At 38.9% G+C, this 72,089-nt stretch overlaps 1 protein-coding gene across 2 annotated transcripts; it reads left to right on the plus strand.

The window, feature by feature from the left end:
- Positions 1-7,202: 7,202 nt before the first annotated feature.
- LOC115909833 (guanine nucleotide-binding protein G(i) subunit alpha-1) lies at positions 7,203-40,914 on the plus strand. Of its 2 annotated transcripts, XM_030959478.1 has the most exons (9): positions 7,203-7,655; positions 26,848-26,890; positions 26,969-27,110; positions 31,491-31,648; positions 33,152-33,280; positions 36,264-36,393; positions 37,606-37,759; positions 38,670-38,884; positions 38,986-40,914. In XM_030959478.1, exons 1-8 carry the CDS (start codon positions 7,538-7,540, stop codon positions 38,858-38,860), a joined length of 1,065 nt encoding a protein of 354 aa, XP_030815338.1. In that variant the 5' UTR covers positions 7,203-7,537; the 3' UTR covers positions 38,861-38,884; positions 38,986-40,914. The 2 variants fall into 2 exon arrangements, with proteins under 2 accessions (XP_030815338.1, XP_030815337.1); XM_030959477.1 differs by having other exon boundaries at positions 38,670-40,914.
- Positions 40,915-72,089: the final 31,175 nt, after the last annotated feature.

The raw sequence follows: 72,089 nt of genomic DNA on the forward strand, positions 1-72,089 counted from the left end.
CCTGCTTCATGCCTCTGCTTCACAACAATCATGGAAGAAGACAGGCAGTTTTAGCACTTTGTTTCTTCTTCATCTTTTGTAATCAGGAGAATCTTTTAGAGTTATAAAACAAAAATCCCAAGGTCTAGTATTAGGATCTCTGTCATCGTGCCTAGGAAGAAGGACAAACCCACTTTGATAAATATTTCAAAGTTATTTTACTTGGTATTTATAGATCAGCACTCACAGTTGTTCAGCATTCTAAAATGGAAAGACAACTGCCATACCCCACACATAAAGAGTTGCAAAAATAAAAAGGTCTATGTATTAAAAAAGTACTTCTCATTTCCACGTAAATATTGTTCAACTTTCATTTTAAACAAAACAAATAATATTTATTGCATAACATGGTCAAAATCTACCCCTTTTAATCAATACACTTTACTTACAAATTATTTTAAAATTACAATTATTGAAAAACTCTCTGAATTTCTGTAAGTAATCAGTTCTTTGGTTTGTTGATATGTTTTGTCAGCAAAATCCTTGCTGGATTTATACTATATTTATAACTGGAATTATATGCTTGTATTAATACATTATAGAATTAATTTATCATAATAAGCAATATTTTCATATGCAGGAAAACCAACTATTCAAGGTATCTACTAATATGAGCTACCTTTCAGAGCATGTGTGAAGACACTTAGATATGACAGTCAAAAAGTTGCAGTATTGTCTTATAGTTATGTTGTGCTTATGTGAGATAAAACTTGACCATTCCTGCAGCAATTTTCCTGAACATCTAATTTAGTGTAACATCTAATGCAGTTGTTTCATTTACTGTATTTTTATGAATTTGAATAAATATACATTATTGTAAAGTCATTTAAAAAGACACCAATTTGTGAAGACCTAGCATTGTAACAGGAAATATTGTACTGGTTGATAGTGTTGCTTATATATGCTAATGTTTACTTCCTACAATTCAAAAGTGATACAGGCACTATAAAAAAGAGACTACAGGAATAAAATTATTTCCGCTTTATCATTTTAACTTTTGCTGGTGTGACAATTGCACATGAATGCACCTATTACATATCTAATTTTTATTAACATGCGATAACATTTACAAATACAACATTTAGTGTTTCAGTGCTGTTTCACACTAACTGGGAAATAATTTCAATTTACTAATACATACAAAGGAACAAAACATAACGTAACTACTCGGATCGCATCCCAAAAAGCCATATATTTCATAATATTACAGATTTACATGATTTTTTGTGGTTTAATTTATGTATAATCCATTTCTTCTATGGATATACTAAAGACATTATGTCCTGAAATTTTAATTCTGTATTTTTTGCTGGACTCTTAGCACTATGGAAACAAATGTCTATCTGTGTGTGTGTGTGTCTCCTTCTCTTATAGATTAATACAATCATCACTAATAAAGTGCTCAATTTTTCAATGAGTTTTTCCTTTGTTTATGTGTACTATGAAGTCTGTACCATGATTAGTTCATTTGCAGGTCAGGGGTAGAACAGACTGTAGGTTATGTAGTTTCTTCTGCTATAACTACTCAGAATTAGATCTAGCATGATAATATTTCAAAAACATGCTGGCTTCACAAAAAGAAATCTCCTTTGCTGAGCATTTACTCCTGGTTCTAACATACTCTAGGAGAGGACCTATCTACAGTGTTTTGAACATTGAAATCATCAACTTAGATAGATATATGCACAATTCATTAGGAACCTGGTCTCTTGGAAAGATTAACATAAAATGAAGAGCCAAATTCCCCTCTTCCCCATTCTCAGCCTTCTCCTAGCAAAATACATGCAGTTCACCTCCAAAGACCTCTGGATTACACAGTGTGCATGCACGAAGCTGATTTTCTTCCCACATCATTGTAATTACACTGCCTTCATTAAAATTAACAGAATTCTCACTGTTTATTTCAAGGCAACAGTGAGGACTAGGGTGTGCACAGCACTCAGTGGCATACACAGCACACGTCTCCTCTCTCTGCCAGCAGCACCTCCTGCACTCAATATACACCTTGGAATCTTCCAAGGTGCTGACAATAATTATTTGCATCCATATTAACAAGCACTTTAGGTGTTAGCATGCTACTGAGCTACAGCTTAATCAATTCAGTATTGCTCATCTGCAGCGTTGGAAATTTTAAAGCCAAGCTTGTTTTGTGGTTCCAAGAAAAATTTCATTTTGAATTAAGCATATAAAATCTCTTAGTCAGAAAGGCCCTTCACAGAGGTGTTGCATGAGCTCTGCCCTGTCATTAGTGACATTGCTGAACAGGGACATTATCCTAGCTAATTAATATCTAAAGTATCCACTATCCATTAATTAATCACAGTAATGTGAGAGAAGAATCAGCGTTGTGTATGCATACAGTGTAATCCAGAGGTTCTTGAAGGTGGACTGCAAGCACTTTGCCAGAAGACTCAGCAATGGGGCAGAGAGGCCTTTGACATTTAATTCATGTGGAGGGTTTGTATTTGCTCTGTTTAATTATTTTTTCATCTGTTTAAGTTTCAAATGGTGTAATGGAGCTGTTGTTTCAGATGCAGCAAGCCTGCTCCTGGGCAGCATCCAGAGCACTGTGGGCAGCAGGTCAGGAGGGGATTCTGACCTGAGAATCTGCATCCAGGTCTGGGGTCCCCAGCACAGGAAGACCAATGGACCTGTTGGATCAATTTCAGAGGGATACCAAGTTGATTGGATAGATGGAGCACTGCTCCTACAAGGAAAGGTTGAGAACTGGGTTTGTTGAGCCTGGAAAACAGAAGGTTTTGGGGTGAGCTCATTGTGGCCTTTCAATACCTGAAGGGAGCCTACAAGGAAGACAGAGAGGGACTTTCCTCAAGAGCATGCAGTGACAGGACAAGGGTGAATGAATTCCAACTGACAGACAGTAAGTTTAGATTAGATGTTAGGAAGAAATTCTTTACTCTGAGGGTGGTGAAGCACTGGAACAACCTGCCCAGGGAAGTTGTGGATGCCCCACCCCTGGAAGTGTTCAAGGTCAGGCTGGATGTGGTTTTGAGCAGCCTGGCCTAGTGGAAGGTGTCCCTGCCCATGGCAGAAGGGTTGGAAAAAGCAGTATGGAAGAAGATACCTTGAATTATACTTTGGGAACATTTTATTTTCTCAGCACAAAAGGAAATTAAATAACTTAAGTAAAAAATATGCATATAGTTGCATGCTTTATTCAGAAAGTATTTTACCTTGCTATACTTACTTTTTAAAAGGCAGAAATTCAAATTCTTACCCACCTTCCTCTATTTCTTTTGTAACGGCTGTATTCAATTTCTCATACATGTTTTTGTGTACTGTGTCTGGTTAAAGACAAGAGCAAACGATGATTAAATCAGATAATTTAAATTAAAATCTGGAAAACAGCAAAATAGAAGGCTGATGGCTGATCATTATCCCCATAAAACACTGTGCATTCCACACCAAACACAAGAAATTTATCTATTAAGCCCATGCAGCAAGCAGCTAAAGATAATCTTACAGAAAAATGAGCCCAGGAGCTGGTGATGCAGTCTCAAAAGGAGGTCATATCAAACAACAGCTATTTGTTGTTAAACCAAGCAAAACAACAAAATCTCTTGAAATAATCGCCTCTCAGGAACGAGGCCATGAAACACACAGCTCCTGAGCAAACTCGTCAGAAGAAGGCAAAAGCTGTACAGTTCTAACTGCAGGGATGAAACACTGTCTCACATAACCATACTGCTGTGAGGCAAGGCTAATCCATGAGCTAGAGCTTACACATTCCCTATGTTTTGGAATAACACATAGGGATCATTGGTGTACTGTCCAAATACAGACTCCATTTATCTACTTAACTATAGTTTCTTTCATTATCTAGTAGGTTATTTCATCTTAGAAGAAAATACTTTCAGACATCAGATACAGATCTGTGGTAGCTCCAGGTAGTGATTCAGGGCTACACTGCTCCACAGCACCATGTAAGACAGTATTTGTTACAAAGCACTGCACTGACAACCTTTGCTCTGAATATTGGGAGTTTCCTGGCCACAACAGAGTCAGCACAATCATTCATCAGCCCTCTTGGGCACTGTAAAAAGAGTTTCTGCTATTCCATGATCCTGAGAGCTGCTATGTGAGTGAAATAACTAGAATACAATAATTTATCCCCTGCACCACTATTGCCTAAGCAGAACTAAACAACTGACATTGCTGAACACTGTTGAAAAGATCTCTTATTGTTTCAAAGAAGACTGCACAAGGAAATAATATGGTGAACCTGCGCCATGTAGTACTTCTACTTCTGAAAAATTAAAAATTGATACCAATTTGCTTCAAATTTTAAAGGAACGCACGTTAGAATGCTCAGGAGTTACCCTGGTTTTTTTTTGTAATATTGTCCCTGTACAACCAGGTACAATTTATCCACAGGGCTGTAATAGGAAAACGTAGTAGAAAAGTCCTAATTATGAAATAAAGTGGGCTTGGGTTAAATAGAACTAAGAAGCCAATTTTTAAGACTAAGCTATATGTGCAAAAGAGGAGATACTATCCAGTTCTGTTTTCCAGACACAGGGTGAAAAAAGAAAAGGAACTTGGGTCGGTTTCATTTTTTTTTTTTGCTAATGAATGTAGTGACAGTGTTAAAGGGGAAAAAGGACAGAGAGAACACCCTCAGAAATACTCCTGGTCACAAGCATAGAAATGTGTGCTCTATGCATATGATTAAATGAAACAAAATCCATGCAAAGTTGAGGTGTCCTACTTGTAATATCTCCGTTTCTGTAACATCTGCCACTCTTATTATCACATTATTTCCACCTACCATAATCTCTGTTTACTACTTTCTTATCCCTTAATCTGTACTTTCACTTACAAATACCCTAACCACGTGTTGTTTATCTCAGAAATCATTCTTTATCCTTGATTTCCAAATCAGAAAAGTATCCCTAGTCTTATTAATTTTCATCTCCACTAACTCTGTTCTTTCCTGAGCAGCAGTTGACATTGCTCCCTCTACCACAGGAGAGGCCAGGAACCCTAAAACAAGACTAGGCTTCCATATGTGAGATGAACTATTTTGTAAGTTTTTATCCCACACAGTACCAGGGTTGAAGTCTGCCCAAAAGAACACAAAATAGACTAAGCACCTGAAAAATTCAGGAGGGCAGAGAAGCAACAAACACCTCTCAGGTGCCTTGGCATTCTCCATAGCAGTAGGACAATGAATATCGCCAAATAAAATGTCTCAGAGGTCTTACAAAGTCTTGAGAACCGATGTACTTTGGGATTTCTTTAAGAACTATTTCTGTACCATCCTTTGCTAAGGCTGAGAGCATGCCTACCAAGCAGAAGATGTGAAAAATATTTAAGTTATAGTTTGAGTGTTATTTACTTCATTTTTTACACCATTACTTATGGTTCATTCATCGTCAGCATCCAAAGACCCCTGCAAAGAAGAAAAACCAACACATCCAATAAAAATAGAACATTTTCCAACACTTTTCCATTGAGTATTACAAGAAAAAAATCTTTTTAATTTGCTAAGTATAGTAATAGCTGAGTTTGACTTAAAGTCTTTGCACTCTAATGCTAAAACACCTTCTGTGCTATAAAATGCTGCTCTTTTTGAGCTCATTCTGGGGGCAGAAGTTCTTAAGATTCAACAGAAACAAAAAATCCTAAGGACTCACTGGAATGATGAATCTTAATTTAACAGATTTGCCTTGTAGGCTTTTGCGCCTTGTGTTTTGACTGAAGTTTTTCCTGAGATTCACAAAGTTTTATCAGTTGTGCACAGTTCTATCTACGAGTTTCAGTGAAATCACTGCTTCACCCTATCAGTGCTCACCAGATGGGGTTGTGGATCCCAGTCACACTGCAGCTCAGCTGGATTATCCCGAGGTCCCCTCAACCCCATTTGTTCTGTGATCCTATTATCGGGTAACCGGATCTTTCTTTTGCAATCCAAGCGCAACATGTGCGCGCTGGGGAAAGACTTGTAAACACTGCATAGTTTCCTTAGGGCTTTTATAATAAAGAGCAAAACAAGTCATAAAACAACATCTGACAGGTCACAGATGTGCAGACAGCCCCATGCCAGGGCTCTGAGACAGGGCAGAGAACCACAGAGTGGGTCAGGTTGGAGGGGACCACAGCGGGGCATCTGCTCCAACCTCCCTGCTCCAGCAGGGTCATCCCAGAGCACATGGCCCGGGATTGTATCCAAATTACTGGAGTATCTCCAGTGGGAAAGGCTCCACAGCCTCTCTAGGCAACCTGTTCCAGTGCTCGGCCACTGCACAGTGAAGCTCTCTCATGTTCACGTAGAACCATGTGTGCACCAATTTCCCTGCTACCTCTCGTCCTACTGCTTGGTACCACCGTGAACAGCCCTGTTCCATCCTCCTGGCACCCTCCCCGCCATTTAAATACTTATATACGCGGATGAAGGAAGGTCCATCAGAAAAGAGAGCGGGATGAGCAGCTTTGGGCCGTGAGGTGGGACGGTTCCTTTGGCTTTGGGTTCGTGGGATAAAGTACTGCTGACCGATGAGCCCACGTAAGAGCCAGCCCTGCTACTGCCCGTCCCGAGGGCCGACTGCCAGCCCCCAGCGCCGGCGCGGCTGCACCCCGAGGCGCTTCCCCGGATCCCGGCAGCGGAAACAGCGGGACAGGGGGACAGGGCGGGACAGGGGGACAGGGCGCGAGAGGATGAGGAGCTCTGCTCCTGCAACCCCCTGGGGTACCCCATTGGCACAGCCCAGCCCGGCGCTCCCCCGCCCCGCCGAGCAATGGAACCTCCCGCGCGCGAGCAGTTTAAATTCGAGCCCCTCCCAGGGAAGTGCCTGGGGCTCGCGCGCGGGGGCGTCACGGGCCGCGCCGCTTCCAGCCCCGGTCCCGTTCCGCTCCCGCTGTGGCCCCTCTTCCAGCCCCGTTCGCGTTCCGCTCCCGCTGTGCTCCCATTTCCAGCCCCGTTCCTGTTCCGCTCCCGCTGTGCCCCCATTTCCAGCCCCGTTGCGCTCCCGCAGCGCTCTCCCCCATCCGCCCCCCGCCCCAAAACGCCTGGCCGCCGCCGTGCGCACGCGCGGCCGCGCCCGCCGCTCTTCCCGCCGTGCACGCGCGCCCCTCCTCGCTCTCCCCCCTCCCGGCGTGGGCGGTGCGCGCGCGGTCGCGCGCCTCCGGCGGGGGCGGGGGCGGTGCCGCGCGCGCAGCAGCCTCAGGGCCGGCGGCGGGAGCGGCGGCCCCGGTGCGAGGCCTCGGTCCGCCCGTCCGCAGCCCCGCTGTCCCCGCTCCGCGCTCCCCCGGCCGAGCCTCCCCACGTCCCTCCCGCTCGCTGCCTCCCCTCTTGGCCGAGAGCCGAGCCCGGCGCGCGGTACACGCGACGCCGCTGCGCCCCAGGTGAGGGAGCGGGGGAAGGAGAGAGCGAGCGGGGAGCACTCGCTCCCCCTCCCTCCTCAGCGCCTCCCCGCCGCCGAACCCCGTCGCTCCCTGCTTCACTTCTCGCGGCGGAGCCAAACAGCCCCTTCCCAAGATGGGCTGCACGCTGAGCGCCGAGGACAAGGCGGCGGTGGAGAGGAGCAAGATGATCGACAGGAACCTGCGGGAGGACGGCGAGAAGGCGGCCAGGGAAGTGAAGCTGCTCCTCTTAGGTAAGGGATGCCGTGAGAGGAGGCTCCTCTTGAGGCAGCCGCTTCTCGAAGCTCCCTCGCCTACCGAGGGGTAGAGTTTTATAGGAACCCTCCGGGCTGGGCGGGGGGCGGTGCTGCCCTCGGAGCCCGGGGTACGTGCTCGGGGCCCCTCAGAAGTTGTGGGGTCACGGGAGGCACCGCAGCCCCTCGGAGCAGGTGGGCGCCTCGGCTGCCTGAAGGATTGGAGGCAGCGCCCCGGGGAAGCGGCACGGCGTGGGCTGTCCGGGCCCTGACTTCCATAGCAAAGGGATAACGCCTGAAACTTTTGACCTGGATACTCTGTTCCTCTGTTGAAAGGAAGGAAACGTTCCGTTGGGGGGATATTTACTCTTAATGTTTCTCGTATACCCGAGCAACTCCTAAACTGTTGCTGCGAGAGGAAAGTATAGAAAAGTGTCAAAAGAACAAAGGGCAAAGCACCATTTAAGTTTTGAGCTGTTTTCTTAGTGGTTTTTTTTTTGTTTTTTTGGTTTTTTTTTTTTAATTTTATTTTATTTTGTGGAACTTGCTTGCGTTTCTGGGATCTTACAACGGGAAGTACCACCTTGATGGAGCTACTACTTGTGTACTGTAATGACTTATAGCGTGCCATCGTGTGTTCTTCAGTTTTGCTCACAAGTAGTTAAAGCTTGCCTTTTTGTGTGCTTTAAGATATACTTGTGTGTAAAGATAAGGTTACTTTAAAAATTGCAAGAAAAAAGGAAGTGAGAATTTTAATTAGAGTACATTTGTTCAGGCCTAAAACTACTGTAGGCTGGGGACAGTTGAATGCTGCAAGATTTGCATTGAATTAATGTTGTGGGAAGTTTCGCAGTATGTTCTGTGTCGCTAAACCAGACTGGGTCTAATAACGAGTTAAAATAGCTGTTGAGTTGCAGCTTCCCTCTCAGAGGTGACGTTTCAGGCGAACTTTTTAAATGATGCACAGTATCTCACTCCCCTCGACATTGATTTTGCTCTCCTGTAGTGCTCTATTCACTACAAACGTAGTAGACTATTGCTAAATTCTAAGATGGCTCCAGAAAGGGACAAAAGACTGAGCAAATTTTCAAAAGACTGAGCAAATTTTATTGTAGATGAAGAAATGAAACAAACCTAGAATGGGAAAGCCAAAGATCCTGAAATGATTTTCTATGTTTAAAATTTAACTTATGAAGTAAGCCAGAAACAAAAGCTGGAATTGTTCTCCAGGAAATGGAAGTGGAAGCCTATTGGTGGAAACCTAAATCTGTTAGGTTTTGGGCTGGTACTGTGCCTTGTCCTGAACACCTTTGGAATCCTCAGCTTGTTGAATGGAAAGGTTTTCCTGTATGTGATAATAGCAGTACTGCAGATGTTATTGCCTTTTTAAAAAGTGGCAAGATAACACTGTGTCATCAGGCATTTGAAATTAATTATCAGTTTTTTGGTGTTCTGTATGGAACTTGTAGTGCCTGTAGTTTGGTACTTGTTTTCCTGTTTTTTGTCATAATTCTTGGGTACAGATGACGTCTGTTTAAAGATGCTTTAAACTTAAGAATGGATTTTGTCACTATTTTAATGCTCTTATATACTAAGTCCTATGTTACGAGCTTAAATTTTATAAATTCTGTGTTTCTAAGGTTGGAAAGCCTTTCTCCTGGGCTCCCATGAGATCTAAGGAAATGGAACAAATGGTCAAATACATGTGGGTTCTCAGGGCAGCAGCTCTCTTGGATTAGCATTTCCTTCTCCCCTGCTAAAAAGAGGTGTGAAGGCTGACAGCCTGGCTTCTCCTGGGACCAGTGCTGGGATGGTTGTTTAAACAATGATTGCCTGAATGTTTAGTGAACTCTGGATGAGGTTTTTGCATACACCCATGGATGCACATACGTATTTCACATGTTTTGGAATGAAAGTTTTTTCCCTTCCTCTTCCTTGCAAGTCTGTCAGGTGTCTTGAATGTGATGTGAATGCTTTATCTGGTGACAAAAGTATTTAAAGTTATTTCCACTAGAGTCACTTTCTTCTCACCACTCACTTTCCCAGTTGCTTGTTCAGCCCACGTGTCAGAGTTTATCATCTACTTGGTTGTACTCCTACATCTATTTATGGGTTTGTTCTGCTAAAAAGATACTGAAGTAAGAGGAAAAGTAAAAATTGTGGTCTGCTGCCAGGAAAATGCAATGTGCGAGTGACATCTGAAACACCTTGTTTATGTAGAAAAAGGTCGTGCAGCTGTACACCTGTTATTATAATTGACCCATTAAATTGGATTTATTCCAGCATATATAAAAATTTTATTTTCGCATGGCAATTAGAGAATCCTACTGAAGTTTGAGCTAGAATGCTCAGTTGAGGCAAGATGTGTTCATAAAATCAATTGACTTCTAGACTGAAAATTTAATTTATTCCATCATTTGCTTTTCTAATTTTTTTTTCTAAAACAGGATATTGCAGGGATTTAATTGAGAGAGATGTGACATTGCTGTACCTGAACCATCACTGTGAACAATATCACTGATGCATGTTAGATATATATTTTGTTTTCCTGTCTCTATGAATAAGCATATATATTTAATGTGCACAAAATACTATTGAACTGGATTGTCTAAGTTCTTTTGTCCTATCTGTAAATTGGTTCATCACTTTATAAAATTTTCAATGCTGGTATTAGGAATAAGAATGCTGGATTCTAAGCATTATCCATGTATAGCTATTTTAACCTTTTAATTCTGTGCACTTCCGTGTGCTATCCCAACAGCCAGGAGAGCCTTTCCTGGAAAATTTCTGAGAACTGTCACTCTTAGAAGTAAGCTGAACTTGATCTTGTAGTTGGTAAGCCAGATGGAAAATGCTTGTTTATACATGGGATTTGATGATTTTATCTTTTAAAATCATTACATAAACAAGCTTATTTACTTTAATACTATTGTCAATCAATCTGTAACTTAAGTTTCATGAGAACGAAACAGAAAATGTAAGTGCAATATAGTATATGACCAACACTAAAAGTTCAACATACAGAAGTATATACTTTTTGTAAGCAGTTTATTTGTGACAAGTTGACAGTTCCTAAACTTGTGTCCTAATTGAAGTAATATTTTCTTTTTTTCTATTTTCTATTTTGTTTAACAGATAAACTCCTATACTTAGTATAAGATAAGCTTTTCTGAAAAGCAGTTTAAATTTTGGCTGGCTTCCAGACAGAGAAAGTAGTAGATCCAAGTTGGTTTTTTCTTCCATGGTTCCTCATCTTAACTTTTAATATTCAATAAAAAAATTACAGTGATGCTTGCAGAATGAATGTAATTCTTATGTTGGGAGGTGGTGATTCTGAGTGACCAGTCTGTGGGCTGCATTAATGGACATGTGATCCTGGTCAGGTGTGCGTCCCCAAGCACATTTCTGTTGAATTAGTGAGAGCACATAAGACTGAATTTATGCCAACTGCAGGAGAACAGGCAGTACCTCATTTAGTAGAATGCCTTCTGGTATGAGGTTAAACTCATCAGGTTTTATGAATACATTCAAACTGACACCATGAGTTTATAGGATTAGCACTTTGTCTTTTGAGTTATCACATCCTTCACCAAGCTTAGCAAATTGGTGTTTAGGTTCTTTGTATCTTGGATGAAAAAGGCAATAGATATGTCCTAAACATTCTTTAGGAGCGGGTCCTGGGATCCAGGAAGTCACAGGCCATGTGTTTGACAGCTGTCATTGTGTGTCTCCTTTCTGGATAATCACAGTTATAGATGTGAGTTCAGTGGATACCTTCGTCCTCATGACTAGCAGAGCCACTTTTCTGTTCCTGAATAGATCCTTGTGATTCATACTGGAATGTGTGCATGTCATGTTCTTAAAGATAAGTGACATTTACCAGGCAGCGCTGCATTTAATCTTTCCATCGCAGCTTCCTGTTCCTTAAGATGGTAACTAGAACAATTCTATTTAATTGTTTTTCTAGTTCTTCACATCTCAGGCATCTTTTTCTGTCTGCTTTTCTTTTGTTCCAGACCTGCGTCTTTCTGTCTGCTCAGCCAAAATGACTCCTGCTGCATACTCATCTTTTCAGCAGCATTATCCTCACAGTGCTTGGCAGTACCTGGCTTCTTCCAGACCCTGTTGCACATTGGATTGAAAAAATACATTTATGCTGCTTGTACCATTACTTCTTTTGCCTTACCTCCAGAATATTCTTTTTCTGCACACTTGCAGACAAGAAAGACTTTAGGAGTCTGAACTAAGAGACCTCTCAGAAAAGCTTTTTTTCTCACAAGTATAGCAGATTTCAGAGTTGTTGACCTTATCTTCATAAATTATGCCAGCCTAGTCTAAAACATTTCTACCAAACTATTTCCTGTCATGCCTTCAGAGACAACTATCTACAGATGCTTATGAAGCACACCTCTTATTTAAAGCTGATTTCTGATACCTAAAAGAAATGTTTAATGTTTGGGTTTGGTTTTTGCTTGTTGGTCTTGTCTGTGTTAGTGTTAACACCCCTGCCCCCCATACCTGCCTGTCTCCTTCGATTTAGCAGGAGTTCTGAACTAGGAGCTCTCTTGCATTTTATTATGGTACAGTTGGACTCTGCCAATTAGCATGTTACTTATGTGGAGTGACTTGGTTCTCACAGTGTAATAATCCCCCTTACTCTTGTGAGAGGAGACTCAGGGATGTGCAGTAAGCATACCTGTAATTTACTTACGGTTGTGTTTGTACTACTGCAGTGTGAGTTCTTTTATTCTTGTCTCCATCTATTTCAATGTTGGTGTAAAACTTCACAACATCATAATATTGGCCTTTAATGTGTGTATAGACTTCAATATAAATTATCTTTAGTGACTTCAGATCATCTGTTGCATTATTATATTTCCTCTTTTTGGAAGTTGCTTTATAAAGTCACTATTTATGATTTTATCATGATGTTAGTTCTTTAGCATTCTTAAGACAAAGTTTACTTCAGCACCTATTGTTTTAGAAAGGGTTTAAGAGAAACTGTGCATTATGGTTGTGATACCGGTAGCAGTGACTTTGCTTTTATAAAATTTAGATTAAAAAGTCTAGTCATGTATACATAAAATTAGTTGTATTATACCAGGTATTAAGGATTTTTTTAATATTTTAAGAGTTAGAAAACATTTTAAGCTTGAGAAATGTGGGGTTTTTTCAATTTTTCATTCAAAAATGGTGTGAAGCTACTGCTGTGTTCCTTCTGAATTAGATGCTCTAGTGAGGTACTTTTTGATAAGCTGTCCACTCTCAGCAGCAGCAGTACCTCAAGACCACTCATAAATTTTGTAATAAACTATGATGTAATTAGTGTCTTCTTACTTTTTTCTGCAGCACAGTTTATTGTATCATCGTTATATATGACAGTTTATTCTGTCCTATGTATTATATTACCAAAGTTGTTGTGGATTTCAGCTTTTGTGATGTTATTTTTAACTTACATCAGAACTAGACTTTACAGTGCAGCTCCCTGCATAGTTGTGTTGGCACAACTTGAACTTGGGGCTTTGTACTATAGTTAGGCTGTAGTGCTTTAAATACTCATATTGCCAAAGTGGGTTGTTCTTTTGCTGCCACATTTTATCCTTTAGTTGTTTTGGTCCTTTGAGAAAGAATAATTGAGTAGCCAGCATATAAGTCTGGCTAAATAATTTGAAACCAAGCTATGAGTCTGGCTCAGAGGGCATAAAATTCTGAAGTCAGTTTTGCTGTCTAGCTGATGGATGTCTGCAGTGTTTCCTGTAACATGCTATCTGGCAAATGTTGTGGCACAGCAAAACTGGATGTAGAAAATAGGTATTTAAGATGTTCTGTTAAGTGTGAGGATGGGTTGTTGTTTTTTTTTTTTTGCCATGGAAACACTGAAATAAAGATCTTAACTGACTTGATAATTAGCTATTAAAAGTTTGTGGGTTTTTTTTCCCAAGACATGTATAGGAGAACCTGTATTAATAAAAACTTCCATTTCTGAATCTTAGTCAACTTTGTCTGCCTTTACCTAGGTTTGCTGTTCTGTTCATTCCCCTTGTTTGTTCAGTGTCCTACTGTTACCTCAGGCTTTGTGTAAATTACATAATTATTCTGTAAATGGAACTTGGTTGGCTTTACCTGAGAGATTCTGTATTGACAAAGTATTGAAGTTGGTAAGGTATGTAGAGTAGTTGGAGAAATCAGAACTTTGGATTTTTCTCACTCAAAACTTTTCACTCTTAGAAGTCAAATTTCTTTTAGTGGCTTAACTTAGTGACATTTCTGAGTGGAAGGATAACTGAGATTTTGAAATTAGACTATTAGGACAAAAATAAACTGGTTTTGCTGGGACACTTGTGTACCAGGACTGTATACTTCTGCAAGAAGAGATTTGAACTTTTCTTTTTCTTAATGCTAAATATTTTGCTCTCCTTGAGCATTAAGTAGGAACAGATAAGACAAAATAAGATTTCTTAGCAAGGATGGGAAGTAAAGGAGTGATTCTGTAGACTAATTACCCATATTTGTGACTGCTTATAGTCCTTATACAGTACAGGTGTAAGAAGTATTAGAGTTGGGGATTTGGAAGATTCTTCCCATCATTATGGTTTTGCCTTTAGAATTTGCAAAGTTGTGGAGCCAGCTTCAAGGTCTCTAGAGTTATCTATAGCTTAAAATCTATAGGCCTAAGTATCACCTTGAGTCGCAGACACCTATCTGCACCAATCCTTGACTTGAAAGTGTGTTACCTGTTCAAGTTAGATTTTGACTTTGTTTCATTTTGGTTCAATTGCTGACTACCTCTTCCTTTGAAACATATTTCTGTTATTTTTTTAAGTTACTTTTAGTATAAATCATTCAGGATCTCCGCTTATGGGGCTAATTGCCATAAAGCAGTTAAGAACCAATTCTTTTAATAAGAGACTTGTTAAATAAGTAATAAGCAAGTGAATTCTTGTTAAATATGCGATAAGTAAGTAAACTGGTTTTCTGGCTTTGGTAATTTAAGAGTCATTGATGTTTTAAGTAAGAGCACCCCTGGTATGCTTTGTTAACAACTTGATAATCAAGTTGTTGTGTTGACTGATAGGTGTATGCTTACATGGGAATTTGGTGTTTATATTTACCAAAACATGTAAACTTCAATATTGTATGTCCCTATAAAATTGGTACTGAAATTAGAAAATTCTTTTTGTGAAGCAACTTATTTAAAGGAATCAACACATTCATATATACTGTGCTTCAACTTCTGAAATACCGGACCTCATTACTTTTTCAAATATTCTGGTTAGAAATGTAGTGTTGCCTTTGTAGCGAGTAATATACTTAGCAAAGGAACCTGATTAAATCTTTAGTGAAATGTAACAATATCTGGGCAACCAGAATGGACGGGAAGTCTTTACAATCATTGCTCGAAGCAGGTTGTTTTTATAGAAGTAATCAATGTACTGTAATGAAAATTCCTGTTGAAACTGTGAAGTGGGTTTATAATTGTCTAGAATTTAATATGACCTGTTTCTTGACTTGACTGGTGCTATCAAATGGCTACCTGTAATCCTATCTTCCTTTTGCAAAGTTGATGAAATAATTTTTTTGCACATGACTTTGGGTTTTTTACATGGACAAAGCTGTTGTAGTTGTTTGAATCATGCTACGAGTTTTTTATTGGTCACTGTTTAAGGACATTCTGAATCTCTGGGGGTTTTTAATAGTTTCCAATAAAACTAAAGAGGTTCTTACCTACTTTCTAAATCTGTATTGGAATGCTGGAAGTAAGCAGTGTATGTTGTCTTACAAGCAGCAGAGCTATTCTAGAAGCTCTGTCTTGCTTAAAAGGAAAGTGCTTTTGCAGCATCTGGCTGAATAGCTTTGCCCTGTCCCTGTCACTTTTAAATGTTTAATTCAGGGTTTTTGCTGGTTGAGTAGTCAAACTGGCTGTCCTGATTAGACGTAGTTTGCTGCTAGAGTGGTCAATTCAACTCGTGTTTCATAATGGTCTGATGAGGACCTGACTAAAAGCATAATGAGGAGCAGAGATATGTGCTGGAAATGCAGAGTAGCAGGTGGAGGGGAAAATGGATGTAGAATAGGATGCTTTCTGTATTTCTGTGTCACAGTTCACTGTAGAATTGGATTAGGAATAATGTGAAATTTGCAGGACCTGCAAGGTCCACTTGGTAGACCTGTTAAACTCTATTCAAAACCCACTTTTTTAAGATTTCTTTGCTACAATAGGAGACAGAGACAGCCCACGTTAAGGAATGTGCTGATTGCCAGTTAGAGGTAGGAGTTTCTTTTTGTTCCAAATACAGGGAGCATCAGATCTGTTCATGCTCTTCTACTTTGTAGGTTGTAGGCTTGACGAGGAAGAATCCTCTTCTACCTAGCACTTCATGGTGAAGAATGCAAGATGCTAGTGGGCAAGAAGTACAACTGCTAGCCTGGTGTCAAAACAGTAGAGAAGAGAATGGAGGCAACAGTAAAGTTGTAGTAATATTAAAATAGAACACAGTGTGAATGCAGTATTGGAATGCAATTTTAAAACTCTCTATTACTGGAGATATGGGTCTTGATATAAACAAATTGGGAGGAAACCAGACAGTTGTTTTGAGTATTTATAGGTTTTATTTAAAGAAATGTTATTTTTAATCTTGTTGATTTCATGTCTACTAGTAACGTTTTATGCAGTGCTGGACTGAAAATAAGTTGCAAAGTCTCATTGAAGTGCTGACTGTATTCTTGATGCATTAAATATCTCTTGAAGCATTTTGAAAGTGGATTTCTCAGCTGTGTGCAGATCCTTAATAAATCTGGTAAACTCTTGGCAAAAGTGTTATATTCTTTCTAAAGCATATAAATGCTTAAGCATAAAGCTCTTAAATCATTGACATGGATCCCTTCTAATATGCTTTAGGGCTGCAGTGTTAGCTAGCAAAAGCAGTCATTTAATTCCTAGATGAGGGTCTATTTATATTATTTTCTCTATCTACTGTTCTGGAACAGAGCAGCATTTGGGGTTAGGTTAGATCAGCCTTTGATTACATACTTGTTTGAAGCCCAACACCTGTTTATGTAGGTTTCTGTTTTACTCCTTGCTTCTGGGATTATTGGGTGTCTTGGAGGGGGTTGAAATTTTTATCTACTTCAGAGCTGTCTCAGTTTAGTATGAGACTGGTTAAATACAAATTTTGTTTAAAGAACAACGAAACCTCAAAAAAGCTGTATTTTTTAAGTACTGTTCACCCTACTTCAGGGCAGTTTTGTGTGTAAAATGCATGTACATGTAACAAAAAATAAGGTGGACTATGATCATGAATTTTCTTTCTTGCTTCAAATACAAATAGGAGTTGTGAAAATGTTTGTATTTGAAAGAAATTGTTCACTGATATCTATGAACTTTTTACATTTTAACCTCTGTCACTTTAAGTCCATCTGAATTCTGGTGGAGTTGGTGACATTGAAGTGAATTTAGGTCAACTATCAATATGCTTACTCTCCTTATTTTTGTAGAACTTAGTCCTTGAGCTACAAAATGAAAAACTCAATTTTTAAGTTAGGTGTGGAGGAATACTGAAAATTTACATGAACTGAAGTTTATTGCTTTGTTTCTACAATAATGGGACAGCTTTTAGTGTAATTGCATTTTGCGTGGTATGAACTTTGACAGTACCCATTTATCGTATTTGCAACGAATGCTTTGGTGTTATGTAACAAAGTAAAGTAAAACTTTGAATAAAATCAGTTGAGATTTACGTGAGAGATATTTTTCCTGTTTTGCTAGAAATGCACATGCAGTTTTCTGATTGTCCCAACTCTGCAGTTACATAGTTATATGAGGTAGCTGGGACAGTAGGTTCTGTCAAAATTGTAGATAGAGCAACCGTAGTGTTGTTCTGAATTGGAAGTGGGGCTTGCAATGAAAATACATTGTTATTACAAGTTGTTTTGTTGTATCTCTCTGCCAGAACAACCTCCATAAAGTATGCCTTTGTTGCAGAGGAGAATTTTTTATAATGCATTTTTGGTTGTGATTAATGATAGCCTGCTTAGTAAGTTTGCCCTGGTATCTCTGAACCTGCCATCTTTGCACACCATATTTATAGCGTGGTGCACTGTAAAAGGCCATGAAGGCCAACTGCACTGTGGGGAGCAATGTCAAGGCACTGTGGTTTTTTGGAAGGTTTATTAGATATACATTTGAAAGACTGCATGAGGCTTGCTGTACTCTGTTGGCAGAAATTGATGGTAACTCTCTTGATAGACATTGTAAGAGTAAAAGACTTGGTTCTTTCTGTTGGAGCAGTCAGCATTTATCTCCTAGATTGGGCTCACGTACAACAACCACTGAAACTCGTGTTCAAGAAGATCTTTAATCATATTCTTTCATACCATGATTTTAAATTAGGTAGCAATTGTTTCTGAGCATACTACTTTGTATGGAAGAAGAAAGCCACTTGATTTTTTTAAGTAGCAAATTTAAATCTTACTTCAGTTTTGTAGAGTAGATAGTTACTTGCTATATTGATGTTCCATTCAAAATCCTGACAAGTTTTTGGGCTTTGAGTTTTGAAGAGATTTCCAAGTATTTTAGATTACATTACTGTGGATGCTGGTCTCTGATATATTTAAGTAGCCAACTGCTAATCTTACCAAGCTGGTGTCAGTATTGGCATCTTAGATAAACCTGAAGCCATGCATGTTTAGCTGCTGGTGGTGTGCCGTGTAGTTGTCAGGCAGCAAGCATGATTACCAAGTGGTTTTCATCTCCAAAGGTGCATTAGCACCTGTATTTAATTTCTGGCATAAGTGAGAGGTTTATTTCCAAGCCTTTGATTCTCAGTTGTCATGGTCCTGCTGGGTTTGGCATTTGACATGAAGGAAGCTACGCCTCTGTCTTAATTGAAGGAAAAAGTACAATGGCACTGTCCTTGTCTAAGGCAGTGCTACTGGTGTTTAAGAGATCTCCTGTACATTCTGAACAGGTACACCTTTCTAAAGTAGCTTCAATTCCAAGGTACTACATTTCCTTTTGAATGCTTCACAACATTTCTGAAATATGACACTTGGCATTGTATTGGTGCTCTCCTTTCAAGTGAGATGACTCCCCTGTACAGTTATAAGTGATGCACATAATGATAAAAGGGTTCCTACTATGCAGCAGTAGCAGGAACTAGTAATTTAAAACACCTGAGGAATATAGAAAAAGCTAGGTAGAATTTGTATTCAAAAGCTGCATGCATTTAATTTTGTATGGTACATAAAATTGCACATAATTTCTGCTAGATGTCTGCTTATCACGACTGAATTCTAAGCAAAAAGAACACTTCATAACACTTTGTCATAAAAAGATATGAAGCACTAATTGAAGATTGCAAGTAGCTCAAAACTCAATTCATACTTCTAAAGATGTGAATATAAGTTACCTTAAGGTTTGCAAAATGGCGTCTGCACCCTTCTTGTTTTACCATAAGATGTATTTTTAGAATTCATTGGGTTCCAGAGGTTATAATAAATGTAAACACATATTTTCTCCTTCTTGTTAAACTAATTAACACTGTCTTTATCACTTGCCTATATGTTTGCTCTAGTAACAGACTAAATACCAATTTAAGAAACTCAGAGCAGTCTATTAGATATCTAGACCTGAATAAACATACAGGATGCTACCATGAGTTTATACGTGATTGCTTCTTGAGATGACATTTTATCTTAACAGTTTTCTTAAATTATGTTTTATGTATAATAGATGGACTATTTTATTGTATACAGTTGATTCCAAACATCTAATAAGAGCAATACTGAAGGCCTAGAAAAGAAATAATTAGTTGTAATTAATTTTTGATTTCTTAGAGAATTTACAAAAGTGAGTTGTGTATGGGTATAAATGGTATTCCTTCTGTAGAACTAAGCCTGCAGCTGCTGAAACCTTGAGAATTATCTCAGTTCTTTTATCTCTAAAAAGAGATCAGTGCCATAATTTTAGAATCTGTCACTTCTCTGGTTTAAATCAGTGACGTAATCTGTGATTCACACTATTACTACATGGCTAATTTACTGAAGTATTTTCTGCCAGATACTAATCATAGAGATTCTTAATTCACTGAAAGATTCCTGGCACGTTCAAATTTCCGTAGCTGTGGATATTCCAAGAGTAATGCCACCTTAGAAGTAATGAATAATATCTCCCTTTGGTTGTATGAAAACAGTTGGGCAGGGGAAAAGAGGCATAAACTGCAAGGGCTAGCAGCTGCCCCAGAACAAGAAGAATACCAGATGGTAGTAGGTAACTCTTACTGTTGGGAGACTTCAGAAAGGGGGAGTGGACAAAATAAGAACATTCAGGCAGAGCAGTGTGGGTTTTGGAGAATGTTTGATTTGGTGTTCAACCTGTCCAGAGTGTGTTGTAGCAAAGTTTCCATTGTGGGTTTCTTGTACGAGTATTGATGTATTTTGAGTATAGTAACACTGATTGGCAGCTTGGCTTCTAATTTTAATCTCATGTCTGATGATGTGTCATGAAGTGATAAATTTAAGAGATTATACTTCAAGCTACAAAACCATGCAATTTTGTAAGAAATTCCTGACCCCATAGCAGAAAGAGTAGAGATCACTGGGTATTTAGCTTGTGCTGTGACCAGTGGCAGCTAAGAGACAGGCACAATTCAGCTTGTGCTTTCTGCTGTGAAGTTCAAGTGTCTGACAGAATTGGATAGGAAAGTTGTGGAGAGAGAGCTTTACAGTACCTGAATACAAAAATCTCCGCGTCTGTGTATTTTATTTTAAATTTCACATGTGTTTTTATGCTTAAGTCAGTCTGGTCTGTGTCCTATTCTACAGGCTGAAAAGCTGGCAAACATCGGTTGAAAGTTTTAAATGAATTACTCTTGTCCATACTTGAACTCTCTTCTGGTAACATACTGGGCTGTTCTACATTTTGTGGGTTCTGTTGCCTAGTCTGACTTATTTGGTGTTATTTCAAAGCCAGCCCAATTTTTCTCTTTAGTTTTTATCTTATGCTCAAGTTATTTTAATTTAGTCTGCCTTTTTTTTTTCTATGTTAGTATTACAAGGAGTATATTTATTCTATTAGAAATAGTTCTACTTGGGAGTTGATTTTCTCCAACGAGGGATACTGTGAACTTGAAGTTTGCCTTGCTTTTTACTTTGGTATTTGATTGGTTTCTTCAGTAACCAATTAGCAAATGTGTCACAAGTTAGAAATGTTACTGTTAAGATCTCAGCCCTTCCTTTTGGTACTTGGGTGCATAAAACATTTGTTCCAGAAATTTGTAGTTCTGGAATGCTTCCTATGTAGGCAGTGTGTGGGATAATGAGTCATGAGACATTCTAAGTAGTTTAAAGTAACACTTTTGCTTACCTGTTAATTTTAATCAAATTATTAAATGTTTCAGTTAATTTTAAATACAGATTTGCTCCATTTGGAAAGAATATTGAATTTAAGATGGTGTTTGCTACAATTTCATAGTAATGAGTCATAGGGTGATAAAATCATTTAGGTTGGAAAAGAACCTCAAGATTGAGCCCAACCCAGTCTTTTTATTTATTTATTTTTAATTTCTTTTTGGAATTGACCAATTCGCAGCTTGGAGAATCAAATATTGCTTTAGCTGTTTCTTAAATTTATTTGAGCTCTGCTTGTCTTACTTGGTTCCTACAAGAGGAATATTCATTGAGATTGATCTGTTAAATAGTTTTTTGATTGTTTGGGTTTTGTTTTTTTTTTTATCATGGAGATGCTTTGATTTTTTTTCTATTTCCAAAGTAGAGAGCTGGCCTCTCTACTTTGAAAGAAAAATCATAATATGAGCTCAGTCCTTCTTCGTTAGCTGAGTGTCAGCTTCCCTGTGCTGCGGGTGGTGCGGTGGGCTTGGTCACAGGCCTGGGTTTATGAATTCATTTATGGGCTGTGAGTTCATTGAGTGCTGTCAGAATTCATGCTGCATCTAGGCAAATAGTGCTCTGGATAACACAATACTAGCTGGGAAATAATGGCATGTGAAGGTAGAGCCTGAGTATTAAACTTTGATGCAGAAGACCCTTCAGATTATAGTAGAATCTATGGGGATAATATGAGATTTTCTATTTAAGTTGGATGTGCTTTACTCCCATACTTTGGCAGTCTGTATAAGGAAGCATAAGGATCTACCTGCTTTCTGGCAAGCAGGTGTAAGAAGAGTATTAGATTTAACTCAAGTTATATTCTTACTCAACTATGTGAAAAAAAGTTTTAAAATTCTTTAAATTAGATTTATGTAGATTGTGTAGCTCTCTTTTTGAGGAGCACATGAAAGACATAAAGTGTGCAAGAGAAAGAAAGGACTAGTCAGTTATTAAAACTTCCATTAATGTAATGACCTAATAGTTAACTTAAATTTCCGTTTAAAAGTAAACAAGCAAAATACCCACTACTCATTTAAATTCAGAAATTGCATGCTGCTGTCCTTCTAGTCAAAGCACGACTGTCATGTCTTTTAAATAATATTTTTGTTATAAATAAATAGTAACAGAGCCAGTAAGACTGTTCAAATTATTGACATTAGTGATCTAAAATCAAGTATCACACTTAAATAGCAAGCAATAAATAGCATCATTTACTAGATGTTTGAGGAATATTCAATCAAGTCTGTCTAAATTTAGGTAGTGTTTGGTTGTGACAGTACAGCTAGCTCTGACATTTTATACACAGCTGTCACATGTAATATTTAATACTGCTTGCTTCTGTCCAAACTTCCTAAACTAGAGTTAGTTCTCATTTTGCTGTATGAGCAACTTATTTATGCTGAGATAAAAGAGGGAATTTTACAAAGTATATCTATCAGAAAACCTGGCAGAGTTCTGCATTCAGGAGTGCAAAAATAATGAATTTCCTTTCAGTATGGTTCAATGAGTAAGGTGAAATTTTCCTGTCTGCTTTGCAAAGATTATTAGGAATGTTGCAGTCATTTTAGCATGCAGCTAAAGGAAAAAACCAAACCAAATGTAAATATTTATATTTTCCATTAAATAACATAGGGAAATGCGCCTTCCAGGAACTCACTGCTGATGTTAGATACTCTGTAATAAATGACTTAATTATTCTATGTGTATTATGGGTATATGTGGTTATAAACTGAGAATGTTTTTATGATAATTGTAGGTATTTGGTACATGTGAATTCTAACACCATGGAGAAACGTGCATATCTGACTCAAAAAATGGAGTACAAGGTGTATGACAAAAATAATTCAATTTTTAAACTATAACTAGCCCTGACACTGACATTCTTGGTTGGTCAAATGTAATAAATTTTTAACAGAACATTTTATGAGGTTATGTAAATTGAGTGCTGTAGTATATTTCTTAATATTTCCAAAACTGCTGTTGAATGAAGGGAATATAACATCTTCAAATTATTTGAATAAAAATATTAGTCCAAAGCATATTATAGTAATTTCATTAATAAAGCTAATCTTTAAACTTTTGTCACCTATTTGCGCTTAAGTGCATAATTAGCTATTTTGAGATTGTTTGGTTTATAAATGCTTCGGGTGTCTAAATAACAACTGACTTTTGTACTGGTGTCTGATTTCTGTTTATATTAATGTACTCCCGTGGCCAGATTCTCAGAGTCTTGAGAACTATTGCTGCTCTATAAAGAAACTTGCAGATTTATAAAGAACTAAGTCTTTTGCTTTAACATGAGCTGAAGATGGCATTAAGCAATCTAGATTCATGCTGACAGGTCTGCTCTCTTCCTCAGCTCTACTCCTCTGAGCTCAATATCTCCTCTAGGTTCCAGCACTCATTCTGTGGTGTTGGAGGAAGAAAGGTGTGACCACATCAGTAGCAGTGCTGGGGAGACAACGCAGCACCATGTGGTGGGACAGCCTTTGACAGCCAGTCTTAAATTGGGCTGAGCCTGTCTTGAAGCTACATATTTGGTTTAATAAGAGGAATATCTTAAAAGCATCTCTTTATAGTATTTAGGTATAGAAATACTCTGTTCTGCAGAAATGAAATACTTGAGTTGGAAGAAACCTCCTAGAGGTCATCTAGTTTAGGCCTTGGCTCAAAGCCAGGCTAACATCAAGATAAGGTTGCTTGGAGCCTTGTGCAATTGCATCTTGAAGATCTACAAGGCTCAATTTTTACTTCCTCTATGGGCAGTACAACCTCTTCACCCCTTCTCTCTGAAATTGGCTGTGCTAGAGGTTCTTAATTGCCTCACATCTCTTTGTTGTATAGGTCTGACAAGTTTACTTCTGCTTTAAGCTGTCTTAAGTGGGTGTTATGGAAAGGACAGAAACTTACAGATATCCAACCTTCTTCTCCCCACACCAATCTTTCTAGGATTAAAATGCCCAGTTCCTTGTAGCTTTTCCTTGAATGTCATGTGCCCTCTAAACATCTAAGTGACCTTCAACTGTTTTTTGTCTATCTCATTTACTGGGTGCTGAGGGGGAGAATTGTGTACAGTACTTGGATACAGCATGATAAATGCTGACTGGGGATGAACAGTGTCCTTTGACTTGTCTGCATTGTTGCCACTGCAGCAGTGGAAGCTGTTGGCCAGGGTCACCCCAAACACACACACAACTGTGTGATCACTCTCCGCTCCCTTGGGATAAGGAAAAAAATAGAAGGAAGGCAAGAGGATGCATGGATGAAGATAATGATGTTTTAATAGGGAATGCCACAGCTTGCACACACTAGCAGAGCAAAGAGCAGAATTAATTCCTTCCTTCTCACTGGGAGGCAGGTGTTTGGCCACTTCCTGGAAAGCAGGGCCTTGGCATGCATAATGGTTGTGTGGAAAGAATCATAGAATCCTTTAGTTTGGAAAAAGCTTATAATGTCATTGTGTCCAACCATTAACCCCCTCCCAAGCCCACCACTAAACCATATCACCAGGTTCCAGAGCTACAGTTTTTAAATACCTCCAGGAATGGGGACTCCACCACTTCCCTGGGCAGCCTGTTTCAGTGCTTGACAATGCCTTTGATGAAGACATTTTTTACTAATAGCCAGTCTTAACCTCTCCTGGTGCAACCTGAGGCCATTTACTGTTGTCCTATCACTTATTACCTGTGAGAAGATACTGACCCCACCTGGCTAAAACCTTCTTTAAGGTAGTTGTAGAGAGTGTTGAGGTCTCCCCTGAGCCTCCTATTCTCCAGGCTAAAAAGCTCCAGTTCCCTCAGCTTCTTCTTGTATGAATTATGTCCCAGACCTTTCACTATAACCACGCTTCTGAAGAGTATAACAAAGAAATGTTCAGACAAACACTATAACAACAAATGACTACCCCTCTTCCTCCCTCCACTGAGTTTTTACTGCTGAGCATGGCATCATGTTATATGGAATAGCCCTTTGCTTGACTTAGGTCATCTGTCCTGGCTGTGTCCCTTCTCGAGGCCTTGTCCGCACCCAGCCTACTCACTAGGGCTGGAGGCACGATGGAAATGAGAAAATGCCTTGATGCTGTGCATGCATTTTTCAGCTGTAAGAGAACCATTACTTTCTCTTACTAATGAGTGCTACTAGCCCTGGTTTAGCTACAAACCTGAAGTGCAGCACCATAAGGGCTGCTGTGAAGAGAGTTAACTTTGTCCCAGACGGACTCAGGGCAGCATCCTGTAATGTGGTTGATCTTTATCACCACAAGGCCCCACTGCTGACAGTTTCTTGAGCCCCACAGTTTTCCTAACCCATTAGTCCCAAATCTGATGTGTTGGATGTGTTACTCTGTGCCCCTTGCAGGACTTCACAATTGTCTGTGTTCTGAGATTCCTCAGCTCAGTCCTGTAGCATGTGAGGACCCTCTGAATATCACTTCTGTTATCTAACACTGGCAACCACTTCCTGGCCTCCCAGACTCATGTCAGCTGCAACCTCGATGTCACTGCATTTTACTTTTGCTTTCAGGTCATTGGTGAAGATGCGAACTCTGGTAGCCCAGTGTTGTCTCCTGGAGACTGCCTAAATGCCTTCCAGTTAGATTTTTGAACCATTGACACAAGCCTTTAAATGTGGCTGTCTAGGCAGATTTTCAGACACCCTGAAGTTGGTATTTATCCAGCTGGGTACAAGGGCTGCCATGGACAGTGGCATTGGAAGCCTTACTAGAGTCTAAGTAAACTACTTCTGTTAAATATTCTTCATCCCCAAACCCACCTGTTTCCTCATGAAAACTAAGTGCAGTTTGTACTTTGTAAACCTGTGTTGGCACTTCTCAATAACCTTTATTTTGTCCAAGGTGGTGTTGACTGCCTTGTGTCACGTTCTTGCCCTTTTTTTGGAGACAAATAAGTACAGTCTTTGTCAGTGCCTTTCTGTGGTCAGAATTTTCTTTTTGGTTATTTTGGAGTTGGACAATGTGTGATCTCTTTGCATTAGAAATACCTGTAGACTGTATGAAGATTGTACTCGCTTCTGCAAAGCTATATTGAGAAAGGGGAACTGTGAGAGGGAGAATTCAGCACAAGTCACAGAAAAACTGGGAGTGTGCTATCTAAAGGCAGTAGACCGCAGCTGTACGAGTTCCACATGTTTTTTAGGGTAAGAAGCAGACTAAAGAAAGATTGTTGATACAGCAAAAACTGCGTCTTTTTCCCTGCCTGTTCACAGAGATACTGTTTTTCTAAGCTTTGTTTTTTAACATAGCTTTTTGTTTAGTGTTGTTAAGCACTTAAAGTGATATCAGGTTGACTGGCAAACCTCATGCCATCTGTTCTAACAAAAAGTAGGCTGACTGTTGGTTTATTCATGCTAGGGTCAAAAGACGGTTACAAGGACTGAAGCCTTGAAGAATTTTAAGGTGTTCATTTGCAATTTTGAAAGACCATTAATAACGTGTGAAGAGTGGATTTTGGTTAAAAAGACAGAGGAATTAAGCTTTAGATCCGTTTGAAGTTGAGCAACTTATCACCTGTTCACATTAGAAACACCAGCAGACTGTGTAAAGATTATGCTCACTTCTGTAAGAGAAAAGACTTTTAGAACTGAGATTTGTTCTTAAAATGGCCTGATTTTGAAACTAACAGATGAAGGGGCATTTTTATATTAAAAATCAGTTTGTAGCATGTTCAACATGTTGTAACCTGTTGAAGGTTTTTATATTGGTTAAATACATGAAGTACAGAATCAAAATGTATTTTCAAAGATTTGTAAAAGCCTAACGGTGAATTTTCACACGTTTATTTTTCAGGAGCTGGTGAATCGGGGAAAAGCACAATTGTCAAGCAGATGAAGTAAGTGTGGTAGAATACTGTGATAGATAAATATTTTTTCATTTGAATAGAGAATTTATTTATTTTTTTCTTCCATAGGATTATCCATGAAGCTGGTTATTCAGAAGAAGAATGTAAACAGTACAAAGCTGTTGTCTACAGTAACACCATTCAGTCCATTATTGCTATCATTAGAGCAATGGGGAGGTTGAAGATAGACTTTGGTGATCCAGTCAGGGCTGTGAGTATTGAAATACACACACAGACATACAGCTGAAATATCCATACTATTTCCTTCAGAAATCTTTGTGAGATACAGTGTTTGATAACTAAATGCCTTTGGTCTTTACACACAAGGTTACCTGTGGAGCAATCAGCACTGGGTTTATTCACAACAACTATTTGGTGTAGATACTATTTTCTGAATTCTATCTAAATTTGCTGAGCTAAACATCTGAATCTTAAGGGGTCCACAGTCATGTCTCTATTTGTATGGACCTGGGGGCTACTAAGTAGGTAATGCAAGCTAGACACCTTGAAAAATACAGCTTAAATAGGGAGGCATCTAGCTACTTCTGCACTGTACTGGCTGCACTTCTCTATTAGGTCATGGACACAGTAGTGCCTGAAACATTGCCAGCCACTGAGGTGAATCCTGTTTCATACTGATTTCCAGTGTTGAGGTCTTTATTTTGCTCAAAGAGACATGGGCATGGACCTGCTGCTGGGATCCCATTTTTTCATTGCACTAATCCTGGGATTTTTCCCAAGAAATGAGACCTTTTCCTAGGCTTTTCTGTACATTTTCAATCTTATTTCATCTAATGTCCCATGCTCAAATCTCTGATGAGTCTATTTGCCATCCCACCTACTGGTATCTCCAGTCCTAATCCTGCACTCTTACCTATGGTGGCCCTGATTACATCCACATCTCGTCAGGCAGGGAGATGTTTGGAATATCTCTGTAAAATGCTCAGTTTATCTTTTTTTTTCTTGTCTTCTCATTATAAAACTGTACAGTCTGTGCTGCAGTGCTGAAACTGATCCCCAGAGTTGTTGGTCTGAACAGCAGTTTAACTTGGTTCAGGATTTATGCTTTTATCTCCTCCCCACAGAAATCAGAAATCACAGTGCAGAATGCTCGCCGGTACTGGTTTGGAAGCCAGAACTTGCCACACTGTGGCTGTCTCACAGGAAAGATGGAGGAAGGATTTTGTTGTTCATGAACATGTTCATAAGTATATGTAAGGTAGTCAGGAATATTTTGTCATAAGTTCTTTCCATCACTTTAAGGTGGAAGTACAATTTGGGAGGAAATGAGGTTTTTTAAAAGAAACAGTATGTAGATTCTTCATTCTTGACAGTCTTCAAGATTTTATTGGTCGTTTGAAAAGCAGTTTATAAATGTTAGACAGTATTCATTCAGTAACCTTGTGAAATGCAGTATCTATGGTTGTCATAAGGAAGATGCTTGTAAAATGATGTATAGTGAGTCATAAAGTTGTATCTGAAATCTAAATCTGATTGACAGCCAGTTATAGCCATTATTTTATGTACATATGTTAATTCTACCTGATGTTTCTTCAGTTGTAAGCATAACTAGTAAAAGCTTCAATTTCACTGGTTATTCCTCTGTACATTTGCTGTTATGTTTGCTGTAGTCTACCCTTGAGACCAAAGTTTTCCAGAGTACCAACCAGAGTATTTCACTACTTGTTAGTTCAGTGTTTGTGCAGTCCTCTCTGGAGTCTGGCAGTTGATGCTGGAAAGAGGCAGATGGTAGACTTATGTTACTGAATGCGTAGTAAGAGAAAACGGAGGAGGAGTAAATTTAGGTGTTTGCAGATAAAATGACTAACAAGAAGATTTTTGAGGGCCATGTTATATATGACGTCAGTTTTAAGTCATCCGAGTTTTTCAACTTCAGAGAGCTGTATAAATGATGAGGCAAACTTGTGTCAGGAACAGTCTTAAAATAGTCGTCCATCCCTTTGTATGTAGTCAGGTCTTGGTGGTCCAAATTCTTTTTTTTTTTAGAGGAACATTGCTATGGAACATTAGCATTAGATGTTAGTAGTAGTATGTTCATACCTTAATTATTTTCAATTTTATTTTAATTTTATTGTCTTTAGCAGAAAAAATAGCTCAAAATTGTAACTCCTGGTGTAAACTGTTACATTCAGATTATTTTTCTTAAAATTATGAAGTGAATTTCTGATGCTTTTGTTCTAAAATGGGGTGAGGTGTCTTTGAAAATCACATACTCTTATTTCTGTCATAAGACTAATGGTAGAACAGTGAGTTGAATGTTCTCTTTTTTCAACTTATTGAATCAAGGGAGCATAGGTCCAGCAGATCAGTTGTAAATCTGGTGTATCTTCTTTTGTGCTACTGGATAGTTTAAGTAGAAGCATTTATTGAATGTGCTTCAAAGGACTGTGGACCACTTTCTGAATGTGAGATTTGCACCAGTTGGAGAGATTGTTAAATGGGTTATTTTACATTACCTTATGTATGGAATCTCTTTAAAAAATGACACTGTAAAGGAAGTCCCTATTTCAGTATAACTAAAGGAAAGTATCTAGCATTGATGAATAATTAAAATAGGACTTGATCATTGCATACTGCCTCACTTGTGTCTGTGGTAGTTGCCATTTTAGCAAAAGGAAGATGAAGTAAGAGACCATTTTGCATTTTAATGTTTGGCCTTTAAAAAAGTTGAAATCAGTTATCTTCTTCTACCTTCCCTTTCCCCCACTCCCCTGTTTGAGAGCATGTAGAGATACATGAAAGTCAGACCATCTCAGGTATAAAATATCATCATATTTTGTGACAAAACTGTCAGTTTCTAAGCTGTTTCCATCATGTGTCTTAATATATTGTCCCTTCTTAAATATTTGCTGCTTTTGTGAGTTCTAGATCCTTGCATTTGCATCCACAAATAGTATTCAAGACCAGAACTGTCATTCAGGTTTCTTTTATGCAGGCATAGTGTTCAAATTAAAGCTCCTGAAGTCTGACTATCCAACCCTTTGATCTTTACAGCTCTGTAATGTATGTAATTATCGGAGCAATCTGTTCAATTTTTATTATTTGTTGTCAGTTTGTTCTGTGTATGTATAGTAATCAGTATTTTTGTTTGATGAATGTTGTTTTAGATTTCTACCTACTCTAGCTTTCAAAAGACACTTTCAACTATACATCAACAACCCATTCTTCCTATGTATACCTACAAATGTTTGAATCTCTTCAAGTTTGGCTTGAGTTCACTGAACTGCAAGCCTTTCATTTTCAGCCTCTGAAATTCAGTATTACCCAATCCATCTGTAAACAATTTCCCTGTCAGCTCACACAGTCTTTGATTATTTAAGTCTACAGTGGACAGTATCTTCAGAACAATCACTGCTTTCTGTGCCTATCCTGAAAATGGGCTTTATTTTCCCCACAGCTTTGTTTTAGAACAGCAAAGTGACAGATTTTTCTACAGATTTGTGTATGTCTTCACTTACATTTTGTGAGAATAATGTTATATGTTGCCTTTTTAAATCCTCCTCTTTCTTGAAACACTTTCAGTTCCCAGCTGACATGTCTGAGTCTCCTTTTATCTTACCTCTTTTCCAGATTCATTGTTCTCTTTCTTTTAATTACTGCACAAACAGTGCCTGCTGTGGGTAGTTGTTACAAGCTGATTTTTCTGGCTGACGTACCTTGGCATTGGATCATGTTCCCCTAATAACCAAGGTCAAGCAGCTGCCCACAGGAGAGTACTGATGTGGATTTTCCCAATACCCATCTGCTGTCTTTCCTTCAGTGATCTACAGGTCTAAATATAATAGAAATACTTTAGAAAATAAAATACTAAGTTTTGTTGCTCAGGCACAGTTGGATGTCGCTGGTGAACTGGTCAAATGCTGATAAAAGGGGAATGGTGGATTTACATCCTGTACTCCATTAGCCTCACTCTCAAGGCCAGTTATTGTTTATAGTTTTAAAATCCAGCATTTGCTCTTAAAAATCTTGATATTTGCTTGATATTGCATTACCAAGAGAATCTGTTCTCAGTAGAATAATTAAGACAATGGGTATTTGTAGCTGATTCATCTGAAAAGATTTTTAGGAGTGTTTTTCTAATTCCTGATGTATGATTGGGAAGAAGTGATAATTTGTCACTTTCAGAGTTGTGTAGTTAATTAATATTAAGCATTTAATTTTTTTTCTTCAGTTGTTCAGTATACAGCTACCCTTCTGAAGGGTCTAGTTTGTATTGTAACCATTTTATCCAGTATGTGGTATTTTATGAGCATATATGGTTAGCTTTAGGTTTGAGCACAAAATATGTTACTACTCCTGTTTATAAAAACCTTGCTCAAGTTATAAACAGACCAGAAGCTTTGTCAGCTAATGATAAATTCAATTACTAGTCTTTTTCTGTTGTTGAACAATGTGGGAATTAGTATCTAATGCAGAACACTAAAATAAATTTTCTTTCACTTTTTTTTGTTTGATTACATTCGCATTTACCAGGTTAAGTAATGCATTTGCTGAATCTAGTTCTTAGGTGATAATACTTCTGTTGTATTTCTCAATATTTCTCTTTTCACCCTGTGTTTCCATCCTAAAGGATGATGCTCGTCAGCTCTTTGTGTTGGCTGGAGCAGCAGAAGAAGGATTTATGACTTCAGAGCTTGCAGGAGTTATCAAGAGACTGTGGAAGGACACCGGGGTTCAAGCCTGTTTCAACAGATCTCGAGAATACCAGCTCAATGACTCCGCTGCCTAGTAAGTACAGTGTGACAGACAAGATTCCCTTTGCCTTCTAGCTAGTAGCTAAAGCAGTATGAGGTGTCATGTTTTGACAAATTCTGCTCCCACGTAGATGGAAACCACAGAAGTATCTGGACGAAGATAGTGTCTGCTTGGGTCAAAATGCTGCAGCAAAGCTTTGAGGTTAGAAAGGAAAAGGTGTAGTGTAATTATGAACTTGTCATGTTCTGACCACATGTTTTACTCCCTTAAAGAAGGCAAAGATTGATTTAAGTTGCTTTAATAGGTTTTCTATTACAAAAGCATGACTAAAGTACCTTTTTAGTATCTGAATATGTCCAAAAAAATGTGATTACATGATCTGTATCTGTATTACCAAGGATACTACCTTTTCTCATAATAGAGTTTATTCCTATTTCAACATTGCTGTGTTTTCTTTGTTAATTAATGGTGTCTATTGGAAATGTGTTGAGCCAAGAAGCAATTAAAATGTATCTTTTATGCTAGGGCACTTAAGTAAGAAAATAAAACATTAAGGAACTAGGAAGGCAAAAAATAAGGTGGCGTGGCAGTAAGTAATGGTAAGTCAGTCAAGGAAAAGAGTCCACTGAAGGAAATGTAAGATGGTAGAGTGGCAATAGCAGTGATATTGCCTTGTAGTGCCACTTTTTTATGATTCTGAAGTATTTTGTAGTACTTGAAGGTGTTTCTCAGTTGTATAAACTTTTTTCCATATGAACACTTCGTTTGTAAATTCACAAACTCTCCTGTGCTAACCTTCTGTGGTCTGTTTTGTTGTGTTAGACAACTGTGACTCAAGTTTCATAAGAAAACTGTTCTTCTGGCCATATAAATGTATCTGTAAAATCGTTAACATCTTGTTACACAGAAAATAGAACACAATGACTTCCCTATTTACTATGGGAAAGGTACAAGTAAGAGCTGTATAGTTTTTTGGAAACACTGGACTTGCCTACATTGCAAGGAGTTTGGCAATGAAAGCATACTAATTCTAAAACATACATGCAATTAGGAATTCTCAATAGAAAGTTAATTGTTATGTATTAGGCACCTTCTTAGACACATTAATTCTGGCCAAAACACTGACTTATTCTTTTCATATCTATTATCAAGTAGAGTGATTTTGGGCTTTGTTTATGGTTCCAAGTAATCTGCGGTTCAGTAGGTTGCAAAGATGAAGATGTTATGATTAGTGCCAATAACATGGATGTTTATGGAACCATGTTTGCATGTAGGAATTTCTAAAGAAGAATTCTTTGTAATGGAATAAATTGCTTAAGTTTCCTTTCATGTAGGATGAAATATCATTGTGTCTCAAAAGCTTATTTTGAAAAACTTGGAAATTTGAGTAGAATACTGTGTCTTGTGTCTCAGAAAAAACTCTCTTATAAATTCAAGCACAGTGTAATGAATGGACTTAAAACTTATGTAATTCTTTGTAATTATTTTGTTGCTGTTCCATGAATAACTGAAAGCAGTGTTTATTTTTACCTTTAGTTACTTGAATGACTTGGACAGGATAGCACAAACCAGCTACATTCCAACTCAACAGGATGTTCTCAGGACTAGAGTGAAAACTACAGGAATAGTGGAAACTCACTTTACTTTCAAGGATCTTCATTTTAAGTATGTAAATCATGCATGGTTATCTGTCCATCAGAGTTCCTGTAAAATTATGGAATATGGCATTCAATGGTGTAATTTAACAAATTTGTCTAACCACAAGCTTGATTATTTCCCTCCACTTTTTATGGAAAAAAAAAAACCAACTTGTGCTTGACTCAATTTTCTGAAGGCATGTGAGAGTTGTTGGAGCTCCAATAAATGTTTTTGTCATTTTGAAAATGTTTTGCAAGGATACTTTTGATGTAAATTAAATCTCAGAACAAAATATTACATTTTCTGCCATGTTCAGTAGCTGTTCTATTGGATTCTTGTTTTAAATTCTGTTGGAGAACTGGAAGCTTGTAAGAGTTTGCTGGTGTTGTATGAAAGAGTAAATCCATTTTCCCAAAGAGTTGAATTCAAATATGTCCAATACTCTAAAGTAGTATTTTAGAGATGAAAGAATGAGAATGTAACTTACGTTTTCTGTGGTGCAAGATTTAGAAAATAATGGTAATATTCTGAGCATTTTATGTCTGAAGACACAGAATCAGGGAATGGTTTGGTTTGGAAGGGACCTTAAAGATTGTCTAGTTCTAACCTTGCTGCAGTGGGCAGGGGATACCCTCCACTAGACCAGGTTGCTCAAAGCTCCATCCAACCTGGCCTTGAACACTTTGAGGGATGGGGCATCCATAACTTCCCTGGACCACTTGTTCCAGTGCCGCACCACCCTCACAATAAAGCATTTCCTCCTAATACCTTGTCTAAACTTACTGTCTTTCACTTTGAACTCATTCCCCCTTGTCCTCTCACAATATGCTCTTGGAAAAAGTTTGCCCTGATGCGTGTGCAGCATTCAAGGTGAAAACACAAGACAAGTGTTAACCATCAGTGTACTCTACCTCCTAGTGATGAGGAAGAATGAGAAGAAAACTCAGTCAAACACACTTTAAATATGGATTTAGATTCTGCAGAAATTGTTCAGCATGTCTGTATTATATATTTGTTTAGTATCTTTGTGGATACTTCAGGACTGTGAAAAATCTTTTGTTTCCTTGTTTTAGGGCTTAAGAATACAAAATTTGTATAAATCCACAAAAGAATAGCTCATAAATGGTAATGAATCTCTTGCAAACCTAAGAAGAGTAGTCCTTAGGCAAGCCTGAAGAGAGAACTTCAGTATTCTCAGGAGCTCTCTATCTTCTCACTTACTTTCCAAAGTTTCTTGTTCCCTACTGTAGATGGGTCCAGTCTCTACAGATTATTTGGACTGTTACAAGGACCATATGTTTACATTTCTGTAAAATGTGTCTTTGAGCCAGGCCTGTGGAATTGTTTAGCTGTGATGTTGTGCATTCAAACATCTGTACCTGTGCCTTAGGCAATAGGCTTAATGAGTTATTGGGAGGGCCTGCAGTACACTCTTACATAACCTTGAAATGAACTTTTAAGATCATCCAAACACATGAAAGGCTTGAATGTACTAAGACAAGTATAATCTTAAGTATGACTAGCTGCACAGAATCCATTTCTTTCATTTTCTTTTCTTTCGGGTTCTGCTGTATGTGTTTAGATTCCTTCAGGTTGGGCCTCAATTTAGCCCTCTCTGTAAAGCAATTAACATAGATTGAATCAATAATCAAAGCTGAATTGCAAACAGCAAGTCATCTTCATCCTGTTTTATAGCCTAATCCAAAAGTTGAGTCTGATTATTTACTAGTTTTGTGTTCAAAGAACACTTTTTTGGTAGAAGTGTTAATTCTTATGGAAAACCAGGTCTCAGTATAAAGTTACAAAGCATAGCATTAGAATTGGCCGAAGCAATTATTAAAATTTAAGGGATTAATTATTAAGATACAGTACAAAGTACAGTATTAACTACAAAATATATTCTTTGGGTACAGCCATTGCTAATTATTTAAGAACTGAGTAGTAGGTGGCTGGCTCACATTTGTATAGAGTGATATCCAAAGACCTCCCTTCAAAGATTTTTCTGAAGGTAAGGAGCACCTCTAAGGAATCCTTTTTTCAGCAGGAATTATCTTTCAAGTGTTTTTGACATGGCATTATCTCAATGTAGAACCTTAAAACGGCAGTGAGAATTTTCACTTCTGCAGTAGTTTTTCCGAGTATAAGACCTTGTTAGAGGTTACAATGTTTCTGACAGTTTTCCGTGAGAAAGCAAAGGTTTTTTTTTTCTTCTAATTTGTTTCCTTCTCCACTTGCTTTTACTGTGTTTTTTTTTTTCAAATTAAAACCTAGCAACTTGGAACACTTGAAGATATCTAAAAATAACAACTGTAATTGAATCCCTTCAAGTGCAATTTACAGTGTTTCTGTAGTGCACTAACATTAAATCAGTCAGGATTTTTACCTGCCCTGTACTTGCAACCTTACAACTCATGGAAAACAGGAAGGAGGCTAATAAAAAACACAAGTCAGCTTCAGTAAGTGTCATATGTAAGACTTAATTGCATTTCAAAAAATGCATTTATTGGTGGGAAAATGAGGGGGTTTTTACTATATAACGCTTATTTTGTCTTCTAAGATAATCTCTTAAAAATATCCCATATAAATGTAGCCAATTGAAGAACAGATTTAAGTTGTAATTTGGCTTAGAAGAGAGAGGAGCTAAAAGTCACCAGGACATTGTTGATCAGTATCTTTTATTATGGTAGACTTCTTAGTGAAGCTAACTGTATATTTTTGTTTTATACAGATTACAATTAACTTTGTTAATGAAGTATAATATTGTAAATAGTTAATTTTGTTTGTCTTTCATCTCATACTTTCTCATGTTCTCTAAAATGTATAGGAAGACTTTGAAAGCTTTATTAAAATTGAGGTGTATCCTGAGAAAATACAAGATACAGAGTTTTTTGCCTTCTTTTTAAGATGTTATTCTCAGACTTACACAGCTGATAATTCCAGATGTTGTTGGTTAATATTCAGAAAGCTAAAAATTCCAAAGTTCATTCTGCTTTTTACTTCTGTTTTGCAGAATGTTTGATGTTGGAGGCCAAAGATCAGAGCGGAAGAAGTGGATTCATTGTTTTGAGGGTGTTACAGCAATTATTTTTTGTGTGGCACTGAGTGATTATGACTTGGTCTTGGCTGAAGACGAGGAAATGGCAAGTACCATAATGCTGAAGAAGGGAATAGTTGTTGCACAGAAGCTAAACTTTGAAGGAAGGCTATAAATGGGTCTTTTGAAGTATTACTGCTTTGTAAGATGTATGGGGTTTGTGCAAAAGGTCTCAGTGAAATGGTGATAGAATTCATGCTTTTGGGTTCCAAAGTATTTTCTCATATTCTCATAGGGAATACTAAGAGATAAGTATTCTTTTAGCCACACTTTTCATGTTTTAAAGGAACCATAAATTAATGAGGATGCATTGTCAGTATTACACGTTTTAGTCTCTTTGTGGATGCTAGAAGTACATAGTAAGAAATTTTTTTACTTACCTGTGTCTGCTTTACCACATTTTGTTTTCCTTTCCTTCCTCAGTCTTCAGTTTTTGTTTCTTTCTAACTATTTTTCTCCAATCTCTTGTCTTAGTTGCAGAAATCTTTCTCTTCTTTTTCCTTTCCAACACTCACGGCTCCTTTCTCCTCTTTCAAGAGTTTACTCCTTCCGTGTCACTGTGCACAGGGTGCCTTTTACTATCTTGAGTGGTCTGAAGTGATGCTTACCTCTGTATGTGAATCATTAACAGACTCTTGTGCTCTTCCTTGTGTTCTGCAACTTTCTATAAAATATGATTTGGGGAGGAAAGAGAAATAAGAAAACCTTTCAAGTCAAATATAGTGTCAAAGAAGGTCGTAGCTAGCATCCTGCTACTTAAATGACTGGAACTTGGCCAAAGTACTTACATGTTGGATAATTTTTCTACCAATTTAAATATTATGGTAAGAGTTAAAATACCTGCTTACTTGATTCTCTAGCTTTGTAGAAATTTCTTCCTTATTCTGGAATATTAGCTAGGTGCAGAATTTATTTTCAATTTCCAGAAGATCTAATCAGTGTTAAGACAAATACAGGTAACTCAGCAATTCCTGTGAAACATCAGTATGGCAAAATGTCAAAACACACAAAAATTTATGAAATATTGAAAATTTAAACCTGGAAATGAGAAAAAAGTAGTTGCTTAAACCCTGCTTGTGGAAGTGATCTTTGTGGTAGTCATGGCTTCTTTGTATTTCCCTGCAGTAAAATGTGATTTATTTTGCTAAAAACTTAGTTTTGTAACTGGTTCATTTGTAAGCAGTCAAAAATATGTATCCTTATTTTACTACTGAAGTCTGATAAAATAGAAAGTGATGGCGTTTTTTCTCACTTACAGAATCGGATGCATGAGAGCATGAAATTGTTTGACAGTATTTGCAACAATAAATGGTTCACAGACACTTCTATTATTCTGTTCCTGAACAAGAAAGATCTTTTTGAAGAAAAAATCAAAAGAAGTCCTCTCACTATTTGCTATCCTGAATATGCAGGTATTGGAGGGGTGCAGATGTCAAGATTTTGGTTTTTTTGGTTTCTTTTTTTTTTGTTAAATACCTAATTTTCCATGCACGGATCATGAGCAGTTGTATAACTTGAGGCATCTAAAATATTTATATGACTAAAATTTAGATGGGGGTTGTTTTGATGGGTTACAAATAAAACAGTGCTTAAGTCTTTTTAACCAAGTGAAATATGCTGGTCCACTGATAGCATTTACATGTTACTGCTGCAACTGTTCAGGCTCGTTTATTTAGCCCGTTATTTCTAAGAAAATAACAAACTGCTTTTATACTTTGATATAAGTAGGAATTCCTGAGATACATGAGAGGTTTTTGAACAGAGACTGTACATATATTTTAACATTGTGGCTTATTCAGGAAATATACAGCGAAAGATCATTAATTCATTTAACAAGTCTTAGCATTTTTATGTATCATTTTCATTCTAACTTCAGACAGAAAATAGCATGTTGGAAGTAAAAAGCTTGGGAGAAATTTGTATGCCAAGTGTCTGTAACTGAGTGTGGAAAAACCCCAAAGCTTTTAAAAACATAAAAATTTAAAGCAAGTAGCTTAAATGAAGGAAACAAAATGTCCTTCAAAATGTCCTAAACTAGGAAGTGATGGTTCATTAATGACTTGTTCCTCTGGCACTGGAGTAAATAGAAAGACAATTCCTGCACCTGGAACTGAATTGAGTGCTAAGTTTTTATTATTACAAATGCATCCAAAAGGTCTCCTTCCAAGGTTTTTTTGAATGGTATCCTAAAGCAATGGCTGTTGAATTTCTCCTCTTCAGATTTAGGTTAACTGTTTTCAAAGAACCCCTTCCTTCAAAGATAATGTGCATCCTGTTCTTCCTTTGTTGGAAATCTGCTTACTGAGCAATTTCTTCTTCTAGGGTCAAACACTTATGAAGAAGCAGCTGCTTACATTCAGTGTCAGTTTGAAGATCTGAACAAGAGGAAAGACACAAAAGAAATCTACACTCACTTCACGTGTGCCACAGACACAAAAAATGTGCAGTTTGTTTTTGATGCTGTAACTGATGTCATTATTAAAAATAACCTTAAGGACTGTGGCCTCTTCTGAGAACAGACAAAAGGTTGTTAAATGGTAAATTACATGCCTGAAAACAGGACTTAAACATTTGGAATATGCCCACGCTGTGTAAAACCTGCATAGATATACTTAATTCTCTTTTATTTTATTTTTAGGTTTGGAGATAGACTTCGCACAATTCTAATCTGATTCTTTTCAAGGTGAAAGAAGTACAAAATGCATTGTGCTCAATGATAGATCAGTACTGTACTTGCCTGTTTTAACAGCTTTATTTATGTTTGTCTTGTAAATTTAAGTAATTAGTTAACACTGAGATGTCAGTTGATTGTATGTAAACTTACAGTTGTAGTAATGTATTTGTATAAACGTTGAACGGAATATTTTAGTAACTTGTTGTCCTCTAAAACATTCCTCTAAAATTTCCATGTTTTATGAAGATACTCTTAGAGGAGACAGACACTTTTTGCCTTTGGATTATTTAAACATCTTGTAAAATTAAATTTTCTTTTCATCTTAAGGGTGCATGCTGCCTTATTCTTTACTTTTGTTGGTAATACTGTATATGGCGTTAGCTTTTTTGATATTTAAACAGCCTCATATACCTTCTCAGACTTAAAGAAACATAACCAATAAACTTATTTTTTGCCTTAAGTTTTGAAAAAAAATCTTTTTATAAATTTAGGATAAATGCAAAGATTATTTTAAAATTTAAATGAAATCCACAGTTAATGAAATCCAGGCTTGCAGTCTTTGCAGTGGTAATGTGGCAACACTGGGAAGTTGTTGTTTGAGGGTCAACTACAACTGAAGCTGAGGGAAATGCAAAAAGGAAGTTGTTAAAACTATTCATATCAAAAAAAAACTGATACTGTGGTCTTTACTCAGTGGATTAAATGGAAAAGTTACCTTTGGGGTGTTTTAAATAAACAGCAAAGACTGGAGTTCAGACTAATGTTTTTTCTGCTTACTTTAAACATAAATTCATGTTCTCCTTAAATTTTTTGCTATTTTCTGGTAATAAAACTAGTTGGATAACCTAATAACCATAGAAAGATTGTGTTCTCCCACAAGACAAGGGGGCTTCACAGATTTAAGCAAATTCCTGTTGCATATAGCAAGAATCTTCAATGTTTTGGGTAGGGTGTTTTAGTGAGTTAGAAGTGCTGATTTTTTTATTTCCTCTTTAATTATAGCCTCAGAGTTTCTTATAAGTTAAAGATGACTTTCTTCTGGTTATGCTTTCATTATGTGATTTGCTGTCTTAGGTACCTGTCATCCATTGCCTTAGGGATAGTGCCAAAACTGATTTTTTTAATACAGTTTTTAAAAGGAATAAGCTTCTAAATGTAAATAAGTTGATGGTTGTCTTAAATGTATGTTGTCATCTAGAAAACAAGAACATACCAAACCTGGAGATAAAATTTTCTATAATCGTTAAAATGTTTCAGGCAGCTACAGTACACTGTAAGTTCTTTGAGAAGTAAATAAGTCTTGGAGCCTGTGGCTATTTTTCTATATTATCTTAGCATTTATGTTCTTAGAATGTTCAAAATATTGAAGTCACTGTTCTGTTGTTTAAATTTTGATTGTGTATGTGTTTAAGTTAGGCCTCTGCTTGAGTAAAACTTATCTGCCCTTCTCATTCTTTAATGCTTTCTTTGTTAGGTACAGAATTGCTAAGTGCATTTTAAATGAAAGATTAGAAAGGAGATAAGTTATTGCTGGAGGTTGTTAAATATGTTGATACATTATGAGCTCTTTCAGCAGTTATGGTCAGCAATCTGTATATCCTGGGCTGCTTTTAAGTGTGCTTTACGGTTTTGGATATGATTTTAAATCTCACTGAACTACTTTGTGGAATTGTATTTACACCTACGTTCCAGCTGGTTTTTGTACTTAATGTAAAACAAAAATTGGGATTAATCAAACTAAATAAATCTAAATTTTGTGCCTTGCTTGAAAGAAATGTTTTTCATTAAATGTGCTGATGTAAATCTTTTTGCATCCATTCTGTGGAGGTAACGAGGTAGTAAAAATGAGAGCATAGGAAGTCAAGAGTAAATGTAAAAACTTTGTGCTAGAAACATTAGGGGGTTTTTATTAATTAATTAATATTTTTCTTAGCACCTATAGTTGGAGATTTTTTGGAATTTTATAACTAGTGGTTTATTAAGTATTTGTATATTAAAACAGAACAAAATTGTGAGCTAATTTCCTTTGCTAGTCCACAGATAATCTGGTTTTGTCTGACCTGATGCATAGCCAGCAGGGATGTTTCCTTGTAGAGGTGCTGCACTAGTAGGTCAATCTTTGTCCAGAGATAAAGTTGTCAGCCTAGGCCACTTCTCCAGGAAAAGCTCCAAGAAGATTTGCATGCAGTTGTGGTGTTAGCCACACACTTAGTTTTCACTGCAGCTGTAATAAGGCTCCACATCTCTGTTCCATCAGGTGCCTGCTTCTCTGTGAGAGCACTGCAGAAAACGGAGGAAATGCTGCAGGTACACCACTAAGGGGGACAGTCTTGGCCCTCTTCAGCCTGAGCTCTCTTCTCTTCCACTTCCCCATTCCTCTGATTTCTTCGTGCAGAGTGTGCAGGCAAACTGTTTTCTGTAGCATGACACAAAGAAGCTCTCTCTAATACCTAAGAAATTCCTTCAGGATATTGAACATGTACTATATGTAAAAAAACCAGACCTTTCTGGAGACTTCTCCAGCCTCATGGTCTCATGCATGGCTGTGGTTGAAGTCTCAGTAAAATGCAGCTGTCATTAAGCATGTAGTTATTTTTAAGAGGCTTAACACTGTGGAAGGGTGGTTTGGAAAATTTGCTATTTGGCTTCATTATGCCACCTATGGAATCAGGAGGTTAATTTGGTGTTAAATGTAGTAATCTCTGATTAACTAAAACAAGGTCGAGGATCACAGCATGGGAGCAATGTAGATTTTCTGGATTGCTGTTTCTGCTTCCATGTAGGCAATTAGCAGCTTCATGATTTAAAGTCTACATTAAACCTTAGGGAGCAAAAGAGATCCATCTCCAGCATGCTGAACAGCATGGTGGCTGGTGTGCATTCAGAAATGGGGAAAATTAAAGGATAATTGTCTGTTTCAAATCAGGCAAAAAGGAAACCCTGCTAAGATACTAGCTATCCTACTGTGTGAATGTGTCTTGAAGTTGTTATACTTCATATTAGTAGCTGTGGGTCAAAGAGTAATGCCAGGGTTGTAAGCTTCAAAGCCTTGACTATATTTCATTTTTAAAAAAGTATAGAAGGTGCAACAAGAGTCTTTAAGCACCTCATGCTTGAATAATTCATAGCCTGTGGAAGTGCACTCACAGTCCATGAATGTGGAACATGAGACTGGGAAAAGAGGAGCTTAATCAGTCATGGACTATAAGCAGTGCTTGTAGTTTTTGCAAAATTGTTGAGTTTTTAGACTCTGATGAACAGTAATATTGAAATTTCAGTTGCATAGGTGCAAGAAAACCATTTTGTGGGTTTGCCTCTGGAGTTCTTGCGAAGAAGCTGGCTTGACATAGAGGAAACTAGGACCAGAGTTTTACTTAGTTATATTTCCAAGTAATGAAAATAAGCGGTACTTAAAAATGGCTGTTTAATTGCATTTATCAAGCTTTTTGTCCTTGGTGTATTTAGAAGCAGTGCTTTTCAAAGTTGGTCATTCCAGACAAGGTGCTTCTGTCTGGTTTGCTCTGCTTGTGTCTTCTTTTTTTGTGGTAGTGAGAAGACTTTGACTGTTACCTGACACAACAGAGATCAGGATTATTGAGCAGTTTATTGTAGGAGTAATTTATTTGATCTAAGGCATAGTTAGGCTTATTTTCAAAAGTCAATAAGGTGAGATCTATATTGGGCAGTGTTATGCTGTACCATTTTTGGTATAGCATTTTGGTATAGCATACCCCTTCTGGGTATTAGGACAGGAAAAATTGAGCCCACAGTGTAGAAATACACGTCTGTAGAACTGTGTCAATTCTGAAAGGAATGTCAGAGCATCTGTTACAAAAAAAAGATTTATGCATGCAAGGATGTACTGATAAGAATGTGCCATCTGAAAATTGACTCTTTTTAATTGCAGTGGAACAAAAGGCATTTAAAACCAAATACATTGTTACTGGAAGTCACTGCAGCTTCACAGAACTAGCTGTTCCCAGCTACCTTAGTCTTCCTCCTTTTCTATCCTCCCACTAAGAGAAGTTTGGGGAGAAGGGGTGTCACTGTGCTTTCCCTCATGGGTTGTGCTATTTGTGTCGACATCTGAGGAATGAGTACCTTGAATCCTGCTACAGATATGGTGATCTGTACTTTCTTTTGTAGATAAGAATATGCAGGTGCCTGATTTAAGATTATTGTTAATATGGTAATGTAAGAATATGCAGATTGATTAGAAAATAAGTGTACTTAGAACTGCATGTGTTTGCATAGAAAAGGATGAAGAAAAGTCTAGGAAACCAGGAACCTGAGCAGGTGAAGCTTTTTAGTTCTGTAGTTTACAGTTCCACAGTGATCCACAGTCTGATCAGAGGTCCTTACAACATCACACCAAGGACATCTCAAATACCTCCTACAAATGTCCTCCTGTCTACAGAATCAGAATGCACTGTGAGACACTACTGTACGAGTGACTGAGAGGGAAACACATTGCAAATAGAAACATACTTCTAGGTTTTCTTCTTTTGTCAAAAAAAGGAACAGTTTTCTAGACTAAATCAAATGAATAAACCATCTATTTTGTACACAGTTTCATAATAATTTGTCTCAGGAGCTATAAAATCATCCTATGAAAAAAATATTGGGAGGTACGGTCACAAATTTTCACTCTTCCTCTGTTCCAGTGTCGTGATTCTCTTGAATTATGATTAAAAAAACCCCAACCCACAAAATCTATTCTAAAAATACTATGAAACTGTCATCCTGAGAATGTTAAATTGTTTTGATTAAAAAATGTTAATACTTGTCCTGTAAGTCAGGATTTTTTTTTAATAGATTAAAACAAAGATGAAGCTATTCCTGTTTTGATGAAGCTATTTCTGTTTTCTATAAATCACAAACTTATACCTTGTCTTACTTTCAAGAGCTTTATTAAAACACAATTTTTTTTGTGAGAATACTATTAACTTTGACTTGATCTGAATTGCCAAAACTCATATTTCTATTCCTATTAATGAGAATTAAAGGTGAATTTATAAAAGAAACCAAAAACTAACTGTAGCTATCAACTGCATAATTTAGAATATAAAACTGAACACAACAACCAGAAAAAAAATTACTATATGATTTTATTGTTGTAAAAATTAGAACATATGTTTGAGATGTGAATTTGGCCTGTAGGTCTGTAAGTCAACAAGGATATTCTATTACATCCAGTTTCTAATGATGGCCTTTCTACTATTTTTTGGCATTTAACAAAAATGTGATTTTAATCCTTCATAATTCTGGACAGATTATTGAAAAAATTTAAATTTGTTAGGGACTGCACATGGACATGAGTATGTTAGATCAAATTCTGAAGTTGTTGCCTATAGATTCTGCCCATATCTTTCATAGCCAAATTATGTCGGTTTAGCTTAAATGTCATTAGTTTGCCTTGTTTTTCTACCTATTAACTTAATTCTTTGTAAAGTTCTCAGTCTTTGGCCCTCTGATTCAATTTAAGGAATGGAAGAAAGTCATAAATTTTATCATCTACTGAGACAAAAAAAGTCAAACTGACAAAGGTCAGTTGGGCATATATGAGATTAATGTTCTGGGAAAGCATTAAAGAAAATTTTCAGCAATGATCTTCACAGCTCTGTCCAACATCTGAAGAAAGCAGCTTTAAGAGTGTTGTGGCATAAAGTTGTTTTTGGGTAAATTCTTGCCTGCTTTTGTTGTCTGGAGCTCTTGTGAGACGATAACAGTGAGGAATGTGCAGTTTCTCAGCTACTTATCCCTCTCCCAGGTGAGGCTGTTGATGTCTGTGTGTTAAAGGCCCACAGAACCTGATCTTCCATAAATTGAGGGAAAGGGTCTGAGCTACTCAGCAAAAAGAAATGGGCAGGAGGCACCCTGAGGGAGGGAGCATTCTTCAGCTGTGAAGAGAGGAGAAGGGATAGAGATGCACTTCTGATGTCTGTTAAGTTTGTATTTGGATGCTATCAGGGCTTAATACAATTTTACAAGTAGAGATGATGTATTTGGGTGCTGCCAGGAGACAGTTGTTGGTATGTTGTACACTTGAACTTGGAGCATCTTGTCTGATCCAGATTCTCAGTTCTTGAAGATTTTTCTTCCTCTCCTTAAAAGCTGTGCCAGAAAAAAATTGAAGTAGAGCTGCAGAGTAATAGTTTGCCAGTCTTGAATGAGTTTTGTCTTCTCCACCAGAAATTTTAGTGTTGCAGCATTTCAAAGATGATCTGAAAGATAAATTGTGAGGTTAAGTGAGTTTTATGGTGTTTTAAATATTAAAGGGCAGAGACAGGAACAAGCTATTTTATATCACTTCATTTTTCCCCCAGTAGCTCTGTGAAATGAAGATGAACAGAGAACTCCAAGTGCTCTGTGTGAGTCTTCTCAGGACCAGTGTTGAAATATGATGCTTCCTTAGGCTGTAAGAGAAGCAGAATGAAGCATTTGTATCTCCTGTGGAATTACAATAAAGAACTGATAGCACTTCCTGATAGCATTGGTGTTTTTAATCCAAAACACTGATATTGACATGCTTGACCAAGAGGAGAGAACTACTGGACTTGTATCACTGATGTAGGACCCTAAATTACAGGAGTACAAGTGTTCAGGTCATTTGAGGCCAAACTGTGATCACTGCTGCAGATGGGTTGTTTACACAAAGTGACTTTTAGAAAAGGCTTTGAAAGGAGCTACCTGTTCCATCACCTTAAATGGGCTGCAGAAAGCAGTGAGCAGTCCTGCTAGAAATGCATAATTTGTTTCACTTTAATGTTCAGCTTTTCAAGTGAGTTAAAAGAGTTTCTCAAGTGATTGCCTGTCAGCTGGCATGGGGTAATATGTTTTCTGAGCCTTTACCAAATGCAGTGTAGTTCACATTATTTAAAGCAACAAAACTTGTACTTCTGAGAAGTAAGGAAGGCATGATCACTAAGGAAAACACTTTGCAAAATTAAAATTGCATATTGGGTAACTAAGACTTGCATTCTTCCAATAAAACACACATTATGATGTTATGCCAGCATTTCAGAAACTCAATTTTTGAAATAGATCTATGCCAGGTAGCATTTCTCATTGCGATACTTTCTACAAAAGGGAGGGGATGATGACACTCATAGTATTTTCTGTGCTCCAGTTGCAAGGATATTCAGCTGGCAGTTGGGATGCTGAGGCTCAAACTCAGTCTGATGTTTGAAATATATTTGGCCTACTGAAATCTGAGAAAATCCTTGTGACATAGTAAGTAAATACTCTGATTTTTTTTTTTTACCTTGTCGATTTGATTTCATTTATATGATACTGATCTCCTGCAAGGACTAGAATCTGGGTCACAGTTACCAATACTAGTCATCCATTCTTTTGCAATAAATATCTGTACCATTTACTAAGTAAAATAAGTTCAATAGAAGGTCTCAGAGTGAGATCCTTACTCTGAGCTGAAGCTGAACTCTGTCAGTATCCTGAGGGGGGACCTGAGCCAGTGGTGCTCTGGTGTGTGACAATATTGCTGTCCCTCCTCTTCAGCTTTGGATGATAACAAAATCATCCTTACAGACTTTTTTCTCCCCAGAGATAACATCTTATTTGTAATAGTTCACAATGTCTAATTCAATTTGAGATTAATAATTTTTTGAGCTACCAGCTGACTTGGTCATCCTTCAGCTGTTTCTCTTTTGAGCTGGATGGACGTGGCCTGAGGAGACTTTCTGTACAATGCAGTTTTTTAGTCCATTCATTCTCGCAGTTTTTTCTTGAATCAGTTTCCATTTCTCCTTGTGTATCTTGAATTGTGAAGTTATTTATAAATGAAAGGGGTTTAAAAGTGGAAAGCTGGTTTTTTTTTAAATTTCCTTTTGGTAGAGTGGATGAGGATGGAATATGAAATGAGTGTCTTACTAAAAAATACCAGTTTGAATCATCTCAACAAGCTTCAAAATTTTCCATTCCTAAAGATTAGACATTTCTTGAGATGCTTGTAGATTACTAAACATTTTAATACGCTTTAAAAAAAATCTGATTGAAAAGAAAACTGATAACTTATTAAAACCCCTTTTTGCCTCTGTCCTGTTTCTGGTGATACAAGGATAGTTAATTGATGGCTTCATTAACTCATGATGCCGTTAGACCAGGGAAAGACAGACAAAATCAGAGTACTGTGCTCATTCCAGAAAAATTCAGGTAGCACACTGAGGAAAGGCTGAATGATGAAATAGGACTGCAGGAGTTTAACTGGATAATGGAACACTTTTAAATTGCTGAATGAAGGCATGCAGCTTCCTTGCAAGGTGTTTGTCCCTTGCCTGAATTGGCTCTAACTAAAGACTGCTATAAAAGCATTTATTTGCCTCATTGCCAACCCCTATTCTGCTTTGGAGCCATTAATCTTTGCTGTGTTCAAAAAGAGACTTAGGAAGTCAATTTTTCAATGGCCCAGGAGGAATAAGCTGGACTTCTGAGACAGATCTTTCTTATGAGCTTTGTTCTGGAAGGCAAAATTGTTCAGTTAATGTGTCTACACAGGCTTCTGTGCTTTAAGCACAGCAAAGTGATGTTTATAGCATTTCATTATATCAAAATAAAATACTCTGTTAGCAGTTCTATCAGCACACCTCTTCACTTGTATTCTTTGTTAGGTGCCCAGTGGGGCTGAATTTTTTGAAAGAGGAATGCCATGAGAAGTGTGGTGAGAAGGTACAATCATTTATCCTCCTATATTGATTAATCTTTAATATCTGATTTGGGTTTTTTATTGCTGTCAAACAACCTGGAGGTCATACCACAGATAATTATGAATAATGATTATCACAGATAATCATGGTAATGATAATCATGAAACAGCATCATCAGAATGTATTTTGTCACCAGGATGAGTTTGCTTCTAATGCCAAAGACTGTAGATAAGGGAAGAGCTAGAGCTAAGAGACAGAACTCAGTTGTTCTGTGGGATACTTGAAAAGCTTTGTTCAATGGATCTTTGCTTTAGATCTGAGCTGCCTGCTGCTCCCTGGGGGCTCTTCAGCTCAAGAGGCAGGTAGGTAGTTTTGTGACCTTGGTAGTTTGTAATGTTTTAAAAAAAATTCATACTGTCTTTGTTGGAAAGTTTTCCCTCATCACTATCTCTCTTCTAGAGCTACAATCTTACACAAAATATGGAAAATGCCTCAAATAACTATACTAAGCTTTCCCATTGTCTCACTATAGGTTTGGATATTTAATGGGTCTAATTTAGAGGTCTTTTTTCCTTCTGTTGTTTCCTTTTAAAAATTTTTTTCTGTTACTGCACTCTTTTCCATGTTCTGCATAGTACTGCAGCTGAGCTAAAGATACTGTTAAAAAAACCCACAAGTACTTATAGTCTTGCTGATACATCAATTATTATGGACCACAGTAATTGTTTCCTCTGCAGTTTAGAAATGTCATGCATGTTTTCTTTTTCTGTTTTAGTACTGCACTTGAAGCCTTGTGTGCTTTTGAAAATTACTTTTCAGTTCAGGCTGCCTGAAATATCTCTGTAGTTTAATTTGGGCCATTAGCTCACAAAAGTCACTTTGATAAAAGCTTAGTACCATGAAGCTTTGACCAGTGTACCTTTCTATTTACAGGGCATTTTTGCCCCCTCTCTTGTTATTTATCTACAACTACAATAAATGCACTTGCCAATTGATGAATTGATTTAGGGGGATTTTTATTAGTAGAGGGCAGTAACAGGAAATGCAGTGAGTGGATCTTGGGGAAGAGGAAGCAGCTGAGGATGCCGGTGGCTGTGGGATGTGTTATAGCTGAAAAATAAGATTTTAACATCTGTCTTGTTAATGCCATATTTAGTGTTTTGGAGAGGAAGCAGAGGGAAAGAGGCTGTCAGATCTGCACACTGTGGAAAGATAAAGAATAAGCCCATTTAAAACAATATGGAATCCTTACATGTTTCCTCTTCTGTAACAGCTTCCATATGATGATTACATGATCATATACACAGCCTCTCACTGTCCTCCATGCAACTCCTGGGCTACATATCTTGTGTATGATCAAAGAAGGTTTTGGCACCTGTTTCTGAGCACTTGCTGTGTTGTGTTCTTAAAGGGTTTATGCCCCACTTCAAACTGTAATCGTTTGGCTTTATTAGGGCTGGTACTTTTTAAAGTGTTGTTTTCAATCACTCTTACACTGCTGATGGAACAAAACCTCCTGGCTGGCTGCTGTTTTATGGTGGGAGACACAGCTGGTCAGTCTGACCCAAGGCAGTGGAGTGCCAAGTGTGAAACCATGCTAAATCAGGGATGAAGCGATGATGGTCTGAGACAAGTTAGAGGACTACCAAAACCAGACTTTCTAGATCTTTCCTATTTAAAGTGAATAAACTCATCCTGAATTGGAAGTTGCCTCATTTCCTACACAAATACCTGCTCTGACCACAAATGCAAGCATCTTTTTGCTTTATTCCCATAAATGATCATTTCAGGTGAATTGTCTGGAATAGCATTTAATGAGAATAAGGCATGGGTAGAATTCAATTCCTCACAGTTATTCGGGAGATGTAAGAAGTGATTGCACAACGTGAATCCCAGACAAAGGAGTCTGCAGCATGTGCAGGGGACATCATGATTTACCAGTCAGACAGGGTTTCACTGCAGTAAATAAACTTGAGCTGTTAGCCTGCTCTGGAGAGGGATACAAATCTTCTTTTGAAAAAACCTCACAAATATCAAAACACATCACATTTCATCCCTCAAAACGAGCATCAGGCATTGGGAATTTCTCTCAAGACCTGAGCAAAAGGCACTATAACTAGAGTACAATGCTAAAATGTACCTGACAGTGCTGCCCATTGTTTTGCTGGCAACATAGATGGGAGTTTTGTGTTCAGCATTATCTGTCCCACACAGCTGAATTCTGCTTCCACCAAGGTTAGAGGGTGACCAGCTAATCTAGTGCTGACTTACCTGTGATGACCACAAAGCCCCATGCTGACCAGTAAGTGTGAGCATCCACCTTTAAACATGGCAGGACTTATAATGGATGTTGTCTGATGTGTGATGGTTTAGTAGCAGAACTTTTTAGCATAGTATTTAGTATCCAGTGAGCATTTAAGATGGTCTCTGTTTAGTCTGATGCAAAAAAATCCAAATGCTGTCATAAACAATAACATCATGTAAGGCTAGCAACAGGATGCTTCTTCTGTGTGTTTTAAAATCCCCATTTTATTTGGAATTCAGTTGTTTTTATTTATTATGAATCATTATAGAAACAATATCATGTCCAGTGTAGGTGAGAAGGGTTCTTCCACCTTTAAAACAATCCCTTTTCATGCTGTAATGTGCTATGTGTTAAAGATATTTTCTATAAAAACAAACTGGGACTTCTTTTCCACAGTTGGAAATGGCATGAAGTATTACTGTGTTACTGAAAACAGAAGGCAAAAATTACTTCTACAGAATCTCTGAAAGACCATTTCCTGGCATACCTCACTTATTATAATACATTTCTTACTTGAAGTTGCATGTGAAGTCTGTGGCAGAGCAAGTGAGTATGAGATAATCATATTTTAGAGATATCTTTAGATATCTCTAAAACTGCACTATTATCCCTCAGCCATTTCTGAGATCTGGTTCTCTGAGCTGCTGTGATGTAGTTCAGATCATTTATTTAGTATTTAATTACCCTCATGTCCTGGAAAGGTACTCAGCCTTTCTTTAAAAGCATAAGTTAGAAAAGCAATCTAAACTTTCAAAAGAGACAGAGTGAAATATTACTTTAGAAACTAAATCTACAGCCTTTTTCTTGGAAAATGTGTGCTTATCTCCTTTTAGAAAACATGTTTATATGAACCGTATCTTAAATTAGTTGGTTTTATCATATTTTCTCTCTGATTAAAAATAGCTGACTTCAGAGTGTATTAACTTCTCCATAGAAAATAGATTTCATAGCTTCTCTTCAGATATAGTGTTCTCAAACCCAGATGTGAGGTAGTAAATGCTATGTACTAACACTTTACAATATGATCTATCAGCAATCCTGTTAAAGCAAAATTGAACATCTTTTCAAGGATTCATAAAAGCTAGTACTAAAACCAGCTGGTAGCTGAAACTGAAATTGCCAGACCTGTTCCAGCATGACATGCTTTTTATATCCATTAGAGGAAAACAGAGCACTTGTATCAGGCCGTGCAAATAGAAAGAATCTGTGGACAATTGTGTCTCTGCTAACTTTTGTAGGGATCATCAGGAAGGGCATTTAAGTCCTTCTTCCAAATACATGCAGACTGGCTTGTTACCATGCTGTTCTTGCTTGTGCTCTACAGTGGCTTGGCTGGGCAGTGTAGTGGTTCCTCTGCAACACCAACTGTGGATTTTTCTGGAGTGTGTCTCTGTGTCTCTTGTCCACCTGTGCTCGTGGATCACTTGTCTCACACTCACCTTAGCTATACCTGAGAGCGAGCAGCACAGACTGCAAGAGGCAGATTTATTCAGGTAAAATGCCTGTTGCTAAGGGTGCAATGCCCAAGGTCTCTCTTTCACAAGATGTTACTCTGAACCAGCTGCTCCTTCGGACCAAGTGCCCCTCAGGAGCTCTACATGTGCTCCTGGTACAGAACCAGATTGGCAGAACTTATTAACTCTGGGAAGAAATGAGGATGCATTTCCTTTGGAAGCACATTCCTGGTGAAAACTAAACTGAGTGTAGACACACACATCTTGTTACTCACATGAGGGAGACTGTGCACAGAAGCTCAGCCTTTGTGTATCACTGGTGTAGAAACAAGCAGCAACCTGTCTACAGCCACCTTGCCTAGTGCTCTTATTTCCGCTGAAGGTGCAGTCTCCTGGGAGATCATGATTCTGGAAGAGAGCCTTGCCACTGCTCTCTGGATCTTGGGAATCCTTCACTTGCACTGGTCAGTAAGGAATCAATTTAAAGTCAAATGACCATCTTCTGGTGGCCTAAGCTTGTGATGCCATATCTCACTTTTAGTATAGTTTGGTCTCTAACAGTTGTGTACCCAAGGTTAATCAGTTCTGGTGTGTTATTAGTGATCTCTTGACTGGAAAGGAGTACACATGCCTGTGTACATTGTCTATAATAAAATTATGATTGTATTAAGTAGTAATTATATTTTTTCATTTTACAGGCCCTGTGAGCTGTTGTGGAAGGTGATTTGTGTCTCTGAGTCTCAGCAACAACACCAGAGACAACTGTTGCATCACAAATTGCCTTTTGCCCTTTAGCCTTTTTCCACTAAGATCCATTTCTTCTCCTCAAGAAGGAACTTACTCTCCATGGTCTTCATTACCATTCAGCTCTACCAACAGACCTAGAGGCTCATGCTCTTGCTTTGAGAATCTCCTAACTTTTCACTGTTGACATGCAGGGTGTTTTCTGTCATCTCACTGAGGAGAAGGATGGTGTGGGACAGCCTTTCTATGAGCAGTGTAAGGTGCTTGAAACCACTGTGCAGAGAGCTGTGAGCTGTGCCTTACCATCCCAGTGAATTGTTCAGCAGGCTCATTCTTGTCCAAGGCTGCCATTCTCCAAAATCCCTGACCCCCTTCTTGCCCAACCAGGCATTGTGCTTGTCTGCATTGCTTGTTTCCCTGCCTAGAGCACTGGTCTTTTCTCCACAGTGAAAGTTTGCAGCATGCACAAAATGTGCCATAACCATAAGGGCACTTTATAAGGACACTCATATAATACAAAGCATAACCACTATGTTGCTGTTATTGACAGTAAAGGTCATCCTTGTTCTACAGGGCTATGAAATTTTGTGAAACCTCTTAGGCTGCTGGAAGGCTGCTCTTTTGCTTTACAAGTTCTGAGTGTTTCTCCTTACTGCTTGCAGCCTTTTATCTGTGGAGATAAAGCATTCCTACTTTATAAATCTCCTGTTTAGCAGCCTGGATTTCTGCATCAGCCTGGATTTCTGTATTTGGGCTGCCTTCTTGTTGAAAAGCTTAATATTTGTGAGAGGTGTAGGAGCAGAAACTGCTCCCATCAGAACACTGAAACAAATTTGTTTTTAAGTTTGGGGGGTTTTTTGATATAAAGATCCAGCCAGCCTGTGGGGGGAGGAGATTGGGATGAGGTGGTCAGCTAATGGCAGCCTACTTGACCTCTGCCTGGACACCTGCTACACTTGCAGAGCCAGAAAAGTGTCCTGCCATGGGGTCTTCTGGGGCAGGAGACTTGCATTAGAAAACATAACCAAGGAACTGTGCTTTTCTTGGTGCCCATGACCTTCCTTCAAATGCAGCCCATCAGACAAGTCTGTTCTTATATTGCTCCCTCTTCTCTCTTTTTGCAACATTTTGACAATCAGCCTGCTGCTGGATGACCCACACTGAATTGTATGTGCAAGCCTGGGGAGAGGTGAGGCTAAAGTCTCAGATCTTTTTGTGGTGTGGAGCTGTTTTAGTCTGAAGACATGCATTGTTGCCAGTATCTGAGCTTAACTTACTGGGATCTCAAAAGTTTTAGTAAGAATATTTATTTTGATGACAATACCAAGAAAAAACCTTCTTGGAGAAGGGTCTTTACTGAAATTATTTACTAACTACTGCTAAGCATTCTTCAGTGTGGAGAGGGAGAGGATGGCAGTGCCCTGTGTGCAGTCTGAGTGATTTCCCTGTTTTCATAATAGCCTAGAGATGGGAATGTGGAATGGGTTTTTCTGTGGGAAAAGCAATTGAGTTGGGAGTGTTGGGCTGGGTCTGTTGTGGGAAGGATTTGATACTACTGGTCCATTCCTGTTTCTTCCTTGTTGCCTGCTCAGAAGAGATTGGATTGCTGCCCTTGCACTGGTGTAAGGATTCCCTCTGCCATTAATGACAGTAGCCACATTATCCTTTGAGCAAACACGCCCTTCTGCTGGGAGTTGCTCTTCTCAGCCACATCTGGGACTATGGGACCTGCTTCTCTTCCTGGTGGCAGCAAAATACCTGGCATGGGCTCTGCAGGAAAATCTTCTAACATTCCTTCTTCTGGGGAGGTCGACATTTGGGATCCCTACCACGGCCAGGCTGTCCTACTAGAGGATAAGCAGTCTTAGAACCTTGAGTGGTCTTGTGGGAAGGAGGTGGAGTGTGGAGGCCAGGGAAGATGCCCAGTGGGATAGTCATCAGGTGTTCCATACTGGGTGACTTTTGTGGTGTCCCTCTCCTGTCACAGCTGCTTGCTTTCATCCCATACCGTGTGTCCCCAGCAGGCAGCTGCTGTTGGCACATCCTCGTGCCCACACAAACACAACCCAAGCCATGCAGGGCTGCTCCTGCTCCTTGCCTTACCATAATGGGGCTGGGGTGAGCTGTTGGTGACTGACAGAGGAAGGTGATGATGATGTGTTTTAGTCCTTCAATGGCCTCAGAGGTGCTGAGTCCATGCAGTTATAGCATATGGCACATTTTACATTTCCCAAAGCAGAGGAATGCTGCCACAGAGATGTGATTTCTGAGCTGCCAAACGGCAAATCTGAGAATCTGCACCTTCTGTCTTTGTCTCAATTCAGGAAATACTGGTTCTGAACTGATGGGTGAAGAAAATCCTGGGGAAATAGAATGGAATTCCTTTCAGGAATCTTATGGCAGATACCATGGCAGAACAGATACTGTTGGTGTGGGAAGTGAAGGAAAATGCAGATTTGCTGCTGGAGGTTTCTGAAGTCAAATCTTCTGAAGCTGGTCTGCATCTTACCACAGGATTTGATTGCATAGTCTGAATTTTTTAATGTTTCTTAACTGTAGATGTGAATCATACAGTTTGGAAAAATAAGTTGTGATCTCAATTTGTTTTCTTACTTAAAAAAAAAAATAAAAAGGTAATAAAATAACATAAGATGGTTAATTTTTTTCCTAATTGTTGATGCTTGATTACGCTATAAAAATCCACCATTGTATTCTATTTAACTTTGTTCTTCAGTAACAACAACAACAAAAAAACCCCAGAGCAATGAGATTTAGCAATTGTCCTGTTTGCTTCTATATCTGCACACTGGTCGAAACATTCAAGGATGTTGCTAAAAATAAGCATCCTCTTCCTGCAAGGCAGTGAACTTGGACTGTAAAGTGCATCTTTCAGGCAGGTACACAGAGTAACAGGAAATCAGCTCGGTCTTATTTCAGTTTACTGGTGCTTGGCAATGATGTCACCCTTCTAGAGCAAGGGTGAGGCCCTGAGAGCAGGAGGAGTAATTCTGTTCCACAATCCTGTGTTTCAGAGGAATGACCTCTGATTAGCAATGAGGCTGAGCCAAAATGCAGTTAAAATTGGAAGGCAGGGTCATTTGAGCTTTCTTCAGGGATATCTGTTGTAATTTGGAAAGAAAAAAATAAGTTTTTCTACCCATGTAGGCTTTTTTCTTAAGTGATAAAGCTGGTGGTAAACCCCAGGTATTTAATGTTGTGTTTCTTATGTCAGCAAAGCTAATAATATTTTTTGGGCCCTTATTCCCTTCATTTCTTCAGTTAATAAAATCACCTGATAATGTGATTAAAAAATTTTGAGCTTTCAGGACTATTATTTGTTCCTAAAAAATGGCAAAACCAAGCAAACAACAAAAAGAAGAAAAATAAAAACTACTCTGTTGTCCCAATGAAGGGAGTTCGGTGTCTTTTTAATTAATCTCCTATTTTCTAGAAAATAATGATAATTTAAATTTTAACAGATGAAAAATTATCTTTTGAATACTCAAGGTAAAGATATTAATTTCTAATGAAATTTTTAACCCATGAACCTGTTTAAGAAGATTACTTTAACAACAATTTTTGTGTTAGCACAAAGATTATAAATTATATTCCAAATTCCAGTGAGTTTTCTTACTTTTTCTGGTTTGTTGGAGTTTTGGGTTCTTTTTCCCCCTCCTCTGAGCAGGTTGGTCAGGTCTGCTTAAGAGTGTAATGGCTGCACATGAGACTCCAAACAGAAGCCTAATCTCAGAAATTATTAATTTCAGCCCTGACACATTCCATTTATTTTCTTATTTCCTTTTTTCCAAGCAATAGACATGTTTGATACTATTTGAAGTGCTTGATATTCATGTATACTTGGCTTTAAGAGGAAGGATTGTCCTCATTGCATTGTGTCGTGGGTTTACAGGAAGCAGGTTTTCTGGGAATGGAGTGGCCAGAGGCCAATAGGTGTCAGATTTTAAATTGACACCAGGCTTGGCCACTGAGGGTGGATGCGCCTCTGAGAACACAGGGGTTAGAAGCAGAGCACTCCCTTGGGCTCTCTCTTTGATTTCCGGCCAGCAAAGAGGCAAGGCCTCCCCTGCCCGGCTTCGAGCTGGGCGGGGGAGGGGAAAACCTGCGGCCCGGCAGAGGTAGGCCTGACCCCTCAGGATGGAAGGGTGGTGGGGGCACCAGGAGGTGTTGGGCAGCCCCCCCCCCCAGGAAAGACAGAGGGAGAGAGGCCCCGAGAAGATTTGGGCAGCCCCCCCCCCCCAGCTAGAAGACGAGAGAGAGAAAGCTGGTACAGGCCTGTGGCCTTGAAGTGATATCGGCTGTGGAGAAGGAGGGGGAAGGGGGGAGTGCAGCAGGGAAGGAGCCTGGCCGCGTGCAGAAGTTTGTTAACCCCTTCCTGGACAATGAAGACCTCACAGAGCATTTGGACCTTTCCTGGAGGGGAGATGGAGTGGATGATAAAGAGGAAATGGGCAAGAGAATGACAGTCGGAGCAGTGAGTGAGGCTGGGAGAGTAAAGAAGAGGCCGGAAAGAGATGATGGAGTAGCTGGTTGCTGGACTCTTTTTGGTACAGCCATGGACAGAACCATGCTTCCTCATGACACAGAGGCTGCATCCAGGGGGGAGGCGATGGCTCAGAACTGAGAGGGTTCAGTTTTGGAGACCCCCCGGCCCCAGGGGGTAGACAAGTATGGGGGGGACAAGAGGTCCCGAGAGTGAGAGGAAACTGTGCTTTTTTCGGAACTGGTCAAAGCACCCTTAAAAGGATAACCCTTGAAGCAGCTCTGTTCCTTGTCCAGTGGTGAGAGCGCTGGGCATGCAAGGAAGAGGTCACCATGGCCCCAAGAAGGACTCCTCTCCTCTTGATGGACTGAAATTGAGTATTTACAGGGTGATGGATGGAGAGTTGAAATTTGGAAGATGTATTGGAAATGTGGTGGGGGGAGGAGGAATGCTTTTTGTGGAGTTTTCATTTTCCAGGTGTGTGTGTGCATGTGTATGTGTGTGTTTTTTTTCTTTTTGTAGTTTAGTTAATAAACTTTTTTTTCTAAGGTAGAGGCCTGCTTTGCTTATTTCCTGGTCACATCTCACAGCAAACACCAGGGAAGTATATTTTCATGGGGCACTGGCATTGTGCCAGTGTCAAGCCATGACACATTGATAATTTTCAGCTACCTTTTGCACTGTGCATTTTAACGCTATTGTGAAGTGTTTTACCTTAATGCAGATATTTAATCAAGATTCATATGAATCTTATTAATCCTTAAGTTCTTCATAAATCAGTATGCTGTAATATTTATGTAACAGAAATTATTTGTAGTGCGGTGTTACAGAGTTTATTCATATAAATATTAATTCAATTCAAAGGACTTTATTAAAAGAAATAAATAGTTATTCCCTTCCTATGAGTGAAAACTGAAGGAGAATGAAAACAGTCACTTGGGCAATGTATTGGCCTATTCTAAAAATCACAAAGATTGTCATTTTCAGAATTCAGTGTCACTGTGTCCCATATCATGCACAGAGGTGGTATATGTACCCACCACACAGGGGGGATCCAGCATCCATAGGCAAAAAAAATACATTCAGAAATAAAGGGTTATCACTGTCCCACACAAAAGAAAAAAATCCTGTAGATTAAGGCAAATTTGTTGAGCAAAGAGCCAAAACCTATATTTGTATCACTCCCTCTTCAGGGGGCCTTATATCTGTATTTCATATTTAGTATAATTATTCTGTTCATATGAGCTATCTCTGTCCTGTCACATTGAATATGATTGGGTGAAGCTCTGACTTGGTTCTTCCTAGCACCAGGACTCTCAGAGTTTCTGCGTGTCTGATGACAACTCTATTCATATTGTTTAATAAGCTACACTGACTCTGAGTTTCAGAAGCAAATGAAGACCTGCTCCTTTAGAAACTGCAAGAATGAAAGGGAAGAAGTTCCCAGGGTTTCAGCATCCAAGTGTTAGAGTGCAATGATGACTATCCAGTGAAAGCCCCTTCCTGCTGGTAGATCTGAGTTGCACATGCACATGGTAACTCAGGGTGTTTTCAGGGTGATTGAGACTGATTCAATACTGGGGATTTGGGATCCAGTAACTCCAAAATGAAGATTGCACCCAGTCTGTTGGAAACTCTCTTCAGTCTTTGCAGTCTAATACTTCCAACTACATTCGAAGGTGATGTAAATCATGTGCACTGCACTGCTGGCATCATTACTGCCTCAAGGTAGGTTTGCTTATAATTCCGTCCTCAAAATATTATATTCTGCTTCCAGATAAGTCCAAGAGGGAATATTGAATGACTAAATCAGGTAACTAAATAGCCAGCACAACTGAAGTCTAGCAGGAAAGGTTCCCAACAATGTATTTCTGTTGCTTGAACACTGCAAACTGGTGGTCTACTGTCTGTGTCTTTCCTAAAGAAAACACTATCTTGAAATTGGTATGAAGACACTTATCTATTGGGATAGAGGAAATAAACATTGGTGGTTTTTTTTTTCCTCATCTCTAGGATAATTGAAAACCTCCCAAACTTTTAAAAATATTGTGAGACTGTCAGCGAAGGGGGAATTCTAGTTAAACAACCTCGACATTGCATTGCTACTTATCACTGAGATCTGCAAGGTGTTACATTTTTTAAAAGGTGAGCATATTAAATCATGGAGTTTTGAGAACTTTTCAACTTCTACATCCTGTGAAAATGTAGATGATCCAGCAGAAAGGAAGACAAGTAAACAACTCTTGTTCTGGCTGAGCCAGTACCCAGACAGCTCCATTAGCAGCTCAGGAAAAGTGCTGCAAACTATAAAGAAAACTGCTGAATAACACACACATCTTGTGTGTACTCCCCCAGTTTGCTGCATATAGACCTGACAGTGCCTTTGGGCTGCAATGTGTAACAGTAAGGGAGGTGAAGAGAAAATGATCAAGTGGCCATCCAAGATGTCTTTGACTTGTATCTGAAATTGAAAGTACAAGAGATAATGTTTAATTCATCAACTTATTCACAATGAACGAGTTCAATGGATTTCAATCTAAAAATTCAGGCATACAGGGATATCTTTGTTCTCCCATAAATGACTTTAAGGCCTGATGTTAAGTCTGCTAATGTTATTCAGAACACTTGAATTGACTTTTGTATGCTGTGGATGTAACACTTCATAAACAGAGTAATTCAGACGAGATGAATCCCTTTTCTCTTAGGAAAATAAATACAGAAGTCTCTTATGAACTTTTCACATATGTGACCAGGGGCTTAAATATTCCTCATGATTTTATTTCTCTCAGGAAGCAGAGAGAAATAGACACTGAACAGACAAAGCCATTACAGGAATCATTCCTCTGGTGTTTAAACTCAGTCATCAACAGATTTGGAAATGTGGTAAAAGTGACCCTTAAAAAACATGAACTACAATCACATTATCTATTTTTTAAGATGTATATCGACGCTATATCAAAGATGGAAATTATGTCAGAAGTAAAGACGCACATCTGCCATTTAAAACTTGACATTTTAGGATGGCAAATTATTTATTACGAGTAGAAATAGATTTTTATGTCCACCCTGACTGATATATTCTTGCTGATTTATTTTTTTCATTCTGTCCATACAAAGGTGTTCTTCAGCAGAGTTTATGGCTGCTTTTCTTCTTTGGGGCAGAATAAAACAAGTACAGTATGTTAATGAATTTGGACCTATACTTTAACAAAGAAAAAGTAAATATGAGCAAATATGTTACATACCTGATAATCAAAAATAAGAGGCATAAAGCAGCTTCTAAAATTAATCTTTTTCTTTTTGCAACTAAACCCTTGTTTTTCCAGACCTACATTTACAGCTGTGAGTGAGAGGGAAAAGAAAAAAAGCAAAGATCAAATGCTCTTTGGAGTACTCTAGACCAGACATTTCCTAAAATTGACATACTTAAACAATTTTGATATTTCAGGGTTTTGTGGGTTCCTTGTTTCTACTCTCTCCATCAATGTCCTATTTCACAGCAGCAAGAAACATATTTCTGAAGCAAAACAGCACAACTGCACAGGGAAGGAATAGAACATTTCTCTTTTCTTTTCTCTTCTTTTTCTTCTTCTCTTCTCTTTCTCTTCTCTTCTCTTCTCTTCTCTTCTCTTCTCTTCTCTTCTCTTCTCTTCTCTTCTCTTCTCTTCTCTTCTCTTCTCTTCTCTTCTCTTCTCTTCTCTTCTCTTCTCTTCTCTTCTCTTCTCTTCTCTTCTCTTCTCTTCTCTTCTCTTCCTCTTTTTTCTGATCCACTTTAATTCTTCACAGCAGCCTTCCTTTCTGTGTTGACTACTCTGCGCGCCTGTAGAACAAAATCTGTTCTAAAATTCTTCAAACCAACAAAGTGCTCACTTTGCTGCTCCTTAGTAAATGCCACTGAAGATGAGTTGGAGAACTGCAAGCTCCAAAGGTTGTCCTGTAGGTCTAACTACTCCTGTAAATTCCTGATTTCTTGCCATGCTCCTCAGATAACACAGGCTCTTGTGATAAGCCAAGCTTTCTCCATAATGTGGGTGATGTTACAGAAGAAATATTTTCTGCTCTCATCCTCTGTCTTGTAGAACAAGAAGTGGGGTTCAACCCTTTCTGCCTTTCTGGTAATTTTATTACACAGACTGTCCAAGGAACAGAGCTGCTGCGGACAGATACAGGCTGCCTTTGGCCCTGCTGTGTGGCCATCCTTGGACATGTCAGAGCTTTGGAAAGAGGGAATATGTTGCCTGGAGCATGGTAGGGTGCTCTGAAAGCACCTCAGGGCCATGAGTCTGTGCTTCCTCCTCCCTCTGGGCTCTTCAAACTGGATTTAACATAATGGAGAGCCTTTCCTTCTTCCCCTCTGTCAGCAGTTCTCACAGATGATTATCCAGAGGCAATAACATTACTGTTATGACTTGCTATGAATTACAGGAGCCTAGTGTGGCTGCTTTAGCTGAACAACAGCATGGACAGCAGTAGCACATTTAATTGGCATTGTAACAGCTGTTACAGGGTGCATGTAGAAAGTTTGGAATGGAAAGCTTGGGGTTTCCCACCTAGAAAGGCTGAAATGAAAAACTCATTCCACAATGCTAATGCAGAAGTGGCAGACAGTGAAGACTAATGAGTTGCTATATCTTTATTTGGTTTAAACCAATTTGATCTCAGAAATAATATTTAAATGGGGTAATTATGCTGACAGCTTGCTTCCTTGGGAGGCATGCACAACTGTGTACAATTATTAGTGCATATTGTAGCAAGGAAATAGAATTTACAAATTTAAACTTCATGTTAATTATTGTGGCTCTTTTAAACACATGGAGGGCTAAGTTGTTCAGCCATGTAATTTGGCCTGCTTACATTAAATGATTGCATGTTTATTGGGACAGTAAGATGAGAATTTTCTGAAAATCTGTTATTGCATTGGGTCTTGCAGTGGAGAAGGTATTGTCACTAATAAATAGCTAAAATTAATAGAGTCTATAGCGAGTTTAATGCTTCTTGGTTCTTGCCTGTGTTTTGCCCTTTCCTGGCGCATGATTTTCTTGCTTTTGCAGTATCTGTCAGAGCCAGCTCTGGAGCACTTCAAATGTAGCACACTGAAGTGTGGTTTACAAGATCATTTCTAATATTGCCTTACTGCTCTGCTTCAGGAGGAGCAACATTAAACTTCTTCTTGGCCTTGTGAAATGATGCTGTAAAGTATAGACTGCAGACAGATAAAATTCTCTTCTGGTTCTCAATCTTCCTTTCATGTGAAAAATGCAGCCTGCTCTGAAGGCACGGAGGAATTGACATATTAAAGCATATAGAGAGATTTTGATTAGTTGAAGTAGTCAGAAACGGAAGTACTGGGTCTTTTTGCAAAATAATAATGAGTCAAGGAGTTGCCTGAGACAAAGTAGGAGCTGGCTTTTCACACATGAGCAGGCAGGCAGTGGAGCAGCGTAGCTGGCATGAATTAGTGCTGCCAGCTGAGCTGGGATTAACCGTGTGTGTGCTCACAGTCAAGGGTAAATGCAAAGTCAACTTCCAAGGGGTTTTCTGTTCATAAGCTTTACTTTGCAATGGCGTTGGAGCAGCACAGAACCATTGTGTCTGGCTCTGCAGACAAGTGAAGATGCACTAAAATCCCATTGTTACAGTGTTTGTTCAGGTAGCACATGTTATGAGTTCCTTAAAAATCCCACCTAAATTTCTCACTTTTATCTAAAAAATTATATATAAAAATTTTGAACTTGAGGTGTGAACATCCACCCAGGGACCTCTTTGTATTAGGAAAGCATTTTGAAAATGTTTTCAATGTTTTTCTTCATTTTTCTTCTTTCTAAATGTTAGTGTACAAAAAGTTTCAGTTAGTTTTAAATTTATATGGGGACCCCTCTCTCTCCTATGGTTTTTATGATTCAGAGTGCAATTTTATCAAGAGTGTCCTTGAAGAATTTTGAAAGCTTGCTTGTGAATTATTTCTGGCCTTCTGGTATTTTGTGAAGCATCATATTTTGCAACTGAAATATTTTTAGCATGATTTTTGTCACATCTGATTTTTCAAAATCATAGGGAGCCTCTCTTGACACAGATGGAAAAGTAATAAACACCTGGAACTAAAATGGACAAGTTATGAGTGATATTCTGTGTTAGTTCCCCATCTATTAGCTTAATTTCTTTTGATCTCAGATTCAGTCTGTGCAGAAAACTTGGAGCCTTTTTTTATGTTTTCCTTTTTTTTTCTGGGAAGGAGTTTGGACTGAAGAGGGGAAGGAACCTCCTTTGGGACTTACCAGGCATTCATCTTCAGCAGCTGAAGGCAGAAATAAAAATCTCTTCTGACTTGGTTATTTCATAATTTAGCATTATTATAAGTTTCTTCCAAGCTCCTCTAAAATATTAAATACTCTTGCCATAGTCCTGGCAGTGTGATTCTGTGTATGACTGTCTTTGCTTTTTCCCCTACTTACAGCTGCTTTAACATGTTTAATGACAGTAATTTGCTGAAATTGACTCACTAAATTTGTCCAGGAGGAAAAAGATACCATTCTAGATTCCCTGTTCCCCCAAAACACAAATCAGGGGTGAATCTGAGTCCTCTCTCCCCAACTAACCATAGCTCTAACTTGTACATCAGGTTGCCATCGTGGGTTTTTCCCCTCCCTGACAGGATTTCTGCCTGTTGTGTTTGCTTCCTCAACACCTGGAAATAGCTGTGCTGCCTGGGCTGTGGGAGTGGGGCTTTGCATGGCCTGGCAGAGTCCTGGAGCATCCCCTGGAATGGGTACCAGCTCCTGCCCATCCAATGGGCCACACTGGAAAAATCAGTGGAATTTGCCCTTCAGTCTTCCCAAAAGATGCACCAGGATTAAAATTCCAGCCCTGTAATTTCTTTCTCATGGTGTTTTTATTCCCACTGATGTAAATGAAAACAGGATCTGTCCAGACAACAATAATTATTTCCCAATGGTGGTAATGGGCACAGTGGGAAAGTACTCTTGCAGCAAAGATTGTAATGCATGAAGAAGCCAGTGGTTTTGGCTGCTGAGGGACTGCTTCAGTCCCCAGACCCCCCTCAGGGCTGGGGCTATCTGTCATGCTCTGTCACTGCAGACAGCTGGTGCACAGCAGGCAATGTGTGTGTTGCTACAGGCTTTTGTGTTGCTTTAAGATTTTCATAATTAAATATGAAGCAGCCGTTAAGTACAATACAAACTCGACAGGATGTTTTCTCAGTAAATCAGCACAGTTCCATTGGCTTAGTTTACAACAGTCAGCCCTGATGTACTGGGATCCTGGCTAGTCACGCTGATCAGCATTGTTTCACTGCTTTCTCTACCCCAGTGTGTGTGTAATCTCTTGATTCTTGCTTTGTGCTGAGGCCACAGAACCTGGTCAGGGTTGCGGGGCATCTTCTTGTGTGTTTTCAAAGTAGTGTTCTTCGTGGTGTTTCGTGGTGTTATGATAACCCAAATAATAATAATGAAAGTTCCAGGGTAAATGATGAGTTGGAGAGGCATGATGCAGTGATTGAAGCCTGGTGTTTGTCAGGCTTCCATGAGTGGGGTTTGAGCTCAGCTGGGGAGCTGAGAGTTCCAGCGTCTCCTGCTGCGACCTCAGTCCTTTAGGAGGGGCTGTAGCCTGATTTGCTCCATACAGAAGTAAAGATTTAGCAATGTTTGCTTTGTCTGATCCTACCGGTTTGAGCAGGTTTGGCTGAAATCTGCCTCCTGTTTTTTCTTATTGTCTTCAGAAGTGGCTTCATTTTAGTGAATATGCATAAATATATATCCAAAACCATGTATTAAAAAAATGTTCTAATATTTGGTATTGTGGGTGGCTCAATGGTTCCTGCCAATATAACCCCAGAAATTAGTGTCACGAATAAAATCATGTCACTGGAGCTGAGCTTTGCGTAAGTCTCATGTTTTACTGTAGTATTTTCTAAAGAAAGCTGTTATGTAACCCTTCCAGTTTCTTCTAGCATGTACACATATGCACTATTTTAACTGAATGTAGGACAAAATGTGTCCTAAGAATTTTCAGATTTAGTTTACTTGACAAGTTTTTTTATGTAGTTTTTGGCAGAGAGGGTTGTAGGAAAAGCATTTGGTGTGTTCTACATTTCTTGGTTAGTTTTGCTGATGATGTAACTTTTCTCTGAAAGTGTAAGACTGTTGTCTATCTTTATCCCAAGCCCATGTTTGATCTCCTATGCTAGGGTGCTATTCTTACTGTGGCAAAGCACACAGAGGTTTAAGCAATACAGCAAATATCTCTCTCCAGGGCTCACACTCCTCCTTAGCAACTCTTACCCCACATTGCTTTAGTCAGCCACTGCCAGAAGTAGACACTGTTATATTCACTAAGTTATGCTCAAAAATATGTGTCACTGGGACAATTTCACATCTCCTGTTGTTGCCTAAAAAATCCCCAAGGAACAAAACTTGCAACAGTTAAAATAGGAAGACAAAAAGTAGGTCTTTAATGGAAGCTACCAGGTGCCTCCATAGTTATGGGCACACCTGGCATCAGATTTCTACAATTTTTATAAGTTTAACAAATTTTCATTAGTCTAACAAATATTGCCCAATTAGAAGCGCAGTTGGTTGGGCAATTTTCCCCCAGGTTCTGCTTCATTGGAGTTTTTCCAGAGGCCTTCTTGGTATGTCTTCTAAGTTCCAGTGGAAAAAATATATCTTTGTCAGACTTCTTCTTCTTAAGAATAAGAATAAACAGAATTCCAAGTATGCATTGGAAGGATTAGCTTATTATTCTAAAATCCAAGAGAAAGTGCAGGAAAAATACGAGGAGCTATATAATCAGGCATTGACACGCTATGAAGCTACAAAATATTTAAAAAAAAGTATAAAAACTAAAATCTTCAGATATCTCTATAAGCATGGTGACAGTAGGAATTAATTAAGAGGCAGTGTTTGGTCTATTCCCCTGAGTGGTGTCACATAATTTTACAGAGCCTGTCTCCTGTGGTTTTTAACTTTGTGCCCAAGACAAGCACATGGTGGAGCCAATGTTGGAGTTGGAGAAAAAAGCAGAGACGCTGGAGAATTCTCATGAGCAGCTGTGTCCATTGCTGAGGTCAGTGCCCAGGCTTTCAGCTGGATGAATGCTGTGGCCAGGACCAGCTCCTGTCTCCTCCTGTGCCTGGAAATGGCTCTGGAGGCAGAGCATCCCCTGCCACCAGAGCTGTGCTCCCACCATCTGCTTGGAGTGTGAGAGACAAACCTAGGGCAGGGTTATTCTGGAAGTGTGTTAGAGTGACTGTCTGGCACTGAAATGTGTTGGTGTCTGTCATAAATTCTGAGTGTGCTGTGTTTGTTCTGGAGTACCTGGTGAGACTAAACCAGTGGGAAGAACCATGAGTGTGTCCAATCAGGAAATGGTGAAGCTGGATAAGTTTTGGACTTTTGAACTTGATTTTAGTGGATCAAGGACTCTGTTTATCTTGTTTTTTTATCTTATTTTTTCTCTATCTACAGCTTTTTATGAAAATAAGGAGGAATATTGAAGCTCTTACATGCTTTTAAGGTATTGTTTTTGGATGAGGACTTTCAGCCACTGCACAAAGTGACTCTGATATCCCTTTGACACTGTCCAGTGCATCCATCCTCAGTAACAGGGCAACAAAAATTAGGTAGCTGCTATCTTGAACCTCTATCCCAAATTTTACTGGGGGCCCGACACTTACCTCTTCGTTTTCACTATTTCTTATTTCGAAAATCCTCATTTTCTCTCTGATAAACCTGAGGTACTTGGATGCTTTCACTTCCTATTGAAATGAGTGGAAGAATGTACGTTTGAATCCCAGCCTGGTTTCAATTTGAAAGGAAATGTAACAAGACTATAAAAAGCAGGGACTGCAGTGTAGCAATCCACATGGGGCATTTTTCTAGAAGTGAGGCATCATTACTAAAGCCTGCTTATGTCATTTTGATTTTTCTGAATACATTATGAAAAGGATAACATTGGCATGACACAGTGTCTGGTGGCCTTTATATTACTTTTCTGAGCAATTGCTTTGTGGCTGCTATTCAGGCTCCTACATTATGTAGTTTCCCAGATTATTCTCAGTGTGATGCAGATTATTTGTTCACTGAAAACACTGTGCTAACACTATGGAAATGTAAAGGATCCTACCTCATCTCCTGATTAAGCAAGGTGTCTGGTGGATGTAGCCATGATTGGTTTTGACATGTTGAATATTTCAAATTTTATAAGACTTTGATCAGCTACTTTGTGCAGACTTTTTTTTTTTTTTTTTTTTTCTGTACCACTTTCTGCCTTTAAACAATAATCATGTCAATTTAGAGCATACATTTATACGGCAAAAGAACCAGACAGCCATGGCTATGCTTTGGTCAGATGCACATTAGAAACAAACTTACAGTGGCCTTCAGGAAAAAAAGATGTTGAAGAAATGTTTGAATCCTTATAAAAAAAGATAGATTTTAGATTAAAACAGCCTTCCTGCAAGCTGTAGATGTGTTTCTTTTCCTTCAGAAGATGTTCCATAGTTGTAAAGGTGTATAATTTCAGAGGATGTCATGGTTGTCATGGTGATTGCATTAATATTGCATGGGCATAAAGTGTGCAATAACATCGTGTCAGTTCCTCCTGCCCTCAGGCTGCCACAAGCTACTCATTTTTTTTTTTCCTTCAAAATTGTGCTAATTTTCCCCTCTGAATATTCCTTTTACAAATATCAGCTCTTTAATTGTTCCCTTTTAATTTGCATAGCTAAATTGGCACTCTGTGCACAGCCTGTGACAGTGAGAGCAGCCCTGAGGAGAAAGACCTGGGGCTGTTGGTTGATTAGAAGATTGACAAGACCCAGCAACGTGCACTTGCAGCCTAGAAAGCCAAACGTGTCCTGGGCAGAGGGGGCAGCAGGGGGAGGGAGATGATTCTGCCCCTCTGCTCTGCTCTGGTGAAACCCCCCAGAGTTCTGCATTCAGCTCTGGGACCCCAACTTAAGAAGGATGTGAACCTGTTGAATCGAGTCCAGAGGAGGCCACTAAGATGATCAGAGGACTGGAGAAACTCTCCTATGAAGACAGGCTGAAAGAGCTGGGATTGTTCAGCCTTGAGGAGACTCTGGGGAGACTTTAGAGCACCTTCCAGTACCTAAAGAGGCTACAGAAAAAAAGGAGAGGGACTTTTTACAAGGGCATGTGATAACAAGATAAAGAGAAATAGCTTCAAACTAAAATAGGGTAGATTTAGATTAGATATAACAAATAAATTCCTCCCTGTGAGGGTGGTGAGGCACTGTAACAATGCTGCCCAGGGAAGCTGCGGCTGACAAGCCCTGGAAGTGTTGAAGGCCAGGCTGGATGGGGCCATGAGAAACCTGATGAAAGGTGTCCCTGCCTAGGGCAGAGGGGTTTGAATTTGATGTTGCTTATAGTCCCTTCCAACCCATCCATTCCATGATTCTACAGTTTGCCATAAGCAAGGGACTTCTACGAATGCAAATTCATTCTTTAGTTGCATTGGTCAGCCAAGACTGGGAGGGAGAAAGTGTTGTGGATGTGCTAACTTAAAGTTAGGACATGATTATGCTCTCTTTATCTGCTACATTTATGTCCTTTCCCCTCACATTTTGGTAATTTTTCTGTCTCAGGTTTGAATTTGCCCCTTTTGGTCAATGAAATCTTGGCCAACGGCAATCAGGTGAACCTCCACATTATCTTTTAGGAAAAACAATAATAAGAACCAGAAAAGCACAGAAATTCCCATTGATTCAGGCTGTGTTGCAATTGCGACTATTTTGCTAGCTCTGCTCCTCAATGCAAGTTGAAGTTTGTGGGATAGGGAAGGTCATGGAGGTACCTGGCTCCTCCCTTCCCTTAGTTAACTTCAGTGGGCTTTGCCAAAGCTCCTAAGGATGCAAGAGGTGTCCTTGCTGCTGCTTCCTGCATATATTGGGTCTCATCAAAAGTGGAAAATGCTGTGTTAACAGCTGATCCCAAATCATGTCCCCTGCTTGTGTACACCTGCACTGCCTGCGTGTGTTTTGTTGTGTTTTGATAAAATCCATTTTGAAAGGGCAGCTGCTGCAGCACTGAGCTCCCTGCTTGTCAAGCACTGTTGTCTGAGTCAATAACCTTCTGCTCCTCTATCTGCGCTAGCTGTCTTTGACTTGGATGTTTAGTTTAGGACTTCAAAGCCCTAATAAAGCCTGTCTGCCCAAGCATATGTTTGTTAAGTGGCTCAGGAAGATTAATTTCTTTCCTGTTTCTGTATGGCGACTACTCTGGCACCTTCAGTGGCTGTAGCAGAGTCCACAGAGCGAGAGGGAGAGGAAATCTACTGCAATGCATTTATACTTTATATATGAGCAGTGCATTGCCTGCTCTCCTCCACACAAAAAGCGTGTTGATCAGATTTCCTGCCTGTGCTACGGCCAAGCTGGTACACTCAGTGTCTCAGAGGGGTTTGTTAGTTGTCCCTTTTCAATATTCATAAGGCTGTGTTTCTGCATGTAGTGTGCTGTGTCCATATTGAATAAACTTGTTTTCACCTTTCCTTACACTCTGGCTGCTTTCTGCACAGCTTCAGCCCTGCTGGTAGGGCAGTGAGTGTGCCTGGCCAGAGCCTTTCCAGGAGCACCCTTGAACTTGTCTCCTCCTCCCTCTGCACGTGCTGGGCTTTGCTCTCCTGCTGGCTCTGTTTGTCCTCAGCTCATGCAGAAGTTAGCAGCTGTCTGCTCCTGGTACTTTTATAGTCCATTACATTCCTACTTTTTGGTAGGAGTAACCTTGCCTGGAGTTTGGCACAGACAGCTCTCTGTTGGATAGAGTCATAAATACTTCAGTTGGAGCTGCAGGTGTAATGCCTTAGATGATGAATAATGGGAGATTGCAATCAATTCACTTCTAAGAGCCTTATAACTAACACTCATAGGGGAAGGCATTTTTCTTCCAACTGTTTGCAGCATTAAATCCAAAGCTCAGCATTAGAGACCTAGGAGGGCCCATCAGCAAAGTGTCACATGCATTAAGCCCAGAGCAGAAAGCCTTTTGCACAGCAAGCACCACAGTATTTAGGAAGATGCAGTAGCTGTGCTCCAGATCACTTACTCAGTATTAAAATTCACCTCCTCAGCCTTCTTTTTCAGCACCTGAAATATTTCAGCTGCCTTTATTTTCTGTTCTCTTTCTATTTAAAGTAAATCAGGTTTATTTTTTAAGCTCTAGCTTATGAGTCACTGTTAATGGGAAGGTGGAGCAGGGCCAATAACGCATTCGATTGAGAAGATCTGTTCTGCTGGTGGTTTTTGTGAGGAAATGAAAACCACAAACTGCAATAAATTTACTTATTAAATAAGCATTAAAGTTTTTGCTGTAAAATAGGATTCTTCATGATTTTTTTCTCGAGTCAGTGAAGTCTTGTATTTCTAGAAATAAGAAAGTGACTCATTGCATTTAGCAAAGGGTTTTTGACTGGTAATGCTACAAAACAAAAGGAACACATGGTCTACCAACACAGGTCAATTTCACTCATTTAAGAGGCATCACCACAGATATGCACGGAACTTCCTTGATCCTGTGGGGTTTCCAATAGAAAAGCACATTTTTCTGTAGCACCAGAAAAATGAAAAACACTTAAGTCTTTCAGTGAGTTTATGGCAGTACTAGAAATGGAAAACATCAGAAATCAGGGAAGATGTAGGTGTCCAAGACACCATTCTGCTATGCAGAATTACACCTTGCTGACATCTTTTATAGGAAATGACTTCATCAAAATGAAATAAGAAGAGATATTGCTGTCACTCTGGCATGGGCCAGCAGAGCTTTTTGTTAAGCACAGGCACAATATATGGAGAGCTTCGTTGCAAATGGTTCTCCCAAGCACATTTCCTGGAGGGTATAAAGGTAACCAGAACTCTCTTTTTCATTACAAATTCCTCAAGATATTTCTTGCTGCTGAATGGTGGACACAAGCTTCAGCATGGCCTGTAGCCTGAAGGCTGTGAAAATCCAGCCTTGACATCCTGTAACAGCCCTTTTGTGCACTGTGCAGGTCACCTAAATCTCTTTTTTAAAAGTATGATAGTGCTGCTGGTTTTAAAGCACGCTTATTTCCATTCAACATAGCTTTGGTACTGCTATTCATGTTCAATATAAAATAACCAACACTTTTTAAGATATTGTCAGGTATTTCTCACTCTTAGAGGTGGATAACCTTCCAGGTTAACTGAGCTTAGCTGTAATCTTGGTGGGTTTTATTCCTGATATCCTCCCTGTGTGCCCTGCTGGTATGGATTTACAACAACCATTTTATCAAGATCAAGCTTATTAAGCACAGAGAACTCCATAGTTTGAAAAAGAAGGCACTTTTCATACTGATGTAGGAAGTCTCTTCATGGGTAATGGCCACCTCTCCCTTGTCACTCTCACTGTTGGTGTGCCCAAGGTCCAATTTAATTTTCCTGTAGTCAATAGTAAATGTCCTACTTGCTCTGAACAGATTTAAAACATTGGCTGTAATTACTTTACCCTGTCCTGTAGATAAAGTCAGTGTGTCCTAATCTAAGCACTTCCATCTCTCTCTGTGTATTCCCTACTTGACACTTTATCCACCTACATAACTTTGCCTCATAATACCTCTGATTGTCTGATCAGCAAAGGGGCTGACACTGCTTTCATTCATCTCCACAAAACCAGTATGTCAGTCTGGGGCAGCCTGAAGTAGCAGGGTCCTGGTAACAGCACTCTGGATGAAGTTTAAAATGCACATAAATCAAGAAACATACTAAAATGTCTTTGTTTTCCATGCTATGGAGTTGTAAGTACAGCTGGAAAAGGATATTTTCCTGTTTGTCTCAGTATAAATGTAAGGCAATGACAAATTTGTAATAGATTCTTAACCTGTGACAAAACTCCTGTGGTGTATTGATGAATAAATTGATTTAATTTCCCCAAAGGAAACCATTGGCTCAACATTATCAGCTGGGGCAGCACTGCAGCAGAAGGTGATGTTGCATAGTACTATATTTGGAATGAAATACTTTAGCATACTGTTTTATTGCTTACTATCTTGAATAATGGTTCCCACACCATGACCCTGGATCAAGATAATCTGCAAAAATCATGAGAGGTCTGCGGGTGCTCCCCAGCCTGCTCTGCACTGGGGCCCAGCAGACCTGGGGAGCCTCTGCCTGGTGCCCCGTGCTGCAGTCAGAGTCTCTCACCCTTTGTGCTTCCTCCTGGCCTGCAGTGGGATTGGCATCAGCCCTTGCGGCTGGAGTGGTGGCCCAGGTGGGAGGAGGGAGGCTGGAGAGCCACTGACAGTGACAGTCTGGCTGTGCTGGCTCACAGGAACACATCCAGGGCTTGCTCCGTTAAGTGCCTTCATTTGTCTGTTCTGTGAATTGCTGTCATTCTTCCCATGGA

Source organism: Camarhynchus parvulus, chromosome 1A, assembly GCF_901933205.1.
Source record: "Camarhynchus parvulus chromosome 1A, STF_HiC, whole genome shotgun sequence".
NCBI lineage: Eukaryota > Metazoa > Chordata > Aves > Passeriformes > Thraupidae > Camarhynchus > Camarhynchus parvulus.

Excerpts from the sequence above, each read along its gene's own strand:
- LOC115909833 (XM_030959477.1), top strand. The coding sequence starts at position 7,538 with ATGGGCTGCACGCTGAGCGCCGAGGACAAGGCGGCGGTGGAGAGGAGC. Across the intron at positions 7,656-26,847 it reads AGTGAAGCTGCTCCTCTTAG|GAGCTGGTGAATCGGGGAAA; the intron begins GTAAGGGATGCC and ends TTTATTTTTCAG. Across the intron at positions 36,394-37,605 it reads TGGCTGAAGACGAGGAAATG|AATCGGATGCATGAGAGCAT; the intron begins GCAAGTACCATA and ends TCTCACTTACAG.